This window comes from Oreochromis niloticus, linkage group LG23 (genome assembly GCF_001858045.2).
Source record: "Oreochromis niloticus isolate F11D_XX linkage group LG23, O_niloticus_UMD_NMBU, whole genome shotgun sequence".
NCBI lineage: Eukaryota > Metazoa > Chordata > Actinopteri > Cichliformes > Cichlidae > Oreochromis > Oreochromis niloticus.
This window is the reverse complement of record NC_031986.2, coordinates 25,787,222-25,859,310: the sequence shown is the minus strand read 5'-3', so window position 1 is coordinate 25,859,310 and position 72,089 is coordinate 25,787,222. Positions and strand designations below refer to the sequence as shown.

Genomic DNA, 72,089 nt, shown 5'->3' with positions numbered 1-72,089 from the left:
ATATAGTTGTTTCTTTGCAGGAAAGTAGATAGCCTTTGGGCCAAGACACTGAAGAAGATCTTTCCCTCTACGTTCAGCAGGCTGATCTGGCGAAACTGGCTGATGGATGAGGAGTTCTTCTCCTTAGGGATCAGAATACCTCCTGCTCTTCACCAAGCCTTTGGAATCACTCCTTTCTGCCACGCTAACTTCATCAGCTTCCACAGGTATTTGAGGACTCGTGGGGTGTTTTTATAGAGCCTATATGAGATGCCATTAGGTCCTGGGGCCGATGCTGCTCTTGCCTGCCTCACTACCTTCTCTACTTCACTCCATGTTGGTGGTCTTATGTCCATTTGGTGTTCAGGTACCTGGATAGGCGGCATATCAGTCAGAATGGTAACTGGCTCATGCCTCTGATCATCAGAGTAAGTTTTCCTCAGATGATCTTCCAGGTCTTTTATGGGCATTTTGAGGCACCCGCTCTTCTCTTCAACAAAAAGGCCCTTAGCAAAGTTGTATGGGTTGCTGTAGAAGAGGGTCCTTGTCCGTTAGTATAAGAGCCAGTTCCGAGTCAATGGTTTCCCACTCTCTTTTCTCACTGGATCTGGGCCACAGAATCTGATCTTTCCTGCCTTCCATCTTCCTTTCCCTTGCTGGTAGTGGTTGGCTAGACTCAGTGTTGAAAGATTCTGTTGGCTGTTTCTGGGTGAGCTCTGGGCTGGAACGTAGTGTTGCTTGTGGCTGGCTATACCCAGTGTTGGGGAGTAACGGAATACATGTACCGCCGTTACGTATTTAAAATACAAAATATGAGTAACTGTATTCCGTTACAGTTACCGTTTAAAAAGGTGGTATTTAGAATACAGTTACTTTGTTGAAATAAATGGATTACACGGCGGTACTTTCCTGTTTGATATTGTGGCGGGTCAGGACTGTTTGGGTTTTGTTTGACAGCTACGTTCTGTTGTTCCAGGCAGCAGCGTTACGGTTGCCATGGTTACAGGGCAACGCTCTTTCTCTCTGCGACTGCGTGTTTCCTGGGTGAGAGAGCGCCTTTTTGTTGTTGTTGTTGTGCTAAGCTAATAGGCAGAATGCTACAGGCATAGCTCTAAAGAATGTAGCATCATGGGCAGTGTAGTCCGTGCTGCAGGGAGAATGGACTGCCATACACGTTATGTGTCTGTGAGCGAGGGAGGGAGAAAAAGGAGAGTGGAAAAGTACGAGCTGTCATCGAGCAAAATCGGGAGCTGGAAGCATGTAAATATAATAATAACCACTGCAGCCAAGAAGAGTGCCTGACGAGCCCAGCTGTAAGTAAGCTATTAAGACTCGACTGTACGCTGTGTTCGTGTTTTCCTCCGAAAACAATAAGTTCCGTTGGAGCAGCCTTTCAACGCATCTCTCTGTCTCTCGCTAGCAAAGTTGATCCAGACAACAAAGTAAAGCTATTTTTCGGCTACGAGCCCGACACAGAATCCGACGTATTAGTCAGAGGTCCCTTTACTACGGTTCGGAGGTGCGGACCTTCAGTAATAGTAATAAATCACACAGCAATAGTACATTCACGTAGTTGTAAAAAGCATGATAATATATTAAGTAATCATAAACGTATTCAGAATACGTTACTCTCATTGAGTAATGTAATGGAATACGTTACAGAATACATTTTGGGGCATGTATTCTGTAACCTGTAATGGAATACATTTTAAAAGTAACCTTCCCAACACTGTCTATACCCAAGTGTGTTGCTAGCTGTTGGTGACTAAACTCCAAGCTAGGGGCTGATAATAAATGGCCGGGCCCTGAGCTAGAATCTAATATTGGGTGTGGCTGGCTAAGCTCTAGACTGGGAACTGCTACTGGCTGGATTTGACTGAGTTCCAATCTGGAGACTATGGGGGAGTCTGTACGACAATGAACTTCGAACGGGGTGCTGATGCCCTGAGGACTGTGGGGATTCTCCTGCCTCTGGACTTCAATTGACTGATTTGACTTACTTCTTAAAAAGTATGTGTCAATGCGAGGCCCCTTTCTCAGCTCGCTGAGGCACTTCTTCCTGCTTTGGTGGATTTTAAGGCCCATGTTAGTTGTTAGTTTTGACCAGCCACAAATGCAGTTCTGCAGCTTCTTTCCTACCATCATTGATGGTCTATTATTAGCAATGCTGGTTGATCTATTTATCGTTGGTACCGTTCCGTTGTTCGTGCCATTAAATCCGTTTAGAAAGGGTCTTTTTCCGCCCCTGCTCTCACAGACCCTAGGGGTATCTTCTCCTTTGAGATTTCTGTAGCAATAATGGGTCATTGGACAATAAAAGTAGTGTAAGTGTGTATTTAGTTACACAACATATGACATTCATATTACAGTCTGCCCATGTAACTGGACCAACGCTATACAGGCAAAACTAAGTCTCCATCTGAGGATTTAGGAGGATTCAGTTGCATGATGACATCTCTGACCTCTGGGTTAAAAAGCAGACGCAAGTTTCTCACCTCATGACAGCGATGACAGCTGCTGATTCATGCATGAAAAAACAAACTGAAGAGTGTTTGGCTTTAAATTTTCAACCCAAAACAATAAAACAAAACATGGAATTAAGTAAAAAAATGACTGAATACACATTAAAAATAAAGATTAAATGAGTTCAGTGCCAACTCTAACCAGTTTAGAACAGATTGCATCTGTCTGTAGCCTCCTTCAGGGCTGAGGGGGAAAGAGGATGTGGTTTCAGAATGTTTCTTGTGAAGTCACACTCTGCTCTCTGTCAGATGTTTTTTTTTCTTTTCTTTTTTTAAAATGCCAACTGTGTATAAATAAAATGACCCTCAATTCACTTACAAAGATGTTTGCTGACTTTTAGCACTCAGTGATTATCATAGGATTTATACATCTGTGAAATGCTGCTTTTCCTGGTTGGAATATAAATATTAGAACAACTACAGCCCCAGCTCCTTATCTTAATAAAACTATTTTTTTAATGTTTTAATATTATTATGGTTATCCTTATCACTATTATTAATATTTATACTAGCACACCAAATAAACTCCCTTTAAGATCACATTTGAGGATTTCATTAAATATTTCACTTGCACAAACTTACTTTTAAAATCCTGTATGGTGCACTGTGTTTATGCTGTACACTCATTTTTAGAGCTGCATTTGCATATTTCAAATAGTTACATTTAAATGTAATAAAACTGAGATTAATGCATTTTAAGAAGATCTTTGACAGCTTTAGTCAAACAAACGCTGTGAAAACAAAGTGCTCTACAGCTTTATTCTGTGGTGTTGAAGTCATTGTATATTTTCATCAGTATAACCACAGTGTTGATTCACCGCTCTCTGAAATGAAAAAAAAAAGCCCAACAAAAGCATTACTGCAGTCAAAGGCTGAAAAATCCCACCTGGTAACTATTAAACCGTCTATCACCCGACCACACCACAGCTTTTGTAACTCACCCTCACACAGTGCAGCTCAAAGGTAGCACAACCATGTCTGCTCTTTGTTACATGAAAACCTCTCCATCTTTGCTACTGTGAAGTTTTCTTTTTCTATCCAGTTTGCAGTAAACCATGTAATAATGCCAAACTCATGGACTCAATTTATATGCAGATGACACTGCTGTTGATATCTGGGTTTTAAAAAGGATAAATGAAAGCAACATTTTTAACATTGCATCCTTTACCCAGTATATCTATAATCTCTACACAGCTTATGTATATGGAAAGTATAATATAATGCTGTAAAAACACGCAGTCTTTTCCTCTCAGCAAAAATATCACACAGCTGCTGGAACACTTTTGAGGCTATAGGTGTTAATTTTGTTTTAGGTGATTTTATTTTTGTCAACAGAACAGGCAGTTCATCCTCCCACCACTTGACCACAATGTTGCTCTTGTCAAAAGATCAAATCACCTTCCTCCACAGTTTAACTGAAGAAATCGCTCTCTGGAAAAACAAAACCTGTTCATCTTAGCAATAGAGAGCGAATTATTTGATCTCATAATTTATTGTTATAATGTTGTTGTATACATGCAGTCAGTTTATGCACAGATGACACTGCTCTTTAACTGGTTGTTGATATTTTCCACAATTTGATTCAAAATAAATCCTGACTCTAAGCTAACATGAGAGTGTGAAAGCTTAAGTGAAGTCTTTTATTTATCCAGAGATGAGCTTTTTACCAGTGGGTGAATGGGATGGCAAATGAAAGCAAGTTCAGAGAAACACCAATTCCAACGTGCTTTTACACACACAAACACACACTTGCTCTAAGGTGCAGCTCAAACCAGGGATGATTAAATAACGACTTGGAGGCACCTAGTCACCTCGACTTAGGCCTTCACCTGCTGAATAAAAAAAACAAGTAATTAATATATCCAACACACAACATCAAATACGCCCTCTCTAGTTAATCCTATTGCAGAGATAAATTGGCGATCTGGAGCTATAAAAAGGGGGACTTACTCCAGTGGTGACACAAATTTAAGATTTTACAAATCAGTCATTCAGAAACAAACTGCACAAAACCCCTCCAAAATAAATCTTTAGCTTTGAGCAAATAAACCATTTATAAAACATGCACACACTGTTCTAAAATGAATACCTCAATGGATTAAAACACATTAACAGTTTTCTATATATCCCTCATACATACTGCTCAAACAATATTTTAATACTCTAAGAATATTTGTAATTACACAAAAATAAAATGTTCTGGGTCACACAAAGTTGCTTGTGCCTAAAACAAAGAGCCAACTCTAATGCTAACAGTGCACAGCCAATTAGCCAACAGACATTTCCACCTTAAGCACAAAAATGCAGAAAAAAACATTAATGAAGTGAAGCAAAAAAAAAAGGGCGGAAAGGCAAAGCAGCAGCATTTGTATAATGTAGCTCAAAGAAGCACTAGCAGTTCTGCTGTGAAGCCATTGGGCTCCTTCCGAGACCCAGACTTCTGGTAATGCAAATTAAAATTAGCATTAACAGTAAAAAAGGAGGTGGCAGAAGCAATGCAATGATCATGACAAGCCAAAGTTACATACTGATCGCTCAATTCTGATAGTAATCGGCCAATAGGAGCGTTCTGCAGCTACAGCCTCTGTACCCGTTCACATGGGGAGCAAAATAAGAATGTACGAGTAATCGATGGAGGGAAAGCTTCTAAGAAAATAATCTGCAGGTGATCCATACAAAGCACGACTAGCATCAATCAATATAGTCAATTAAGACCAAGGAGACATGGACGTGTACGGCAACAGTACGACAACAAAGTCGAACGGAAAAGCAAATTAAATTCTCAAAGCATAAAATATTACATTTACTAAGGATGGAAATATTAGATTGGATTCCTATCTAGGACTTTTAAAGTTTGATTGTAAAGAATTTTGTTGGTTTTAATGTTGTAGTACTCACCTGGGACCAGCAGGAGATACAATAGTTTATATAAGAGAATATGACAGTATTTAGGCACACGCTCACCGTATTTCTTAGTGAAGTGAATGACAAAGTTGCTTTGAGTGCAAAATCAGTGTGAATCAGGGATAAGCCAAGATGAAACTTTTTCCAAAATATGAGATGGCTTCCTGGCTACTTATTCACCATCACACGGATATGTGAAGATGACTGTGTCACTGGCTTACAAGCGAATTTCCTCACACACCACCGGAAGGTGTTTAATATACAGTACAAGTTAAATATTAAAGGGCCTAAAATCGATCCTTTAGTGTTTGCCATCAGCTAAATATGATTGAAAAATATGACAGAGGTCCCCAACCCCCGGGCCACAGACCGGTGCCGGTCCTGGGCCGCAAGAGTTGAGGCTCGGGTGTGAAATTTATGGTTTTCAGCATTTTTATCGGTTTTTGTCATTAGTTTTTCATTGTTTTTATCGTTAACTCTGTTTCCCTGGGTCTTTTTCCCGTGTGTTATGAATAAGTCTTCCTTTTTTTGGTACCAGTACTAGTTTTATTTTGTTGTATTTACCTGCAACACCTCAAAGGGCTGTCCATGAAAATATTGTCAGACATAAACCGGTCCATGGCGCAAAAAAGGTTGGGGACCGCTGAAATATGATATTCTGTGTGTGTCTCAGCTACTGCCAAGACACACACAGCACCTGCTCCCCAAAGGACGGACTGGCTGCCACATTAAGATGGTAGAATCTGGAAAACATGGACACAGACAACCACACCGCAGCTGCACAAATGACTGAGGGAAGCACCCCTCTGTAAAGCCCATGAAGTGGCCAATCAATCTCTCAAAACTGAAGTTTCCCAGTTTTGAGAGAAAGCCATTTCATATCACCATCTTCGATACCTCAAAGGGGGGATGCTGAAGTGCACCAAGAACTAAATCAAATACCCATGGAGGAACTGAGGGCCCAGACCTGCAAATTGAAGATCAATATTGATTTATTCCCACTGAGTGCTGAATAACCAGCATGAGCTGCCTTAAGTGCTGCCACTATACAACGCAGGATAATAGCTGATTTGCCCTAAAAGGTATGAGCAGCCAGCTCTAGTGAATGGTGCATACGACTCGTGCATAATTAGTGCCACCAGCCCAGGCAAACGTCAGGAAAAGAGCCTTAGGATATGCACAGAATTTTTCCTTTTTTTTCGTGGAAGCGTGGCAAGGAGAAAGCCTCTGCTCTCTAAAAGGAACACAGCAGCAGGGTGTAGGTTTGCAAAGTTGCATCTGAACTAACCACAAAAGCTGTTTATCATTATGTGTTTCCTTTTCTGCCACCTGCATGTTTTCGCCTCATCTCTTCTTATATAGATGAACATGACAGCTCTGGCTGTTCCACTCAGCAGATACTAGGGGGTTTCTTGTGCGTTTTGCACTGGTGGGAGATGGGAAGGGATTAACATAGTGATAATATCTGAAAACAGGAAATTGGCATTCTACAGAGGAGCAACAATGAAAACGTTTTTTTTTTTTTCAGTTTATCACTTGTGGTCGTTTTCAGAACGTGTGATCAAAGTTCTGATTTGTTTTTGAGTCAAATGTGACCAACAAACACCCACAGAGCCCCCAAGAAGCAGAACTTTATGAAACTATTTAAAATAAAACACCAAACAGATTTGGTTTTTCTTCAGTGGCGTTGTCACGTTTAATGTGTTAACACTAAACATTACAGCACATGTAATTAAAGTACATTAACGTACATTTTCTACTCCAAAACAAGAAAACACTGAATGTAAGAAAAACAAAGGAAAAGCAACCTGACAGTAACAGTGTTGTTTTAATTGCACCTCTAACACTGGAGAGAACTTCTAGCTGAGGCTACAACTTCTGAATGCCTAAACCGAAGATGAATGCGTCAATCAGAGAAAAAATCTTCACACTTACTGGATTACATGTTCATTCCTCACCAGTGTAGTTTCACAGATCAAATGAATAATGCCACACATAGAAATATATTTTAAATGTTCTGAAGCAAACACAGCACCATTCTGAAAAAAAGTTTGGAAGCTGGGTGTGTCACGGCTGAGCAGCTGGTGTGTTTGCAGTGTGGACCTAAACACACCGGCTGCTCAGCCATGAAAGTGAAAAAATGTAAATAAAGACAGGATGCAATGATTTGCAAAGACCGCAAAATCAATATATTGTTAACAATACTCCAAAAATAACACAAGCAGAGATGCTCAGACCTCCCACCCTCTCCCCGGCCACCTAGCTCTTGTAGGTTCAGGAGCCTCCTCTCAGCACACCTCGAAGGTGTCCAGGAGCAATCCTTGTTAGATGCTCAAACTACCTCAGATAGCTCAATGCAATGTGGAGGAGCAGCATCTCTGCGTCATTCACTGACTGTATCTTGAAGGGAAAACCCAGACACCCTCTGGAGGAAGCCCATTTGGGTCTTCTAGATCTCTTGGTTACCACCTGGAGCTTGTGAGGGTAGAAATGTAAAACTTAACAATTTTTGAATTGGTTTTACAATTCCCATACTTGCATAAAGAGCCCTAAATGAATGATCTCCAGGCTATTCATCTCAACTTCTTGTTAAACACTCAGCTGCTTGCAGTCTTCAATAGCAGGCTCAAAATGTATTAATCGCCCCTCACAGACTAACTGGGGGGACAGAGGCTTTGGAACTGGGACTCTTTTGTTATGATTGTTTTTATGTTCAGTTTTTTCTATTCTGAACATGCAGTTTTGTTTGTTTGCTGCTATTAGCTCAGTTTTTTAAATTATATTTTATAGATATTTTCATAGTTTTTATATTTTTCCCAGCATGCGGTTTCATGATGCCTGTTAAAGCCAATCTTTAAATAAACGTGACTTACTTAAGCTTTGAATGTATCACTGCATTCTGTCTCTGTTCACATTTGAATCATCGTGTTGGTTTATATGGAAACTGGATTTGTGTGTTCAGAATAGCATAAACAACTAGACAGCTAAAAAAACTGTTAAACAGATGCAAACATAAAAAGAACAAATAAATATTTAAAGGTTTTAACAGCAGCTTTGAGTTCTGGCATATCCACCTTAAATCCTAAACCACCTTAAAGCAGGTTTGGCTAAAGGTTGTCACATTCTTGGGTCCATCTGAGCTCAGAAGCAGAGCAGATTGTTTCTGACTGAAATTAATCTCACTGCATTTCTGATGTTTGTCAAGTTTGTGGATTTTCTTGACCGGAAGAAAGAAATCCTCCCACGAGCAGAGCAGCAAGTCCTGAGTCATCAGACTGACCTCTGTCTACAAAATCTGAATCCACCAGGTATCATCCACCTGTCCAGGTGTGTCCATCAGCTTTGAGGCAGTGTCAAGTGAGGAACCTGAAGGTTGTAGTAAATGCACTCTGTAGCAGCAGCAGCAGATCGACGGGGGAGCTGGATCTCCTCATACTGAAACACAACAGCAGCACTGAGTACAGGACAAAGTAGCACTGAAGGAGAACAATGAGCAGGAGCTGCAGGGTCACCTGTACACTTTGAGTTACCTGTGGAGTCTCCAGCCTCTCACTGGTCCCAGCTGGAGGGAGGTTTGCCTGATACTTGCTGATTCTCCTCTTCAGAGACAGCCATACACAACTCAGACCTGCCAACAGACCATCAGGGGAGTGAGTCACTTCACCTTCACACTCACATCAGCACTCATCACATACAACACATTTCTCTACTGTGCAGAGAAACCTTTCAATATCTGACACAACACCTGGACAGCAGAAGCACAGCTGAAATATTTGGCAGAACATAAAGAGAGGAAGTTGAGTTTTTAAACTGTGAATGGAAGCTGCTGCAGGTCTGAACAGCTTCCATTCACAGTTTATTCACTCATCAGAAACAAGTATGAGCTCTAACTTACAGTAACACTGATCTCTTTCCACACAAACAACAAACTGCTGCTCTGCTTTGGAAGGTGAAACTCTAAAAGAACATGAGCTTATATCCCACACTCCAAATAAAAGACAAGAACTACATGCAAAGCTGAAACTTTCAGCCTTCGGGAAGTTCAGTCAGCTCCTCCTCCTCCAAAATGTGACACCTGATAAGTTTATAAAAGTTCCTTCCTCTGACTCTCCCTCAGCCAGCAGGCTCTGCAGCGCCTCAGTGTCCCCACACGACAGTGTTGCTTCTATCATTCATTGTTATTAAAGCATTTAAAACTTGTTTTTTGTTTTTTATGAGATCTCTGCAGCTCCACCTTTAATATGAACATGTGTGTTCATGCATTAAAGAAAAATAAGAAAAGCATAATAAGTATTTCACTAGCTGGGCCTGTGTCCTCATTTTAGGTTTGACAGTGTTTTAGTAGGTAAAGGTGAATTGCTTGGACATGAATTGAGCTGCCGTTTGGGGAAGGCCTCGAAGGGGACTGGCGATGGCTCCCAGGCCTGGCAGGTTCCCAATGTACTAAATAAAAATGAAGAAGTTAAAGAATTGAAAAGGGGAGGGAGGGGAGGGCACGTAAACGAGAATGACAGCTTGCAGAACTGGGGGAACCTATGTAGATGAGAACCGGAAGGAGCGTATTTGGAGGCGTGGTCCAGCTCCTGATATTGCACTACATAATCTCCAATTAAGTTACAACAGGTTAAACACCTGTTTAGGCCCCACAAAACTACCACTAAAGAACAATTTTAGATCATTGTGGTTTATATTAGTTTGTAGTAATCATCAGAGCCGTAGTTGTGAAATATTGATTGTAATTTTTTCACTAATTTATTTTTTTACATAAAACATATTGTAGACATCGGCATCCACACAGCACGGACACTACTGATTATGAGTGATGAGAATAATAATCCAGCTAAATCTTTTGCAGATCTTTAACTTGAGCTCAAACATGTTTCAAAAAATAGCTTCATTACTTCTCTGAAATGTGATCTGATGGTCACATTTCTGCACCTCTAAATGCACCACGATGTTGCATGCTGTGGAGGTGTGCTGATATTAATAGAAGAGCAGAGAGACCACAACGATTTAGAGAAAGAAACAGACTCACAGATTACCACAAGAGCAAGTGCAGCATTCAGGCTCAGAGAGATGAAAACGACACGATGACTCTGCAATGCATTCTTGTTAGATTGTTGGTCTGGGCGGTTACTGTCAGTGACTGTGACAGATGGAGTTGTTTCAGTTACATCTGGAAGAAGAAAATTGAGAAAGACTGAAAAATAAATTCATGTGTGTTTGAAGAAACATCTAACAATCTAACATTCTTATTAGATTGCTGGTCTGGGCGGTTACTGTCAGTGACTGCAGAGAGAGACAGATTGCCAAAGAAATTAGAGTGTATGAAGAAACTAATAAAGAAGCACTCCAAGCTGACATCTGAGGCTTTTTCAGCTGATTAGATTAAGATGTTTGTGATCTGCATTTTAAAAGTTTGAGAATAAAGTTGTGCACTGGCCCAGCCGTCAACACTTTTTAACGAATTGGTTCCTATGAAGCGTCAAAGTGTGGGCGACTGTTGGGCTGTTTGTTTCACAAAGGTACAAAGTTACTGTAACAAGCTGCCTTCAGTTTCAGTGACGACCTCTCAGACACTGACTAAAGGAACAAAATTGACCTGGTTGTAAGAACACAGAGGTCTGTATGACATTTGAAGTCTGTTATACAGTGTCAGATAGGTCTAGACCTATCTGACACTTAAAACAGTCGGGGTGGCTATAGCTCAGGAGGCAGAGCAGGTCACCTGCTAATCGTAAGGTTGGTTCGATCCCTGAAACTGAAACACAGAATGTAACTAGGAAAACACGAGGAAGACACTTGTTTTTAGGAACTACATGATGTCGTCTTTCAGTCTCAGACATGCATGTTAGTCTCATAGTTGTTCTTGTGTAAGATTTTTTTTCAGGTTTACAAGACAGAGCATGATCCTGGGAAATAAGATGCTGGCCACGGGTCACTGGTGCAAAAATGGACAATTTGTTGTTATCCAGACATGCTGATACTATTTAATGACTTCTTCCTTTCGCTGAAACATAACTCTTATGTAGCCAAACTTGTGAGACTTCAGGTGTGAAATTTAGCTTTGGACATATTTGTGCTTCTGTAGTTTTCAGCATTACAGTAAAAAAAACAACAACTTTGTACTTACCTGAGACAACGTGGAAAGTGTCGACAAAATGAATGCTGCCATCTCTCTTGATGCCACAGAAGTAAAGCCTGCAGTCCTCTGCTCTGAAGTTTTTAATCACAAGTTTGTTTCCCAGGATTGAAAATTTGGTTTCAAAACCAGGAGAGCAGTAGGTAGCTGCTGAAGAAAAACTGCGGCCGATACCTGCTCTGAACTGACTGTAGATCTCCATGTACCAGTATGTGTCTGTTGTCTGACTGGAGCAGTTTAGAGTGACATTGGTCCCCAGCTCTCCTCTGACCTCGGTCACATTCTCGGCCTCTGCACAGAGTAGAACCACCAACAGGATCATCCACAGGAGAATCATGATCAGCTTCAGCGTCCACAACAGACGGAGTCGTCTGAAAGCAGCTCAGCTCTGATGGACTCTGACACAGAAGTGCTCTACACTTCCTACTTCAGGTGGTGATTATATTGTGTGCAACACCTTTAGACAAACCACAAATACCAAGTAACTCTACAGGAAGTGAAACTTGTGGGAAAGACAAAACACAAGAGGATTAAAATGTCATTCCAATACAGCACCTTTTAATTGAAACCCTATCAAAAAAAACAATAACAATTATATCAAAGTAAATAAGAAACAGCCAATGGAATTAAACTAAAAAACAGAAAAGAAACAGGGGTATAATAAATTATTTGCCTACAGTAAGCATAATGTTAACATATTAGGAGACACAAAATAATTGAATAATCCGACAAACCAGTTGCAATCAAAGCTGAACTCTAACGTTGGGAATATTTATTGAAACACACAAAGCAACACACACATAAATAAATGAATGAATAAATAAACAACTAAATAAATAAATTTGGATACAAGACACAAAGCAATTACAAACCCTAGAACAAAACCCCGAGACCCCAACCCTCTGTCCGGCATGATTAACAAACAAATGTTGTTTCTTTTTTGCTCATGCGGGGCTTCTTGTCACAGTTCCTGTGGTACCACTGTGGGCAAATGTCACAGCCAATCTGAACAACAGAAAGAAACACAAGCATTATGTTAAAATGGTTATACAAATAAGTAAAAGGTAGCAAAAGACTGGTATCATAAAGCAGTCCACCATGCCTTACAACTACAGTAAGTCGAGTGAAGTGTTTACATGGTCTGTGAATTACATTTTGTTATGTGATTTATTTTTCTGACCTTTTTTCAGCTGACACCATCGTGGTTCCCACAGTAATGGGTTACAGCACAGGTCAGTCAGGTCATCTTGAACAACAAATAATTTACTTTTAATAATCATTAAATCTGTTTGCATGACTAAATAATAAGACTATAGCAATACTATATAAATATTCCAAGCACGTTCAAGCTAAAAGTTAGTTTATCATTTAATTTATATTTGTAATGATAACTGTATTCTCAAGAAGCCAATCTCTTGTCTCAGGGTTGCAATGCTTGAAGCTGAGTTATTGAACTTTACTGGCACATCATCCAAGATGCACTCTGCAAACTGTGAATAAAATATGTAACAATGCAGTCATTATTTGAAGTAACATTTGCTTTTCCAAAAATTGCATTCATATTAACCTTTTGACATTCATATTAAGTGTTAGTGTTGAGACACTGGAGGAGACGGAGTGGAGACTACAACCAAAAGAAAGCGGTTTTATTAAGGCTGGTAAACATGAACAAAGCTCCAGCAAAGACGGAAAAGTAGCGACAACTAAACTGGGAAACTAATTATGAAACTATGATAATTCTGAACCAATTAAGATGACTATCACGATTACAATGACTACAATGACTATTTTGATGAGACGTGAAGGTAATATACACAGATGACCTGACAGCAAACAAAGGAAAACAGAGGTCTTAAATACAGACATGAGGTGATCAGGGAAAGTGGAAACACATGGGCAAAAGGCTAACTTAAATGAAAATAACGACATCACAGGAGAAGAGTAAAATTAAACACTTTGAACAAAGAAGCACAAGATTTTCAAAATAGAACAGCAAACATGATGACACGACACGAACCAACAAGGGAGGCTTAACATGAAACACACAGACAAGAAATACATATCATACTGACTCAGAGGACAAGAACTGGCTTACACAAGGGGACATACAGGGTGGGCCATTTATATGGATACACCGTAATAAAATGGGAATGGTTGGTGATATTGAAATCCTGTTTGTGGCACATTAGTATATGTGAGGGGGGAAACTCCTCAAGATGGGTGGTGACCATGGCGGCCACTTAGAAGTCGGCCATCTTGGATACAACTTTTGTTTTTTCAATAGGAAGAGGGCCATGTGACACATCAAACTTATTGGTAATGTCACAAGAAAAGCAATGGTGTGCTTGGTTTCAGTGTAACTTTAGGAACTGTGTTCCTCGTCTCCTGGAGGAGCAGGAACACAGTTTACCTTCTGTGTTAGAAGAGCAGCTGGTGTAAGAATGAATGAGTTGTCGGGGTCAGTTGTTACAGGAACAAGAGGCCGGGCATTAATGATGCCTGCTACTTCTGCCATGAAAGTTACCAACACTTCATGGGTAAGCTGCCCCTTGAGCTGGAGGAACATGGAGTCAAGAATCCTCCTGGCCAGACCAATCATCCTTTCCCACGTTCCACCAAAGTGGGAGGCATGTGGAGGGTTGAATGTCCAAGAGCATCCTTGGGCTGATAGGTAAGACTTGACACCATTGTGGTCGATGTTAGAAGGTATCTTCAAGGCCTGACAAGCACCCACAAAGTTAGTGCCTCTGTCTGATCGAATACTTTTGACCGGCCCTCTAACTGCTAGAAACCGCCTCAATGCGCTGATAAAGCTGGATGTGTCGAGGGATTCTATGACTTCGATATGTACGGCTCTCATACATGTGAAAATCACGGCCCACCTTTTGCTGTGTGAGAGGCCTCCTCTAGTCCGGCGTGCAGAAACACTCCAAGGACCAAACACATCAAGGCCAACATTTGTGAAGGGAGGGTCTGTTGAGAGACGATCTGCCGGAAGGCTGGCCATTTTTTGGCAGCTTACTGGAGCTCTGAGTCTTCTGCATGTCACACATCGGTAGATGATGCTGCTCACTTTTCTCTTGCCACCAACTATCCAAAACCCAGCTGCACGGACAGCCCCTTCCGTAAAGAGACGCCCTTGATGGTGAACTTGTTCGTGGTACTGTCTAATGAGCAGGGTTGCAATATGATGATTGCCTGGGATAATCACAGGAGTCTTCTCACTCTGAGCAAGACTTGAATAATGAAGACGACCTCCGACTCTTAGTAGGCCATGTGCATCAATAAAGGGATCGAGACTTTTCAGAGGACTACTTCTGGGAACCTCTTTGTGTATTATGATACATTTGATCTCCTCGCCATAAACCTCTTCTTGGACTGTTCGAATGATGATGTCTGAGGCTTGGGTGGATTCCTCAACACTAAATCCTGTCTTGCATAGATGCCAGCCCTTACAAGGTTTGTTCGTTGTGATCATGTTGTAACAACTGGCAATATGTTTCAGATGGGTGATTGCACGATTCAGTGACCGCCACGAAGAAAACTTGGCGAATCGTTGGGACCCAAGTTGCTTGGATGCTGTGGCAGTGCTTAATGTGGACACAAGCGGTCGGATGTCTGGATCCGAACCTGGGTCCACAAGATCAAAGGTGATGTCAGGGACGTCTTGCTTTGGTTTGGACAGAAACCTGGGTCCACTAAGCCAGTTGGTGTCTTTTAAAGTGCCCGCAGCAACCGAACGTGTTGCATGGTCTGCAGGGTTCTGGTTTGTGGCCACGTAGCGCCACTGGCGTGGACTGGAGGATCTTCGAATGCGCAGGACCCGATTACTTACGTACACATAAAAACGCCTGGTCTCATTGCAAATGTAGCCCAGAACCACCTTACTATCTGTGTAATAAGTCACAGCATTAAGCTGAAGATCAAGTTCTGCTGAGATCAGGTCTGACAACTCAACAGCCAGTACTGCTGCACAGAGCTCTAATCTCGGGATTGTGTGCTCTGGATGAGGTGGCAGCTTGGCCTTTCCCATGACGAACCCCACATGATGTTTTCCAGCAGTGTCTGTGACTCTAAGATATGCTACTGCAGCAATAGCTTTTGTTGAAGCGTCAGAGAAAACACACAATTCTCTGTTGACAGCTGTCGATGGTGAAGTTTCAGTGTAGGGTCTGGGTATCATCACACTTGACAACTCTGTCAGTGAAGCTCTCCACGAGGTCCAAGCTTCCTCCTTGTCTCGAGGTAATGGCGCATCCCAGTCACCATTCTCAGCAGTGAGCTCTCGCAGAATGGCCTTGCCTTGTATTACAACTGGTGCTACAAACCCAAGAGGGTCGTAGAGACTGTTAATGATAGATAAGACTCCTCGGCGAGTATAAGGTTTTGTCTCCTGGGAGACACTGAAGACAAAGCAATCTGTTTGAAGGTTCCAGTTGAGCCCGAGACTGCGCTGCATCGGTACTGTGTCTGCATCAAGGTCAAGATCTTTAAGGTCACTTGCATAGTCTCTTGAAGGAAAGGCTCTCATGACCTCCTTCTTGTTTGCTGCGATCTTATGCAGCCTCAGGTTAGACCTGGAGAGGACATCCTGTGTCTTCTTTAACAAGTTGATAGCTGCTTCAACTGTAGGCAGAGACTTCAATCCATCATCTACATAAAAGTCTCGCATCACAAAATGCTTTACATCAGGGTCAATATGGAACTCACTGACCTGAACGGATTGATGCAGGCCACTACAATAGCCACTACAGGCGAGGGGCTATTCCCGAACACGTGGACTGTCATGCGGTAGTCCATGATATCTTTGGAGAGGTCGTTATCACGGAACCATAGAAACCTCAAGAAGTTTCTGTCCTCTTCTCTGACCAAGAAAGAGTAGAAAATTTGTTCTATGTCTGCTGAGAATGCAACAGCTTCCTTTCTAAAGCGAATCAATACACCCAGCAGTGTGTTGTTCAGGTCAGGCCCCGTCAACAGCACATCGTTGAGTGACACACCATTGAATTGAGCACTGGAGTCAAAAACTATTCTGATCTTCTTTGGTTTCTTGGGATGGTACACACCGAATGTTGGTAAATACCATCGCTCTTCCTCCTCACCCAACGGAGGAGCCAACTCTGCATGACCAGTTTTGAACATCTGTTCCATGAAGCTAAGGAAGTGTTCCCTCATTTCAGGCTTCCTCTCAAAGTTGTGAATGAGAGACTTGAGAAGCTTCAGTGCCTGAGGCCTGTTGTTAGGAAGCTGCTGACGTGGGCTCTTGAAGGGTAAAGGGGCTACCCAGCTGTTATTTGTGTCTTTCTGTAGTCCATCGTTCATTATTTTCATGAATGAAGCGTCCTGAATCGAAGGAGCAACTTGGTTAACCTCTTTGGTCCTCTTGAACACATTGCATCCAAGATGGTCAACATCGCAGGTGGACTCTTGTTCAGAACATGTTGGAAGATGGTCTGCAACCTGGATGGCGCTGTACCTTTCTTTAACACAAAACACATTAGGGCATGGGTTAAAGATAGATGGCCTTCGCAGCTCTGTGGTATTTGTATAGAAGGAGCTGATTGCTGATGGCCTATGGACACTGCCGAGACACACGTTGCCCACAACAACCCACCCCAGATCTAACTTCTGAGCATAGGGCTGGTTGTGTGAACCATTCACCTGTTTGCGGACTTTATGTACTCTGATAACGTCCCGCCCTAAGAGAAGCATGATCTGGGCATTTGGGTCCAGATCTGGGATAAGGTGTGCCAGTGACTTTAAATGTGCATGATGAAGAGCGACATCAGGGGTTGGAATCTCATCCCTGTTGTTGGGAATTTCATTGCATTCTGTGAGACTGGGTAATGGAATGCGGACAGTCCCATCAAGAGATTCCAGCTCATAGCCACTTGCCCTCCTACCTGATGATTCTTTTACTCCTGCACATGTTCTCAGTATGTATGGCGCACTTGGGCTTTTGTCACCAAACACTTCAAAAAACTGTGAGCGAACTAACGACCTGTTACTTTGCTCATCCAAAATTGCATACAGCTTCACTGCTTTTTCTCTGTTCCCAGCTGGATATACCTTCACGAGGCATATTTTGGAACAGGATCGGTCCATCAGATCTCCCCCGCAAACCTTTGTGCATTTGGCTGTGATGTCCGATTGAGGCAAAGTTTCAACTTCCTCCCCGCCATGGTCTGGAGCAGGGTCCTTCACTTCTATCCAAGGTGCAGGCCCTGGATGTAGAGCTGTGTTGTGCCTTTCACTTTTGCACTCAGAACACTGCACTTTGACCTTGCAATCCCTAGCAAGGTGCGATGATGCTGAACAGCATTTGAAACACAAATCGTGCTCCTTCAAGAACATCTTGCGCTCTTCAATCGGTTTTTCTCTGAATGCACGACATTTGCGTAATGGGTGTGGTTTCCCATGAATGGGGCATGCTTTATCACAATCATCAAGCTTTGATGAGAACTTACTAAAATCAGAACTAGCTCTGGAGGATACGTCCGTTTTACAGACTGAGATTGCTCTATGCTTGTTTGGCTGCCATGCTAACTTTTCAGTCCTGGGGCTGATGTCTGTCTGAGTGATGAAGTTGAAGCTTGGATCGTTGGCAATGCTAGCCTCCTGGCTAACAAACTCTACAAAAAAGGTAAAGGGCGGATACGGCACATGTTCTCGCCGTTTGTACGATGCACCAGCTGAAGCCCACTTTTCTTGCAGACGAAAGGGGAGCTTCTGCACGATTGGGACGACACCTCTTGCTGTGTCAAGGAATGAAAGTCCAGGTAGGTCTCCTTCATCCTTAGCCGAAAGAAGTTCCATCAGAAGATCACTCAACTTTGTTAACTTAGCATAGTCTCGATTTCCTACCTTTGGAAATGTGTCAATGCGCTTGAAGAGAGAATCCTCTATTGCCTCTGTTGAGCCGTAGGTTCTATGGAGTCTTTCCCATATCATATCCAGCCTAGCTCCTGGATGATTGACATGAATTGCTCTGATCTGCTCTGCGTGTTCTTTTGACTCCTTGCCAAGCCACTTTAAAAGAAGATCCATCTCTTCACTCGCAGTCAAAACTAAGCCACTGGTTGCAGATAGAAATGAGCGTTTCCAGGCTCTGTAATTCTGTGGCTTGTCATTAAATTGAAGTAAGCCTGTAGACACAAGTTCACGGCGTGCAAGATATCTCACAAAATCATTTGAGTTGGGGCTGCTATAGCTGGCGTTAGGAGAAATGGGATAGGCTGAGGAAAATGCACCACTATAGTCATTTTGAGATCCGAGATTCCGGGTTGGAGTAGCAGAACTGTGTTCAAATCTTACTTGTCGTGGTTCGTGAACATCTTCTTCCTTACAGATCTGAACTCCATGTGAGCTGGGGAATGGCTCTGATTTTATTGGCGTAACACTTTCATGCTGCTGATGCTCTGTCTCTGATACTTTGCCTTGGTTCGCAACATACTGTTGTGTCCGTTGAGTAGTTTCTAGAGGGTCGGAATCTAGTACAAGGTCACAACTACGTCTTTCACTATTGATATCAGCTGCAGCTTCTAGCACTTCTGCCTCCGCAATGGCTGCAGCAGTTTCTTTCTTATATTCTAGCATTTGCATTGAGGCTTCCAATTTAGCCTTTTCTAGTTTTAGGTTTATTTCCTCCTCAGCATTAGAAAGACGAGCCTTTGCTGCTTCTGCACGTGCTCGTGCCTTGGCTGCAGCAGACCCAGTTGATGATGCACAGGAGTGAACAGAAGGAGCGTGCGAGTGCGTTTTTGACATGGTTGTTTCTTCTGACTTGGACTAAACAATTTCTTAGCGAATCTCTGCTTAGATGTGCTAATTGTCCATTAGTTGATTGTGATGATGGTCTCCCTACCATCTGTCGGCATTTCCACGTTATCTTGCCCGCTAGGAAGTGTGGTTTCACTGTACTGCCTCTGCTATGGTTGGGCAGTCAGCTAAACTCCTTCCCCACATCAAGACTCTGACGACACGATTCCCGGTTCACAGGTTTATTGACACAGGGAAAGGTGAAACTGTAACAAACAGTACAAGACATAATCACTGTACTTATTCACCATGTACATATATAACGAAGAAAATATATTAACCCAGTTTTTTAATATGTCGACATGCAATGTTCATATGAATTACTTCCCTTTTTAACTCAAATACAAACATCAAATTATGATTTTAACAAGTCTTGCTAAAATGAATGCCTCCAATTCGCCCGTCGCTCGCCCCCCAACTAGCTCCACAAGCGATTGCCAGCGTAAACTGCACAAGATTGCATCATCATCAAACCCACAGAAAAATGAACCCACTTGAAAGAAAGTGGTCTATACATGCACACAAAATATAAAACAAGTTTGTACATACCCACAATGCTACCAAAGGCAAAGGATGTATGTGGATGCCACTGGATTTGTCTGGCTAAGGCCACCATGCTGCACATGCCTTCTCCTTAATTCACAGACTTACTTCCTGTTTACTGACGACATCATGTCCTACTACCGACTACAGGTTTTAAGGTGGCACCAGAGAGTTACAATCGCATATTTAAACATTTAGCAAATCCAAGAAAACAGTAACTTAAAATAACTTTCGATATCAGAACACTCACCAAGAATTGAGGCAGTTCACAAGGAAAATGGAAGTCCAGTATGTTACTAGGAAGAGTTATAGTATAGCTTGTATAATGGATGACATTAATTAAAAAAAACAAAAAAAACAAACATATATATTTGTTCATATAAGTCGAGTCATGAATTAGCACATCCAATATGCTATTTTCATGGTCCAAGAGCTGGTCTTTAGTGCTGGAGATTCTAAATGCCTTTTATTCAAATGCTAAGATTATGTTTATTTCAGTCATGCTCTAACACACCTTCAATACATAGGCCCCACATGAAGTTGCATCCTGTTGTTTAGGATGAGGCAGTGTGTCGAATGCCCATCTTGAAAGATTAAGCCCTCTGTGTCTAATAAAAAACCTGAAAGAGATATTGTCATGGCTGTGTGAAGGCAGGCAGGAAATGGCAGACCCAAAAGCAGGACTCACGGAGGCAGACGTAAAGTCAAAACACATGGCTTTATTGTTGGATAGCAACCGAACTAACTAAACTGAGAATACAAAACAAACTAAACAGGCGGGCAAGCTAGCAAACAGAACACACAGTGTAAAATGAGGGAGACTCTGACATAAATACACAGAAGGCTAATGAAGGATGTAGGAGCACACAGGGAACACAGCTGATACTACTAATAATAATGAGACAGGGAAGAGAGCAAACACAACATGACGCACACAGACGAGAGACTGTCAAAGTAAAACAGGAAGTACACAACAGACAAAGGAACCCAGAGTAGACACTGAACTGTACAGACACAGATTCACGAGCAGACACTATGACATCATGGACAGACAGAGGGAACACAGAGAAGTGAAACCAGGGCAGGCACAGAACAGAAACCTAACAAATAGCAAATCCAAACGAAAGACATAACCAGAGGAAGCAAGAACATAAAATATTATAAAGAAACACAAAACACTGAGTCGTCAGACCATGACAGATATGTAGTAAGGATTAACAAGTTGTTCTGTATAAACGATTTACATGTCAAACCAAGACATGCAAGGTGGGTGTGTGGTACTGGTACAAGCCAGGAGAAGGATATCCAGCAGAAATCTTGGCCAAATTCAAAAACAACACCAGTGTTGTTGACCAGGAGGTGGAGAATGTGCTAGAGTTGGGTGAAAAAACAGAGGAAGAGAAGGGGCTATATGTGTTCCGGGGGAGTGAGCCAGTGGGGCAGTCACAGAAAGACATGCATCAATCAATGTGGAGGTCAGAATAGGGACTTTAAATGTACACAGTACATAGTAAAAAAGACAATAGAAATGGGTTACAAGAGAGCCTGGAGAGGTGGATGTATGCAATGGAGTGAAGACGAATGAGTTTAGTAGCAGCAAGACAGAATTTGTGTGTGTGAATGAGTGCTTGGCAGGTGTAAGCTGTAGAGGTATTGATGGAGAGGTGTGAGTTTAACCTGAGGTTAAACATCCAAAGCAACAGACAGTGCACAAGACAGGTGAAGAAGGGAGTGCAGGTATGGTGGAGTGGGCGTAGACAAGTGTCAGGGGTGATTTGTGACAGAAGGATAGCAGATTGAAAGTGAAGGTTTACAAGATGATAGTAAGACCGGCTGTTATGTATGGGTTGTAGATAGTGGCACTGACAAAAACACGAAAGGCCATGCAGGAGATAGAAGACCTGAAAATGCTAAGAATTTCAATTTGAGTCCCCTGAATGGACAGGACTAGAAATGACTATATCACAGCAACAAATATGGTTGACCCCACTGGAGAGTGTAATTATACTTTTTTGTTATTTCTATGCCACAGGTACTTCATAACTGCAGTGACTTGTGAAACTATATGACATGAACTTCAGTGTAACCCCATGTCACCGCCCTAAAATTGTAACTACATGTTGGTGTTGACCCACACTATACATGTATATGTGCTGGCAATGGCGTCAGCCCCTTGCATAAGCTACTTTATGTGCTCTACACAGATTCAATCAAGAAGTCTAATGTGTGCATTTGACTTAATTCTAATCTGTGAATTAATTTTTTGTCCATTTTTTCTATTGTACACCAGTTTTTATCAACATGACTTGTTTTTAAATTTGCTTTATAAACAATAAAAACAAAAAAGTGGAGAAACAATACAAGTGTAAGAGGGTTTGGATGGTGAACATACTGAGCAAAGGATGATGAGAATGGAGCTGAAACGCAGAAGAAAAAGAGAAAGATGTATGGATGTAATGATGCAGGACATGCAGAGGGTTGGCGTGAAATATGTAGGGATAAGGTGAGATATAGGCAGATGATCCAATGTGTTGACCTCCACATGAAGAAGCTGAAAGAATAACAAGATATAAATTAGTGCTTCAACACATGAAATTTACTACCAAATAATACCATTAAAGTGTAAAGCATCAGCTGTTATATTGAATTGAACTGAATTACCACAAACGTTGAAAGAAAGCATGACATTTGAGAAGAAGAAAATAACAACTTACACATGTAATTACATAAGTCATTTTTGAAATAATGTATACACAGAAGATGCAGTGCTGCGAAACAAAAAGAAAAGCTGATTTTTGTAATTGACAAATTTGTGATATGTAAGCTAGACTGTTGGATACAATAAAGTAACACGTGTGGAAATGAATTTTTTAAAATATATTTTCTAAAATTGATTGTCTGATTGGCCTGCGTATTTATATTTTTGGCAACATACATCAACTCCGAAATGCCAGACGAGGATGCACAAGATAGGTTATTCTAAAGATCATTGCAACTACTACAGTTTTATGTTAACTTTAAATTTCAATGTCTGAGTTGGCAATGTTTTTGTGCTACTGTGCTACTGCTTTATCTTTTAATGTCCTGGCAGTGTTTGATGTTCTTTTTCCTTTCACCCAGTGGGTCTAGAAAAACACTTCTCTTCTCACCAGGTATGATCACCTAAATGCAGGGTTCATACGCCTTTTTCAGGGTCAAATTCAAGCACTTTTTCAGCACTTTCAAGGTCTCTTTTCAAGCTTTTCCAGCACCACCACCCCCCGGCCGCCCGGGGGGTGGTGGTGCTGAAACAAATCATCCTAGGTGAACTTAAACACCTTTGTTCCCCTTTTGTTAGACATAGAAAAACGCACCACACAAAAATACTGCAAAAGGAAACGGTCGCCTTATATGCATATAGTGTATAAACTCAAAATGCACATTTCACTTAAAAATTACGATGTGAAAATGTGAACAAATCAACTTGTTAGAGATATTCTTCTCCTGTTGAAAAAAAAAGAAAAAAAAAGAAAGAAATAAGTCTTCTCGTCAGATATTGATGCTTCTTTCCTGTGTGACAAAAAATAGGAGACAGATGTTTGTTTGCTGTTTTTTTTTTTTTGTTTTTTAAGTTAATTCCCAATAAAACTAACTGTTTTATTGTTAACTACATTGCTATCTGTATTATTTCTGAAGTCCTAAATGATCACCTTTAAAGTGTTTGTGCTAATAACATCATGTACAGTCAGACAGGCATGGAGAACAGCACTGACTGAGAGGCTTTGAACAGATCACATAGTTCAATTCAACATATAAGACTTTAAGAATGCACAAGCATCTACTTAAAATCTATTTAATTTATCATTTGTGATATTATTATGTACAATTCCAATGTATTTTGTTCATCTCCCTTAAATAAACAGGCAGCCTTAAAGTATGAAATATTCATATACAAATACACATGTAAATGTGTCTACTGTCTCAGTGTGAGCTTGAAGACATTTATAATGTTTAAATAGTTTGATGTGTCGGTGCTGACGATAAACACATTTTGAATGAAAGCCGGGGAACTTTGGTAGCACAGAAACAAGTGGCTATTCTTTGTGACCATATGGATCGGTCCCTCATATTACCATTATTTCACCCAAAGGCACCAAGTTAATACTCAAAAAAGCCGCAGCAATACACACAAATATAAACAGTACTTGGTGACTTTGCTTTAAGCCTTTAACCCTCTGGGGTCCAGGGTATAATTGGCCATTTTTGACTACTTTTGATTTGGCCTCTATATTTCACCTTTAAAAACTGTTTATCCTGCCAATCTGTTATTTTCTCATTTTGACATACTGTATCAGCACAGTTTATCTAAATTTAGACAAAATTTAAAATACGACTGGAAAGTGATAATTTTGGACAGTAAAAACCACAAGCATGTTTAATGAATCATTTTCATAACTTGAAATGCAAATAGAAATTGTACATTTTTTAAAAATATGCACAAGTTTTGTAAACAACAAAGTTACATGGTACTATTTACCTAAAAATGCAGCCAAGGCTCAGACGTTTTTTATATAACCATTTAAAACTATTTACAGAACAATCAGGCGTTCTGCATCAAATAACAAGGCACACAAATTATTAATGCAACTCCAAAAAATAGTTTGTGTCCACTATAACACAGAGGAGAACAGCACAGGGATAAACCTGCAGGTCTGACAGCAGGTGTGTCACTCAGCGTTTACACTGCAATCTGCCTTTGGTGGCTTTTTTGCAGCAACTGTGACGTTCACTAGTAGAACTGACACAGAAAAACAAAACAACGACTACACTACACACTAACTACACAAGACAACATCAAAACTCTCTCTCTCTCTTTCGCCAGGCACTCCTAAAACTTCCCCCTCTTCCCAAACAACCAAATACCACATGTTGCCATATCATTTTTTGATTGGTCGACATGGTACATTTTTCCACCAATAGGGAAGGAGTGTTTTTTCTTTTTCTTTTTTCACTCACAAGCAAAGCGTGTTTGCTAGCACTCCTTAGAAAACGCTGTTTTAATTGTTTCTTCCCAGAGTAAACGCCACTGTTTTATTCAGAAAACCCCCCCAAAAACATCGGTTTTACGTGACCTATCAAAACAATTTAAAAACTGGTATATAAGATAAGATAAGATAAGATGACCTTTATTAGTCCCACAGGTGGGAAATTTGTTTTGTTACAGCAAAAGTGCAAAGTTATGTAGCAGAAATTAGAAAACACTGGAATGCAATAAAATACAATAAAATAAAATAATATATACAATAGAATAAAATAGAAATACAAATACTATATACAACTGAGTAGGAAAATATAAAAACACAACTTCGTCAGAAGAAGAATTCCACATATAGCAGTCCTATTGCACATGTGTGGATGTGTGTGTTTGATCAGCTGCAAAAGTCTTTATTGTGGAGTCTGACAACAGTGGGGAGGAAAGACCTGCGAAATCTCTCCGTCCCACACCGTGGGTGCCGCAGTCTCCCACTGAAGGAGCTGCTCAGTGCTGTCACAGTCTCATGCATGGGGTGGGAGATGTTGTCCAACAGGGATGACAGCTTAGCCGCCATTCTCCTGTCACTCACCACCTCCACTGGGTCCAGAGGGCATCCTAGAACAGAGCTGGCCCTTCGGATCAGCCTGTTCAGTCTCTTCCTGTCCCCAGCAGAGATGCTGCCTCCCCAGCAGACCACACCATAGAAGATGGCTGAGGCCACCACAGAGTCATAGAAGGTCTTCAGGAGTGGGCCCTACACTCCAAACGACCTGAGTCTCCGCAGCAGGTACAGCCTGCTCTGCCCTTTCCTGTAGAGGGCGTCTGAGTTATGAGTCCAGTCCAGTTTGTTGTTCAGATGAACACAAGGTACCTGTAGCTGTCCACAGCCTCAATGTCCATACCTTGGATGTTCAGTGGTTGCAGTGGAGGATGCTTGTGCCTGCGGAAATCTACCACCAGCTCCTTGGTTTTACTGGCATTGATCTGGAGGTAGTTCAGCTGGCACCAGTCCACAAAGTCCTGAGTCAGTCCTCTGTACTCTTTGTCGTCCCCATCAGTGATGAGGCCGACTATTGCAGAGTCATCAGAGAACTTCTGCAGGAAGCACTGGGTGGAGTTGTGGGAGAAGTCTGCAGTGTAGATGGTGAAGAGGAACGGAGCCAGAACCGTTCCCTCGTACTGCAGACGACCCTATCCGACACACAGCCCTGAGTTCTCACATACTGTGGTTGGTCGGTGAGGTAGTCCAAAATCCAGGTAGTGAGGTGATGGTCCACTCCAGAGTTCTCCAGCTTGTCCTTCAGAACCGAGGGAAGAATAGTGTTGAAGGCACTGGAAAAATCAAAGAACATGATTCTCACAGTGCTCCCAGCGGTCTCCAGGTGAGCAAGGGAACGATGTAGGAGGTGAATGACGGCATCATTATATAGCTTGGAGTCCGCACGTTCGACCCAAGTTGAAATGGAGACTCTGGGTCCGTCGACCCCAGAGGGTTAATCCTTAAGTTGGCTACATATGTATCGGGCTAATGTTTAAAGCTTTCACTTGAGTAAATTAACTCATATTACTGCTAAGGAATGTTAGCTAAGTCCATATTTCATAATAGCGCTGCCATACTGCATCACACTCAGTGCATTTCAATCATTTCTCCAGCGAGTTTGAAAGCTAGCAAAATAATAATCATAATTTTAAAAAATAGCATACTGGAAAATTATTTACTAGGAGTCACCTATCATGCGACTAGAGAGCGCAAACTCCGCCATTGTTGTTTTCAATCAAACACTCATTAAAACAGCAGCCTACAGGTATGTTAGCGCACTCATCATAATTATTTGTGGTGAATGAAATACAGTTACACTTTCAAGCACGTTTAAGCACCACATCTGAAATTCAAGCACTTTTCAAACCTTGAAAAGACAACATTAAAATTCAAGCAAATGTTGAAGTACTAGAGTTTAGAGTTACAAATAATCATATAGTGGCCAAGGTAATTTGGATCTAACTTGTCCACTTTCCTCTGCTGGCTCCTCATGTTGAGCCTCCACACTTTCATGTCCATTTGAAAATTTGGAATAGGTCTGCCTTTTGTTTTTTTATGATATTTTGCTTGTGTTGTTTTGCTATTTGATAAAGCAGTCTGAAGCACTTCATCAAGCTTCAGAATTTCCTCTGTTGTCTCTTCAACAGACAAAACGTCCTCCACACTGCTGTCCACCTGTAAAATGTAGAAAATGATGTGTTACTATATGAAAACTTAAAAAAAATTTTCAAGGTAAGAAATTCAAAATCTTATGTATTTAATCCAACAGTGGTTTTGAAAATAACTCACTCTGTATTCATCTGGAATTTGAGTGGGGTACCTCTAGGGATGGGTATCGAAAACCGGTTCTTGTTGAGAACCGGTTCCCACTGTTTCAATTCCTTGGAATCGTTTGCCATTTTTGCAAACGATTCCCTTATCGATTCCAGTCGCCCCGAATGACGTCACCACGTTGCGGAGCGTCGGAGCGTACCTGGCAGGAAACACGGCGCCTAAGCAGCTCAAACGCTTAAAAGTTTGTTTATGCTTTACGAGAACGGATGACAACAGGGCAACTTGCAATACTTGCAAAGTAGATATTTCATTAAGGGAGGAAACACTACGAATATGCAAAAGCATTTGCTCACAAAACACGCGATGAACTTAAATGAATGTCTTTAATTCCGCTCCGGACTCGTGAATCTCAACCCAGCAGCAGCAGCGGTAACGTTTGCACGTCATCTCCCGTTAATGCGGCAGGTAAATAATCAACTAACAATGCATATTATGTTAGCGCGATCTGCTTTATTACAAAACCTGCCATTGTGCATTTAGGTGACCATGATGAGACAGACAGACAGAGTCTGGCTGGCGCTCGCTGGCAGTTGTCGCTGCAGTCCACCGGTAGCGTCTCTTTTCAGGCCCGAATGTCACCGAGCAGTGACTAAGTTTGTGGTCAAAACCTTGCAGCCATTTGCCACAGCAGATGGTAAGTGAATGTGTTTAATTGTAGGCAGGGACATTACTGGATATTCTTGTGTAATTGCTACAGAATAATTTATGTTATACTTTGTTATTGCTACAGAAGAATATTTATTTTATTATTTTACGTTTACAATTTTCCCCGGGGACCCTGTGACACCCCATTGAAGAGCCGTAGGCTGTGGATCTCTTAAGATCTCACTGTTGGGTTTGTAAGGCCATGTTACTCCTAAATTTCTATCTTGTTGAAAGAGAAGATATAAAACAGTTCTAAGCTAATCGACCTTAGTGTTCTCCTTTTTAAAAACAAGAATCGATAAGAGAATCGATAAAGAATCGAATCGTTAAACAGAATCGAAAATGGAATCGGAATCGTTAAAATCTTATCAATACCCATCCCTAGGTACCTCGCCTCTCTACCAAACATTAAAAAAAAAAGGTGAATACTTGGTTCTCAGGCCAAACATGACAGCGTCCAAATGTTGTCCCATTCCTCTGGCTTTTTATTCCCCAACTTGGACAGTGCTCTACAAAATTAAATAACAAAGCAATTATTAGGATATGATAGAAAAGTAAATTAAAAATATAAACATATGGAATGCGTAAATAACATTATACGGTCCCATTCATTCTCTCTACCAACCCATTTGTCTGTGGGTGGTATGGGGCACAGAGGCTTCTTTGAATGTTTAGGATTTTGCAAATATTTCTATTGAGCTGTATTCAGAAAAACATAATCAAATGACACTGGTAAAACAAGATGACACTGTGTTAGCCAGTTAATTCAGTTATACCTAAGTAACCTATACTGAGGGCTCTAGACTAACTTTTTGCCATGGGCGCACCGGCACAAAAGTTAGGCGCACTCAAATTTTTCAACCGCATCACTTAACACCGCAGTTTTACATGTGCACATTTTTTGGGGGGAAATTGCACATCAAACAACTTAATCATCATCTTGGCTCCTCTGACGACCTGTTTGCTGCTGAAAGGCAGTGGGGAGAGGGGACACTTGGGCAGTGCATTTATTGCAGCATATAATGTGTTTTCTGGATACACTGCTGTTTTTTCAGCGTTCAAAGATTGATGGCACCGTGTCAGAGCTGGCTATGAATTTCAGACAGATCAGGCCTTAACACAAAAGTTATTAATAGTTCTTTTCATCTTTTCTTATTACCCACAGCTACATCCACTTCTGTCAGGCCTAGGCTGCTCACTAGGGCTGGGTATCATCACTGATTTCTATAATCCATTCGATTCCGGTTCTCAAAGTCCTGATTCGATTCATCTTAGCCTCAGACAGTCAGAAATATTATAATTCTGATCATTTATCAGTACTGATACACGTGAGACTTCATCAGAATTGTGAACATCACAGCAGATGCCTTTGTGTGAAAGTAACTGAGAATAAAACACAGAAAAACATGAAGGAGATTTTTCTGGTCTGGCTTTTTATAGCAGATAACCTTAAAAATATTCTGCAATATTCTGCAATTTTGCATAATTTTAAAAAGTTTAAATTTCTTCAGTATTGAACAGCAGAAATTAGGCTTTCTTGTCCGAGGTCATTTAAGTGAAAAAAAGAAAAAAAATAAGAAAAAGACAGCGGCCGACAGCGCTGTAAACAACGGTAGACTGGTGGGTAATAAGCGAATGAATAATGCAGAAAACACAGATTTGAGACGGGAAACTGTTCTTGAAGTACAGAGAGAGAGAGAGAGAGAGAGAGAGCTGTGCATGACGTGTGATTTTTATCGTGGTGGAAGCAAAACAGCAAAAGTCAGAGGGAATTCATGACGACATTGATCAAATGTGAAGCGTAGTTTGCTGCTTCTTTTGCTGCTGGCTCGGTGAATTTTGGTTGGAGAGACAAAACCTGCAGGTCAGAATTAGCGCAAAAATACGTAAACACAGCGCGGACGGCAGGCTCGGTGAGCTCCGACAGTGTGTCTGTCTACGTGCCATCGGGTGAGAAAGCCGAGAAAGAGAAAGCTGATTCTGATGCGTCGGGTCCGCTCTGTGTTTACGTCTTTGTGTGGAGTCCGTGTGCCTGCTCTCATTTGCTGTTTGGTGGTTGTTGAAATAGTTTTGTGAGCTTTAATCTGAGAATCTGGTGTTTCTGGCAAAATACATTTATATTTAAAAGTCAATTCAGGATTTAATGAATCGATGTCGCTTTATTCAAGCTACTCACCTCTCTCTTCCAACTGCACTTTCAACTGGACCACGGCCAATCAGAGAGGTCCCGCCCCTGACTATCTCTGATTGGTTTAGTCCACGATAGGTGTCTGTTGTTGACCACACGGAGAGTTGCAGAGATTTTTTTTTTTTTTGTTACCCGAACAGTGCGACCAAATATTTTTTTTAGTCGCACCATTGAAAAATTTGGTAGCATTTGCGACCAAATTGGTCGCACTCTAGAGCCCTGCCTATACTGCAAGTAGCATATTTGCATTTTAGTAGTTTCTTACTTACTTCATTCACAAACTCCTTCCCTTGGTCTGTTAGAATGCACTTCGGTGCTTCAAACTGAAAGAAGAATTTCAGAATGTATTGTGTTACCTCGTCAGCACTTTTTGACTTCAACTGATATGCTTGGGGTCATTTTCTCAAGTTATCAATAAATACACATATGAACTGGTTTCCAATTGAAGTCATTTTTAGTGGACCAATCAGATCCATCCCAAAAAGCACAAATGGCTGGGTGACCTTCCAAACACAGAAAGCAATTCCTTATTATCAATATAGTCTTTAAAATTTTAATAAATGTTTGTCTTATTTCCAGAAAAAGTTACAGGAAAAAATACACCTAGAATGTTTACCTGTACTGGCGTGTACTCCACCTCCTTTTTAATTGTGACACTGCTAGCCTGGGATGCCACACACAGTGTGAACCACCACTGCTGGCATGAAAGTCAAGGAACACTTTATTGGCTTCTTTGGGCCCACACAGCACTTTTGCCTTAATGCAGTGATTTGTGCCTTTGTACCTTATGTAGTACAACTCGCCATCTGTAAGAAATCAAAGAAATACATGAGTAGTTTTAATCAGCTATAATATACTGATAAATGTGGCATTATTCTAGTACTGTAACGTGGTCAAAAACATATGATGTGTATGTTTAAATAGAAATTTTATTCCCATATCAATGTACTACACCAAATAGTTAACGGTTAATTATAAATATTTCCAGAATAACACACCATAGTTCATTATGAATTACAGTACAGGGAGCCACAGTTGTGTTGCCAAAACCTGTATTATTAGCACGGCTCAAAACATGATGATATAAATTGGTGGACCGGACATCATGATACAAATTGCTTTTTTTCTGTTTCTAGTTTTTCACTTTTTTGCAAAATGTGTTTTTCTTTGTATCAACATTACAAGAAAGCAATATTATGTTGTTGGTCTCACTAAACACTGTAGACTTGTAACGCGTATCCAGTACAAGTTACAACACTGTCACACCTGGTGATGGCAGTGACGTTGGTCAGTTGACGATAAAAAAAATTAAAAAAACACACTATACATGTTTTAGGACAAATATTATGTATTCCCCAAGAGACGTAACTAGGATGCCCTACTTTGGTTTGCTGTTGTGCGCAGCTGTTAATTAAACTCAAATCTGGCAAACAGTGGCAGGCTAAAAATGACGTAAACCATTCGACAAACTCACCTTCAACCTCAAAGCTCTTTGCCTTTTGACGAAAATTGTACTTTTGTGTGGTGGAAAACCCACTGGAAAAGGTTCTGTTGGTTTTAAATGACAAAATATCGGCATAAAGAGTGGGGTCCATGACTCTGTAATGCTTTCCTTACACACTGCTAATCGAAGGACCTTTAGGCCTACCAATTGAGCTGTCAGCCAAACAACAGGATGTTGAGTAAAATTAAATTGGAAAAACAAAACGAAAGAAGAACATTATAATATTGTAAAACATCATCAATACAAAGCTTCCAAAACCTGAACTTGTTCTTACTGACAGGGAACTAGCTGCCAGTGGAAATCTACTAGAAGGGAGTAGGGCAAGGTCACAGCCTTGCCGGAGCTGAGAAAAGATGTGTTGCAGCTAATAGACAATAACCTATAAGGACGCTATGCAACGTGACTACTGAATTAGTGATGTGTCGGTCGCGAACGAAACGGCTCTTAGAGCTGGCTCTTTGAAGAGAATGACACGAGCCGTGTTTTTTTTTTTTCTTTCTCTCACCCTCTCTCTCGCACTTTTTTCCGCTTCGAGCCTCCGCACGCGAGCCTTGTGCTTTGCGCTGGGAAGAGGGGGGAGAGGCGGTAGTTACACTCGCAGCAGCACAGGAACAGAGCCCGAGGGAAAGAGAGAGAGAGAAAGACAGCCGGGGACAACAACGTCACATTAGAAAGGTATAGTAATCATCCACAACTATTTTCAGTTGCAGATGATAAAGGGTTCAGAAAGTTTGTTCATGCAGGTCCAATCAGATGAAAACTTTGGTTGTAAGATTCAGATAATTATTTATTAAAAGTTAGACATTTTAAATAAGAATAAGAAAGAAAAGTATTTCTTTGTGCCCCCCTTTCCCTGTTAATGCCCTACCTGACCCCCTGGCAAAACTTTGCTAGATCCGCCCCTGCACAGTTACCAGCTGTCAGCTACTTAGAAAAGGATCCTGGTGTTATTTGTCTCTCAGAAACAGTTCATAACTTCCCTTCAACTCATTCATGTCACCTAAAAGGTAAACCTGTTTCTCCATCACCTGTTCAGCTCTGATGATTCAGTAAGGACATCTCCTGGTTTCATCTGCATGTTTCCCTCTCACCAGATAACCAAACCGATATCATGACCAGCAGCTTTACAGCTGTGGCTCCAGCAAACATCAGCTGATACTAGAAATTAATATTAAATAAATTAACAACAGCTGATCAATCTTAAACGTGCTGCTGTTGTTTAGCGCGACATCTGCTGGTTTCCTCTTTCTGGTGAAAGTGAGCGACTACACCTAAACTTGATTTATATCTGACCCAGATAGACTGCAGGTCATAACCTCTTACCTGGAGTTCAGTTCACCTGACACTCGGACCGGTGGCCGCCTCGGGTCTCTCCTCCTCCTTCCTCCCCTTTCCTTCATCCACCTGCTGGCCTCTGTGGAAGCTCCACCATAGCCACCACCAAACACCTGAGCTATTTTTACACATCAGCCAGCATCTGGCCAATCCACCACCTTTCATTGTTTATACCGTTACAAAAACAACAATAAAAAAAACCTATTGGCCCGTAAAAAAAAAAAAAAATCACAATGGCCAGTCCAGCTATGTCGCAGAGTAATACGTACCATGCTTCAACATTATATTACTGTACTGTGTGGACCCCAAAATGGTACCTGTTAAGAGACATACTTACGAAACTGATTTCAAACTCTATCAGTCACGCAGTAGAACATGGGAATAAAGCAGCTGTGAGAGAATTCAACATTAATGGATCAATGGTACGGAAGTGGAGGAAGCAAGAAGAATTAGTTGAGTAAAGTTTGACTTTTCTGACTTTTCGTGTCGACAAATGCGCCTTCTTATCCGGTGCGCCTTATGGTCCAAAAAACACGGTAACTTATCTTTCTTGTAGCAATGTTAATCATTTACAAATCAATATTGTCTGTATGAACAGCAATTTAAAAAAAAAAGTGAACATGTAAAGCTGCGGTGTTAAGCGATGTGGTTGAAAAATTTGGGTACACCTAACTTTTGTTCTGGTGCACCTAAGAAAAAAAAGTTAGGCACACCAGTGCAAACTCGAGTAAACACATCAACTCATACAACAACATGTTTGTACCTAAGAAGACAGTGATGCCTTTAAAATAACAGCAGTAAAAGACACGCTGATTGTAATGCCACAGACGTCAGTACTAGCAGTAAATGTTTCAGCAAAAGTAAGAACAGGATTGCAGCAGTTGAAATAAATGCCTGAGCTGATACAGTGGCTCCATCTTGTGTCTCTAGCCAGTTACTGCAGACAAATATTTGCATGTGCAGCAATCTAACTTTTATAAAGGAGAAACAAACATCAGGTGAAATCAAACAGTAAGATGAATGAAGAACATGTAACTCAAACACTGCTTCACCTCCATATTTACACCTTTACATCAGCACAACATCTACTCCAAAAACAGCATTGCAAATATACTCACTGAGACTCTTCCATTCCAAGTATGAGAGTGATTACTTTGACTACTACATTTTGTACCACAACTTTTGCACATGTTTACTACATTAGCAATGAAACTTCATGTAAGTGACAGTATGCTAAGTGTACTATACATGATAAAAGCAACAAGCACGCCATCCTACGACAGCATGTCTACAACATTTTTGGCTTTTTGTCACTTTTTAATTTGTTTCAATTTTATTTTTGGTGAGATTTTGAATTAAACACAAGCTTACTTGGTGAAAATTAGGAAAAGAGCATTTTTTTGGATTCAAACTGTTAATCTGCAGGACACACAACCTCTATACAAGAAGTCTGTTTCAGCTCTCTGATTAAAAAATCCTATCAGTTCCCCCTGTTAACAGCAGCTCCGCTATTGATTGTTATTTCTGGGATGATTTCAGTAGCCTGGACAGTAGGCTCCAAAGAAAGATTATCTTTATTATTATTATTATTATGGTGTTTGCACCAACAAAGAATAATACTCAGACTTTTCCTTTATGGTTTCACAAAAGGTTTGAAAGGGAATGTCTACAATTTGACTTTAATTACAGGGAATTTTAATAAAGAAATTTAGCACAAGCAAAGCAAAAATAAAATAAAATTGTCAAAATCACAATATAACAATCAAATCACTTAAAATATACTGATCTAACTACCCTACTCTGAGCTAATGCTGAGTTATTTCTTATTTTTGGTGAGGAGAGGTTGGAGGAAGGATGAATACAGTCAGACCTAAAGATGCACTTATCCCCATGATCTGTGTTGATGATAAACACCCAACAGAAGAGCAGTCGGACATCCAGTGGAAGGATGATGTAAATCAAAATCCTTCTGAATCTAACACGGCAAAAATGAGAAGATGGAAAGCCAAAAATGACAAACTCAGTTCAGCGATCAATCCTTTAAGCTTCTCTGCTGGAAAATGTGGAGTTCCAAAGTTTAAACTTATAAACCATAAAATCACTTTATTACATTTTCTTGTTTCTGGGTTTCTTGGCATAGAGAATTCACATTCAAAAGCATATGGATATAAAATTCACTTTATGTTTCACTTAGTGTACGTAAATCTACGTCAGTCAGATTTGTCCTCAGCACATTTTCACATGAACATTCATTGTTTCTATATGTCAAATACAGAGGAATATTTTCTTTTACTTTTTGTGACTGTGTTTGTCAATTACCATTTATTTATTTGTATTTATTTTATTCAGCTTCTTTTATTACAGCATACATTTTGTAAGTCAGACATTCTCTGAGATTAGTGGCTCCAGGGTGTCCCTTCACCCCCACCCTGCACCACACACACACCAAGGTCAGACTTGTTATTAGAATCGCCGTTATTCTTTTTTCTGATACATTATACTGGTCAACTTAAACATATTTATTTTTATTTATTCTATTTGTATTCAGCATTCCAGCATTGAGAAATTCAGCACAATCAAACCTTAGTAAAACCACATATAAGTCATGGCAACTACCACATATTTATGTTTAATATGTTGGGTTATGTTTTGATCAGTGTCAGTATTTTGAAGTGTTTGTACATCTGTGTTAACCATCAGTAAAACCACATATAAATCATTGTTATGAAGTGAGTGAACTTATTCTTATTTTACAGTAACTGCTTCCTGAGTCTAAGCAGCAGTTAAACATGACACTGAGCCCTTTTAAAACTTGAACATGGTGTCAGATCTGTGTCTGAGCTGATAGAGTTCACAGAAAATGTGCAAACAAATGTAAAACTGCTGCTCAGTCTTATGAAATTCTGAGGTTTCCACAGTTTTGTGTGTTTTGTAGCAAAGAAAATGAAGTCTGAAGGTTTGTTGTTCAAAAGGTTTCTATCTTGTGTTCAACAATTTCTTCACGGGAAAATCCTGGACTACCATTGACCTCAAGAGAAAAACCTCCAAACAAAAGACTTAAACATATCTCAAAGCAATCTCTCTGAGCAAATATCTGAATGTGATCATGTAGGATTGTGGAGGAGACAATATCATTTTGTACCTCTTGGTGTCTGTTGTTGCAGGCTTTATCTGAGAGCAGGTGAAATGCACCATCATTATTCTGTTCTGTGTGGTTTTTCGGTTGTTTTCTTTCTTTCATTTGACATCCAATGATGCAAACTTTGTGTTTGGAGCTTGCTGCAGAAACAGGAACCTGAGGTCTGAATACTGTAACCTTCCAATGCCACAAACATACGTGACAGTCAGCTTTAAACATTTCACAATTCTTTAGAGATTTCTGGGCTCTTCTTTGACAGCAGAAGCACAAACATAACATACAGTCTTGTTAAAAAGAAAGTAAACTGTGCGTCAGAACAAAAAGATAATCTGGTCATTAACAGTTATTAAAATGAGGTAAAAACATCCTCAGATGTACAACAACACATTTTACAAATTATGAAACCAAGTCAAAAACATGAAAATATCAACATCATCATCCCTCCATTCTTTGCATCTGTTTTAGCCATTTGAACGCCATAGTACAGAAGCCATGTGACTCCTGTAGTTTCAGGTCGTCTCTGAGTTCATCAAGCAAATTTAGAATTTAGTGATTGTAATCTATATGTTTTTACCACATATTAATCTGACATTACAAATAAATTAATAACAGTAGAGACATGTCACACTCTTCTAGCACATGCTCTTAAATCTCCACATAGCAATAACTGCTGTCATATCAAGTGCAAAAATAAGACTGTGGCAGCGGCGTGGTCTCTGGCCTGCTGCAGTGGAGAGGTGGTACAGTGAGCTCTCGGGGTGGCGTCGAGGTGGTGTGTGTGTCCTGTGACTGATGACTTTCCCTCCCTAAATATAGTGACAGCAGAGACAGACATCGAGTGTGAGTGTGCATTAGAGGAGCTGAGGAAGGAGCTGCCTCCTGGTGCAAGAGTGCCTTAACCCAACGAACTGAAAAAAAAAAAAAAACCCCAAAAGAAACAAAATAAACAAGCACAACAAGGCACTGTTGTTTGTCGGGACGTTGCTGCAAAAACCTTTTTTTAAAATGTGAAATAAATTGAATTTATGTTATGCCTTAAGAAAAAAACTCACAGTTTCTGAAATCTCATCTCTAGCATGCAATCTTATTGCTGCTCTCTGTCTTTGTAAATATCGACAGAACTTTTTAAAAACTTTTTAACCCAGTTTGTGTAAAAGATTAAAAATGTGTGTTTAAGACATAAATATGGGTTTAAAGATAAAAAAGACAGTTAATAAGTTATGGTCATTAAAGTTTACTTCACATTTTTAAACAAGCTAAAACATGGACACCCCAGTCATATTTTTTTCACCACACTTTATGTGTTCTATGCCATTTCTTAAAGATACCACTAGGTGGGGCATATGCTCAGGAGGAACTTAAACCATCTTAGAGGCAAACCTGCAGAATCAATCCTGCAGTCAAAGCTGTAAACAAGCTCATGATCTGTGCCTCTTTATTTTAATGCACAGTTGCAGGATTCAGGTCCCTGATGCCTGCATGTTGGTAAATGTGGTCCCTTAACTGGAACATTTAACCAATCACACCACACTGTTTGTGGTCTCACTGTTGTTGTTTAGCTTACTGTAGTACAATGTGCAATACTGTTACTGACCCTTTCACTGATACTGTAGCTTAGTGTTTTTTTCTTCTCAGAAATGTTCAAATGCTGAGTGACTTTATAATTTTGCCCTCATCAAACATATTTCGTTGTAATGTTGAAGCTGTGATCATTCAAAAGTGACAAATGAAACTGAACTCTACACATATTTACACGTTTTCACAGCAGCTTCTGGCTCTGGTATATGTGTCTTAAATTCTGTGGTGTGTCTGTCAGCTTTGATGCAGTGTGGAGCGAAGAAGCTGGACTTGAGAGTGAACGCTCACATAGCAGCAGATGAAGGTGGGAGCTGGATCTCTGAAGCAACTCATAGAACAACATGTTTGTGCCTAAGAGGACAGTGATACCTTTATTGTAAAAGCAGCTGAGAAAAAAACTTCAACATGACTACAATGAGTACTTTTATACTACAGTACTGCAAATATTACGTATTCTCTCTAAAATAGCAGTTAAACTTCAACTAAGTGGCACTAGGTAAAATGTACTTCTGCAAAGGTGCATCAACAATCACCAAACCCTCTAAAAGTCCTGCTAAATCTATAACTGTAGTGGCAGAGCTGCCAAAATACTCAACTACCCACAACCCTGGTTATGATTATTTCGGTTACTTCCTTAAGTTTACTGAGGAGTTAATAGCTTTTAATTAAACTGGTACTTACCTACTTCTTCATTTACAGTTCTACAATCTATAAATATGTAAATTTATATAAATTATTTTAAATTAGACACATACCGTATTTTTATGTACGTTTTTGACTTAGTAATACCACATGTGGAGAGTAGAACCACATGTGGTGCTACTCTCTGCTAGATCATCATCGTCATTATGAAAGCCGTCCGTGTGAAACTGCTGCTTAGACAAATTAAAGTCAGAGGCCTCCACAGTTGTGTGTGTTTCATAGCAAAAACACGTGAATATTGAATTTTTCAAAGTAAGAAAGCGTGAGAGATTATGGGTGAAATTTCCAGTATTAACACATCGTGTCAGCACTCTGTCAAAATTAACAAAGAGCAAACAGTGACAAGATATGTAAGAAGTGTCAACTCAGAAACTTTAGTGATCACTGATGTGTGCATTTCCAGTAAACTCAGAGACGGACCTCCAGCCAAAGTAGTCATGCTATAAAAACTAAAACTTGCTGGAACTCTTCAGTTTTTGCTGTTTGTTTGCAGGAATTTTCCAGTTTGTGTTTTGAGGTTCAAAAAGAAACGGCTGAAGAATGGAGGCGACGTTAAGTTTGGATCCTCTCCTGATAATCATGTTGTTGTTGCTTTTGTTCTGATCAATGCAGCCACATCTAAAAGAAACTTGAAAAACTCATTTTTCCTTAGTAAGATTTCATTACATTCAAATAAATATTTAATTAATTTCATAATAAAATATTACATTAAATCATCAGAATACTTCATTAATCTCAGAGGAAATTATGTGGTCACAGTTGCTTCAAGACAGTAAGAACAGTAACCATCAAGGTCAAATATCAACATAAAATATTACAAAATATAGAAAAAATACAGGAAGCTCTAATATATAAATATTGTGATATATTACAGAAAATAAAAATATAAATAAAGTTGATGTTGAGGTTATAATTTCAGGACCATGGACAGCAGGTTTCACCATGATCTCATAAGCTGTGCCTTGACAGGTTTTTAATGGTGGGCCTTCACAAATTCAGCTGCTTGCAGTTTTTCTTTTTTAAGTAAACAAATCCAGCAAAGGTAAATTGTGGTGATGTTGTTAACACTAATGGTCACAGAGTAGAGAAATAAACTTTTGCCAGTTGGGCATCTCTGGTTCACTTTATGCCCTGTATGTGACTGCACCTGTGGGTGGGGCAAAACATACAATATATGAAAACAAGAAAGTGGCATTCTACAGAGGAACAGCAATAAAAATGTTTTAAACAATTTAAACAGTTTAACACTGGTGTTTGTTTTCAGAATGAGTGATGAAAGTTCTGATTAGAGTTGAATCGACGAACGCCCACACAGGCCTGTAGAAGCAGAACATTGTGAAACTCTTCTTTAAAGAACATCAGACAGGTTTGTTTTCTCTGCATTGGTGTTCTCACATGTTTAATGTGTTTATACTAAATGTTACAGAGAAGTACATCAAACCACATTTTCTGATTAAAACAAACACAAATTTAAAAGAACAAAGTAAAGAAACCTGACAGTTGCAGTGTTGCTATAAAAACACTGGTGAGAGTAGAAATATATAACAACATCTGAATTCCTAAACCACAAATGAATGAATGAATCAACCTAAAAATGTGCACAAAGAATGGATTACATGTTCTTTAAAGGTTAGTGAAGTCCTGCAGCTAGTATATAAATGTGGGAATGTGAGGTTTTGCTTCACCTGACCTTCCCTGAAACAAACATGGTCTGAATGGAAACATACTCTATTGTTCTTAAACCTGTAGATGTGGTTTGGTATTCATGGGTCCTTCACAGATGATCAGGTTTTTACAGTGGTTTTGATTTCTGGCTTATCCACCTCAAATTTGAAAGCACTTTGAAGCAGGTTTGGCCAAAGGTCACGTTCTTGGGTTCATCTCAGCTCAGAAGCAGAGCAGATCATATCTGAGGTCAATTAATCTTACAGGTATTTCTTTAAATGGTCGTCAAATAGAGAAGCAGGAAGTCTTCATTGATGAGACTGACTGTCCACCAGTTCTGAATGCAGCAAGTATCATCCACCTGTCCAGGTGTGTCCGTCAGCGTCGACGCAGTGTGGAGCGAGGAAGCTGAACATTGTAGTAAATGCACTCTGTAGTAGCAGCAGACCGATGGGGGAGCTGGATCTCCTCATACTGAAACACAACAGCAGCACTGAGTACAGGACAAAGTAGCACTGAAGGAGAACAATGAGCAGGAGCTGCAGGGTCACCTGTACACTTTGAGTTACCTGTGGAGTCTCCAGCCTCTCACTGGTCCCAGCTGGAGGGAGGTTTGCCTGATACTTGCTGATTCTCCTCTTCAGAGACAGCGATACACAACTCAGACCTGTCAACAGACCATCAGGGGAATCACTTCACCCTCACACTGACATCAGCACTCATCACACAGCAGAAGCACAGCTGAAACATTTGGCAGAACATAAAGAGGGGAAGTTGAGTTTTTAAACTGTGACTGGAAGCTGCTGCAGGTCTGAACTAAACTCCGAACTAAACTCATTGTTATTAAAACATTTAAAACTTGGTTTTTAATATTTATGAGATGTCTGCAGCTCCTCTTGTAGCTGTATGTTTGGGTCCATTTTCAGCTGCTTACTGAAACTTCTCATCACAGTGAACATCACTGAAACACACTGAAGAGCTTCCGGTGAGGAAGATGATTGTCCCATTAAATGATGAAGCACAACATGTTTATGAGGCACACAGTGTTTACTTCGTGTATTTAAACTTTCAAATTCAAAACAAAAATCTGGTGTTAATGCCTTGAAAAATTAAGAAATGCAGAATAAGAACAAAAAGAACTTCAAAAGAACTTCACTATGGGGGGCGGTAGGGAGCGTGATGGAGTGAACACGCTTTCTTCAGAGCTGCTGAACATTCCAGCTTAAATTGCATCAAAAATAGGCACCTAAGTTATCAATCTGCTCTTAAAGACAGTCTTAAGTTCTTAAACAAAGTCCCTATGGATACAAATTCAAGAAAGTCGCGTTTATGGCTGCAAATCTGCGGAAATACAAATACAAAGCTTCGTCGACTGCTAAGACCAGTGCAGCCGCGGGTAAAAGTTGTGACAACACAAAGGTCAAACGCCAAAGTTGGCCTCGATTGTTAAATGGATGTGACAGACCTCAAGATGGATATTCTAACCTCTTTGCGACAAGATATCGCCGCCATCATCCAGGAGGAGGTCAAGACTGCTCTCGCTGACAGCTTTGACTCGCTGAAAAGGGATATGCAAGACATGAAGGCAGAAATCAATAGCAACACTAACGCTATCCGAGCCGAGCTGGACCAGGTGAAAGCTAATGTGAAATATATCAAAGCGGGTCTGTCGAATTGGTCTGACAAAACGGTGGCTGTACAAGAGATGATGGAGTCCCTCACAAAAGAGGTGAAAGCCCTTAAATACAAATGTGAAGACTTAGAGGGAAGGATGAGACGGGGAAACATCTGGATTACCGGTGTGGCTGAAACCCAGGGATCCTGCTCACTCTGCGCTCCTCAAAGAGGTGTTTCGGCTGAACAGAGAGGTCCGCGTGGAAGGATCTCATCGTAATCTGACTCAGTGGAGACCCGGGGATACTCCACGCATTATCATTGCCAAATTAAACAGCGAAGGAGATGCGGCGGACATCCTCAGGAGAGCGCGCAGAGGTAAAGTACTCTTCAAAGGAAACCCACCCACATAGCAAAATTGGTATGGCCCACACAATGTCCTTACACATGGCCCACATACCACACAGAATGACGGCCCTTTGGTGGCCCAGATCAGTTTTGCCAGAGGTGGCCCACACATGGGCCAGCACAAGGCCAGTTGCAGACACACTGCTGGCCCCGAACAGTTTCAGCTCTGGCCCCAGATGTCAGCCTAATGTGTACCATAATCAAGCCATGTAATAACAACATGTGCATAATAGTGCAAAAGTAACATGACGAAACTCTGTTCAGACAGTGAATGGACCAATTCTTACACAGCACTTTCCTATTCGCCCAGATTACTCAACGTGCTCTATACAACATACCACATTCACACACTTTCTCTAAACTGAGTGCTTCCTAACGACATTCATACACATTCAGACTTGGGGAGCCAGGGATCGAACCACTAACCTTCTGATCAATGGGTGACCTGCTCTACCTCCTGAGCTGCAGCCACCCAGTGGTAAACCCACATAGCAAGCAGGTCTGGCCCAGATCTGGTATCAAGCCGGCACTGCTGGCTGACTTCTGGCATGATAAGACGTATGTCATCCAGATATGGGCCAGGCCTGGCATAGGTGGCACTGTTTATGTGATGGCATGCCATATCTGGCCCGATTATGGTTTGGTTTATGTGGCCCAGGCCCATAGAAAAAAGGTCTGGCTGGGATCCGGCATCAAGCTGGCACTTCTGACTGACCGGTGTGATGGCAGAGTGTATGTAAACCAGATCTGGGCCACCAAAGGGCCATCATTCTTTGCGGTATGTGGGCCATGTGTAAGCACATTGTGTGGGCCAGATCTGGGCCATACCAATTTTGCTATGTGGGAACATGAGTAAATCCTTACTAGGTTTTGGATAAAGTGTACACTCATAAACCTGTCGAACCTGCATTTTAAACGTTGGCTACCAAACATGACCCAAATGTCATTGCAACATGACATTTGGGTCTTCTAACTAAAATAGGAAAATAGGAACATAAATAGTGCCATCATTGCCAGACCTGGCCCACATCTGGTTGACATACACCCTGCCATGACACCAGTCAGTCAGAAGTGCCAGCTTGATGCCAGATCTGGCCCACACCTGTTTTCTATAAGCCTGGGCCACATAAACCAAACCACAATCGAACCAGATGTGGCATACCATCATATAGACAGTGCCACCTATGCCAGGCCTGGCCCATATCTGCATGACATACGTCTTATCATGCCAGAAGTCAGCCAGCAGTGCTGTCTTGATACCAGATCCGGGCCAGATCTGCTTGCTATGTGGGCAATTGCCATATTCCCCGACTACACGGCCAGCGTAGCGAAAGCCAGGGCGGCTTTCACTGACGTGAGGAAGATATTCCACGATAGATCAGGAGTCCACTTTGGCATCCTTTACCCTGCCAGATTTTGTGTCACTTACAACAACGCTGAAAAAGACTTTTTGGATGCTGCCAAAGCCATGGATTATCTCAAGGAAAACATACTTTCTCCAGCAGGTGGTGAACTATGACTGTCTTATCTCCTGGACCAAGGTGGAAGGTAACTCGGAGTTTTTTATGTCAGTAAGCTACATCACAGTGCCTAATTGCAACTAAGTCTTTTAGGGCCTGAGTTCCACTATTGTTCTAGCAGACAGCACTGAGATCTGTTGGTTGCACTGAGACTGCTCGCCCAGCAATTTTCCCCGAACTTCAGTTCATCATTTCATATGAAGACATCTAAACTTGAGTTAGCTGCATTCGGGGACTTGTTGACTTTTTGTCTTGTTGTTGCTATCCCTGTTCAGGTCCCTTGTTCTCCCGGGGATCATTTGGTGGGTAAAAAACTTGTACAAGGTGCTTTATATATTCGTTTTTGGTTTGTTGGTTTGATGGTTCCTTTTGTTTTGTCCTATGCTAAGCAAAAACCTCGGGTCAGCATGGAGTTCAAAATTACTTATGCCTCCCAGATGTCTCTCAAACTTCACTCTAAACAGTCAAGATGGATTTGCTTAAAGTCATAAGTTATAATGTCAAAGGCCTCCACAAATACTAGGTCAGCTAAAAAGTTTGAATTGTCATATAGCTTTTTTTGACAGGAGACGCATTTAACTGATGTTGAGCATGACAAGCTACAAAGGTCATGGGCACAGCAAGTGTTTTATTCATCTCACAAATCTGGCAGGAAAAGAGGGGTGGCTATCCTAGTACATAAACAGATAAATTTCACCCCACTCACTACATATAAAGACCCAGATGGAAGGTATATTATGGGCAATGGCTCCATCGATGGAGTACTGGTTTCTCTCTTCAATATTTATGTCCCTAATGAGGATGAGCCAAAGTTTATACATACAATTTTTAATGTAGTGCTTTGAAAGTGTTCTGGTATTTTACTGCTTGAAGGTGATTTTAACTGTGTCTTGTCACCTTACATGGATAAACAACCAAGTTCTAAAAGTCATGCGTCTCACATGAGTAAAGCTCTAAAATACTTAACAGCTGAGTTGGGACTAATTCATGTTTGGAGAAATAGGTTTCCTAGAGTCTACTCGCATAGACATGCATCCTATTCCAGCATAGATTTCTTTTTTACCTCCAAAACAGAAGAACATAGAATTAACAATATTGAAATTTTACCAATTACACTATCTGACCATGCACTATCACTCTCATGGGACTTAGGATTGACACCAAGACTAAAACTTTGGCGATTAAATGCCTCACTCCTAAATGATAGCCACTTTTGTGAGTTCATACATACTGAATTAAATACTTACTTAGAATTGAATACAACTCCGGAGATATCGCCCTTAACTCTCTGGGATTGTGCCAAGGCATACATTAGAGGTTGCATAATATAATTTGCAAGTGCCAGGAAAAAAAAAAAGAGAGAGGCCAGGCGGTGTGAATTGGAGGCCAAATTCACACCGCCTGGCCAACAACACAAAAAAGCACAGACAGCCAATTTGCTGTCCAATCTTAAAGCGCTGCGTAGTGAGCTTAATAGTTTAATTAACGAAAGAATTGAGGGCAATTTAAGATACATTGAACAAAAGCATTATGAACAAGGTAGTAGGGCTAGTAGATTGCTGGCAATAAGACTCAGGAAACAGCAATCTTGTCATATGATCCAAAAGTTGAGCTCGAATCACACCCTAATTACTAAACCAAACCAAATTGCTTTGCCAATTTTTTTGACTCATTATATAAAAATTCAGATACATGTAAGGATGACAATACACTATCTGATTTCTTAGAAAAGATCAATTTAAAAACACTGCCGGAAGCGGTAGCAAAAGAGTTAGATGAACCAATTCAAGAACAAGAAATTCTACTTGTGATTTCAAACCTTTACACTAAAAAAAGTCCTGGCCCCGACGGTTTTATTAATGAATTTTATAAAAAGTTTAAGGAAAAAGTTGCCCCCTTATTACTAAAAGCTTACCACTGCAGACTGGAACTATGGCGCCTTCTTGGAATGATGCTACAATTGCTGTAATTCATAAAGAGGGCAAGGGTCCCACAAATTGTCAATCATACAGGCCAATTTCATTACTCAATACTGATTTGCACATTCTCACCACAACCTTAGCCAAAGGAGTTAGTAAAATTATTACACGTGTTATAAATCCAAATCAAACGGGTTTCATTGCAGGAAGGCACTATGGGGACAATGTTCATAGACAGCTGAACTTAATGTCTTTGTACAAGACCAAACAAGAAGAAACAATGATTCTGTCTTTGGATGCACAAAAAGCATTTGACAGAGTGTCGTGGCAGAACTTGGGCCAACACTTGAAAGATTTAAATTTGGGCCAAACTTCATTAAATGGACACAGATTCTTTACTCTAACCCAATGGCGGCTGTACGGGTAAATGGAACAATATCATCCAGATTTCCACTGGAACGTGGGTGTAGACGGATGCTCACTGTTGCCCCTGCTGTTCGATATAAGTATTGAGCCTCTGGCGCAGTTAATTAGAGATGCACATGAAATTTAGGGCCTTTCAATTAATGGAGAACAGCATAAATTGTCCATCTATGCAGATGACATACTTTTATACATTAAAAATCCTGCAGTTAGTGTACCTCATTTGAAAGAAATTATCAGCAAATACGGTTACCTTTCTGGGTATAAAGTTAATACTGACAAAACATTGGCTATGGATATAGGAGGAAATATCTCACAAACATTCAAGGATCAAAGTGGTTTTAAATGGCCAAACAAAAGTATCAAGTATTTAAGAATTCAAATCCCTCACTTATTATCAGACTTGTTTAAAGTAAATTATGAAGTTATAGTTGCAAACATAAAAAAAGATTTAGAGCGATGGACAGTCGTACCTCTGTCTTTCCTGGGTCAGATTGAGAGTATACGTATGAATGTATTACCAAGACTTTTATACTTTTTTCAGATGTTGCCTATAAACGTTCCCAACTCTACATTTGATAATTTAGATTTTTTCCAAATTTATTTATATGTCCAAGGATCAAGTTTCAAACATTAAAACTGTCAAAACTGCAGGGGGGATTGGCTGTTCCAAATCTGAAATATTATTTCTGGGCAGCTCAGATGAGACCCCTGACTGTATGGATACGGGATCTGTCTGAAACTCAGTGGCTAAACATTGAGAAGACAATATGCGAAAGATCATTGGAATCCCTGCTTTTTTCTAACATTTCACTTAAAAATGTGCATATGGGGGAATGGACAAGGGTCACAGTAAAGCTTTGGCATAGAATCAAACAATCATTTGGTCTTCCAAAAGAAATTTCGATTTTATCAAGCCTTTCCTCCCTGCAGGGTTTTGTTCCTATTGTGGAAGACACTGGCTTCAAAACATGGTCAAATAATTTGTCATGTTGTTAACAATGGGCACCTGAGTTCATTTGAACAGCTGAGAGGTCAGTTTCAACTTCCTTCTTCGGACTTTTTTAGATTTTTGCAGCTAAGAAGTTTTTTGACAAAACATAAAGAATGGAGGCAAATTTTGGAGCCTCACCCATTGAGGAAATATTTCTAAAAATATATCAAACTAATTCCTCCCCAAAATTGATTAGTGATTTCTATAACGCATTTATGAGTTTCAATACAAGTGCAACTCTGAATATTAAGGCGAGGTGGGAAGCTGAGATTGGCACTCAAATCTCAGAGGACACCTGGGAAGAGGTGTTGGTGAAGCCCATCTTGTGACTAATTCTGGGCTGTGGAGAGAATTTAAATGGAAGGTGGTCATAATATAATTTATAACCCTAGAGATAATTGCTAAAATGAACCCTACAACTGTACCTATTTCTGTACCTCTAAATGCCCCATGATGCTACACGTTGATATTAACAGAAGTGCTGTTCAACCACAAAGTGACACACTCACAGATTACCACCAGAATGAGTGCAGCGTTCAGGCTCAGAGAGGTGAAGAGGACATGGTCACTCTTCAATGCTCCCCTCATTGGAGTTACATCTGGAAGGAGAAAACGAAAACAGGTTGAGCAAGAAATTAAAGAGTGTTTGAAGAAACATGTCTTACATGTCATGAGGACTTTTAGCTGATCACTTTAACAGGATTCTGATCTACATTTTAAGAAAAGTTTGAGAATGAAGTTGTGAACTGGTCCAGCCATCTTTTTAACAAACTGGTTCATTTGAAGACTCAAAGTGTGGATGATTGTTGGGCTGTCTGTTTCACAAAGGTACAAAGTTACTGTAAGAAGCTGCCTATAGTTTCAGTGACGGCCTCTCAGACACATGAAACGTTTTTATTTCCAAAGGTTTGGACTCGTGTGAGACTGAAAATAGTTTTATTTACAGCTGATTTCCATAAATAAGAAATGATGTCTTGGTCACATCTTGGTGGAGTATTTTCATGCAACAATTATCTTTAACTGGATCAACAGTTAATCTCTGTCTACATATAAAGTGACTCACAGGCATCACTGTAGCAGACAATAGATGACATCACAGACTTTGGTTGTGTAGTTAAATCTCAATTGTATTTACCGGCCTTTCATGTGACTCTCTGCTCTCATTGGTGGACATTGCAGTCACTCAGCTCAAAGCTGAGGAACCACCCACTTCCCCTCACTAAAGGTTTGTTCATGTGTCGCTGATACAAGACGCTGAATCTCACTGATATTCATCGCTCCTGGTTTCTTACTGTGTGTGAATATTTAGATGAGACATTTTCAGTTTACTGAACCTTTAAAAATGTTTTAGAAACTTAAAAAAAAGATTATATTACTGGTGTTTATTTTAGCATCTTAACATCACAGTTAGGTTTCTACTCTTCCAGTTCAATAATTCAATATCTGAATGGAAATCATATAAGAGGTATCCATTTTTTAAATGTGTCCAATGAGAACAGGTAAATGTTTGGTGCAGTTTTTGGTTTCCACGAATGTACCAAAGCAGAAGCTGCCTTTAACCACTTCAGGTGTGAAATTTACTTTGGACACATTTATAGGACATTTTTTCCCAGAGTGCACTGGGACCTCTAAACAAACAAGACTGAGTGGAGAAGTTGTAAAATGCAGCACACAGAGGCCTGGCTGAGGATTCACAGTTAAAAAACACTAAGAACATTTTTAACAGTAGTTTTCAGCATTAAAGTAAATAACTTTGTACTTACCTGAAATGAGGTGGAAAGTTTCCACAAACTGAATGCTGCCATATCTCCTGATGCCACAGAAGTAAAGCCTGCAGTCCTCTGCTGTGAAGTTTTTAATCACGAGTTTGTTTCCCAGGATTGAAAATTTGGTTTCAAAACCAGGAGAGTAGTAGGTAGAGCCTGCTGAAGAAAAACTGCGGCCGATACATGCTCTGAACTGACTGTGGATCTCCATGTACCAGTATGTGTCTGATGTCTGATTGGAGCAGTTTAGAGTGACATTGGTCCCCAGCTCTCCTCTGACCTCGGTCACGTTCTCGGCCTCTGCACAGAACAGAACCACCAACAGGATCATCCACAGGAGAACCATGATCAGCTTCAGCATCCACAGTCGTGAGAAAGCAGCTCAGCTCTGATGGACTCTGACACAGAAGTGCTCTACACTTCCTACTTCAGGTGGTGATTATGTCGTGTGCGATGCCTTAAGACAAACCGCAAATACCAAGTAACTCTACAGGAAGTGAAACTCTTTCACCTCCAGCCTGAAGTCTGCAGCATGGTGCTTTGAAGATCGATTATTATTTTTTGTCATCACTGCTGATGTAGAGGAGTGTCTTCCAGTGTTAACTGAGAAAGTCTGAATTTAATAAAATATTTAAACCAGTTAAGAGCCAAACAGCCTGGACTCCTACACAGTGTTTCAAGTGCTCAATGAGTAAGTTCTGATTGCAATGTCAAAAGCAGCACTCAAGTGAACTAAAATGGAACCATCAGAATTAGCATCAAGTAGAAAATCATCAAGTAGAAAATCAATTGTCCTATTCAAATAATGAGACTCAGTACAGTGACAGGTCCTGAAGTCTGATTAAACGGCCTCATAGATGTTGTTCTTGTCTAGTAAGAATGAGAGTTGAATTAAAAACAATCTTTTCTAAAACTTAAGCCTAAAATAGCAGTTTTGATGTACATCAATAAATATTCGGGATATTCACTTTCAAACTTCTTTAAGAAGGACTGGACTACTGCATGCTTAAAACACCTTTTGGCGTAATCAAGATTTTATTAAGATGAAATGAATCTATATTCTAACAGCAATCACTGAAGCTGTGTTTTTGGTTATGGACTTGGGTCTTCCAACACTGATATGAAGACCAAAGTCAAAAATTCTTGAGCTGTCAGTCCTACTGTTATACAGCATGCGTAGTCACAATTGACCCTTTCCTAGAAAACAATAAGCCTGTAGTTGTGCTGCTTTTAGCTTTTGCTAACTTTAGCATTCTTTGTCTTTTAGCCCCTTCAGCCCTTTACATTCTCTGTTTCCTTCTCTTTTCCTTTTTTCACAGTATGTTTTGAAGCACTCAATGTGCATTGAGGCTTTGCATTTCTCACATGCATAGATGGGGCATTCATCACATAAATGACATCTCAGGAATCGATTCCCTGTGTTTATTGGCCAGTGAGAATTTTGGTCATAACCTGCCTGATCTTGAACAGTAGCTAGTAGGGATCTCCTTCCATGGCTCGGTGGTTTTGTGCCAGACCTTTGCAGGTGAGCATATCCTCCCATAACATCTCTGTAGAAGTAATAGCTATTTGCAAGTACACTGATGAGAGAACATGCAAAGATGGGCCACTGTCACTTATTAGACCAAATCATGATGTGCTCAGTACATTGTTGGATGCATTAAGGTTCACAGACTCAATCAAAGGCATGTTGATATTTATTGTATTGCTTGACAACTGTTTTAGTATACTTCTCCACTTTTGTTAAAAATAGTGACATTATCGCTGTCCTTCCAGCAGACCAGCAGTTTCGCTCTGTGTTAGAAGTTCCTGTGGGTAAACGCATGAATTCAGTCTTTGGTTTGAAGAGAACATCAAATGGATGATTTTCCCTCATTATTCCACAACTCCCACATCCTCTCTTCAGCATTTTATTCAGGACTGGAAGGGAAGTAAAAAGGGTTTTTGTGGTGGAATTTCAAACTTTGAGGCACCTCATCTTGATCTTCAAACCAGAGAACTACACTCGGCCCCTGACATAACCCAGTGACTGGAGGAATGTGTGGTGTCCCCCATATGATGCATGTGCTCTCTGGATAAGGCAAACCTCCAGATCATTCATTGATCTTCTACTTAAAATGTGACATTTATGTCTTATGTTATGATAATGACAGTGTAGGATTGATTGTAGTTCAAAACAGTTGTACACAAACCAATCAAACACTTTGTTCTGAAGCCTAACTCTTTATATGGTTTCTAATCTACACTGACTAGATAGAATAGCTTTTATTAGAAATGAAAAAAAAAACAACAAATAAAAATATGCACACACCTTGATACCATGTGTTATCCTGACTGTTAACATATTTTACTGCAAACACACCAAACAAGTTTGAGTAATTGTAAAGGTGTATAACATTACTAGTCACCATAAAGATCATGTTTACCACAAATATTTGTCCTCTGTTTATTTTAAACATACTTTACTATCCTTTTCTTTGGGAGCTTTCAGGCAGCTATCTTTTTCTCAAAGTACATTCAAGAAGTAAACAGCTCTGGTCATGTGACAATATACCCTTAACATGTGACACTGCACATTATTTATGGAAAAATGCGTTGAAACATCACTCACCAAAATGTTAGAGCCTTATTAGATAAAACTAACCAAGATGGCAGAACATGTGTTACAGAAGGGGAACATGTCATATGAGAAAGTAATTTTGAGAACTAGAAAAAGGAAATAGGAAATCCTCAAAGGTGCCAATAACTAGATGATAAACAAAGAGATTAGCTCCCAAAATTCCAATATCATGCATTAATATTTTAAAAAAATAATCCTGAAATTTTTCTACAGTTTTCTAAAAATGCTTCACTCAATCAGTTGTCAGTTTACCAATGCATTTATTGTAATTACTACAAACACTGCTGCCATATTGTTTACAGTAATAAAAGACTGACAGCAGTCAGAGAAGTCCAAACAGCACCCACAGCCACAGTGCCTGTTATTACTATGATGATTGTTTGGAATACTTGGACACACAGACACAGCGCAGACACATCTTCAGTATTCTTTCAGTGATGTTCTTGGGGTGGGAGTGTTTTTCCTCACCCTAAAACACAGAGCACAAGTACTCAGTACACTAGTAATATATCTGTTGATAGCACTGTTAGCATTAGTAGAAAATTAAAATGAGCAACAATAGAACCATTGATTATGTATAACAGACGGACACAGTTTCTCAGAATGAAACGTGGAACAGTAAACCTGTATTCTCCCTAATATCAAGCAGGGGGAGACTTGTGGTTATAACATGATGTCTGATTGGAGGAGTCTGTGAGAAAATAAGTCTACTGATCACCTGATCTCTGATCATTAAACACTTTCCTGATTAGTTTATGGTCACAGTCATTCATTTTAAACAATATTGAATAACATATGAAGTTGTAAAGCTTCCTCCCAGTAGAGTCAGAAATAATTAGAACTCAAGGGAAGATGTAAGGCAGGTTAAAAATGTGATCCACAAGGTCAATGAGTGAAGTAGCTTCATCGATCTTTTAGCATTAACAATGGTGTAGCTTTAACATTATTAGATATGAACAGTTGTGGTATGGAGGTACTGGTAGCAGTAGTTGGAACTAATCGGAATACAGTACTAAAAAAACTAGCATTAATGGCATTTTGCCAAATATAGCAAACATGTATCGAATGTGCACTGTACACAGTTGTAACTGGTGTCAGTGGTTCCGTGGTTTGTTTACCTGGGAGCTCTGCAGAGTCTCTGTATTCTAGTTGGTCACAGGTTGATGTTCATCCGCCTGGTCACTCTGTTATTTCCTCTTCAACCACAGAGATGCAAAAACCACAACTGCCGAAAGAGCAACTGGATCAGTTCACTATCAAACTAATATCCTCACTTAGTGACTCATAAACACTTAAACTAAATTTAATGCATTCTTCCTGTTTTTCTTCCTGTATTTGTCCAACATGTGTCATTAAGTTGAACCTGGTTCTTTCTGAGTGCTCAGTGCTACGAAACTTTATCAGTGATGAATGTGTTTCACTTGTGTATTAACAGCTTTTAATTCTAATAATGTTAATCCAATAAATAAAAGACTCACCCAGCATAAGGAGGATGAGGGCAGTAATGATGAAGGCTGAGCGGTACATGATGACGAGCTGATGATCTGATGTGGAGCTGTTCTCCTGATGATGATCTGACTCTTTAAAATCAATGAAATAACACAAAAAGCAACAGAAAAATTTTATAGCTGAGTTCAAGTTTTTAAAAATGTTTAACATCAGAAATTTAAAGCATGATGAAGGATTTGCTGAGTTTTGACAAGAAAAAAAAGCGATGAATTGAAAAATAACATGAAAAGTATAAATCTACCAAAGCTCAGATTTGATGAGAATAAATCTTATGAGATGGTTAGCTTCATCAGAAATGATCACATTAGGATCAAAGATCTCCACCATGTTGTGTATTGATTTAGTTGGTGTATAATTATTTTCTGCCATGATGTTTTTATGTAAATTATGTTAATGTCTCTCTCCACATGTTATCCTGAAGTGAATTTTAAACAGGATGAGGAACACGAATATATTTTGATTCTTTTGGTTATATGATAAGAAAATTTCTTATTATTTCTTTAATGATTTTAGGACATACATGTAGCTGCTCACAGGTGCTGGAATATCGTACCGCTCATATAACCTGAGGCAATTGCTAACACTCTGAGATGGTGCAAAAACATTATTATAAATATGACGGAGAACTTTACAGTCATTAATTATTTTGTCTCCTGACATCATCAGTTCAGGCCCTGATGCTGTCAGGAGGAGGTTTTTATGGCAGGTTTTTGGAGTGAGGGGATTCTGATGAGCTGTTTTTTTCTTGGAAACTTTGTCTGTTTACCACATGAAACCTTTTCCTTTATTTCCCACCTTATTTTTACATTTTGTAGCTTTGAATCTTTCCAGTTCTTAGCAAACTTAACCAAGACATGCTTCACACTTTTTAGAGCAATTTTCCAAAATTAAAAACTTTGTACTTACCTGAGACGAGGCGGAAAGTCTCCACAAAATAAATGCTGCCATATCTCTTGATGCCACAGAAGTAAAGCCTGCAGTCCTCTGCTCTGAAGTTTTTAATCACGAGTTTGTTTCCCAGGATTGAAAATTTGGTTTCAAAACCAGGAGAGCAGTAGGTAGCTGCTGAAGAAAAACTGCGGCCGATACATGCTCTGAACTGACTGTAGATCTCCATGTACCAGTGGATCTCTGCTGTCTGATCGGAGCAGGTTAGAGTGACATTGGTCCCCAGCTCTCCTCTGACCTCGGTCACATTCTTGGCCTCTGCACAGAGCAGAACCACCAACAGGATCATCCACAGGAGAACCATGATCACCTTCAGCATCCACAACAAGACGGAGTCGTCTGAAAGCAGCTCAGCTCTGATGGACTCTGACACAGAAGTGCTCTACACTTCCTGTTTCACATGGCTCCCTTTAGCTGATGTGACGTCTAATAAGAAACCACAAATACCAAGAAACTTACAGGAAGTAAAACTTCACGTCCAATCTGCAGATTGAGTTCATACACTTTCGTTCATACACTTCCAGCTGCTTTCTGTTGATGATGATGAATTTTAATCACGGTCCTGCAGTAGTAAAGAGCTGTTTTTGTTTGGCTGTAACACTCTACAGTTTCCTAATCCATCATTTATATTTTGTAGCATTTCAGTTTTCCAGTGTTATAATTTGCAGACAGACTATGGACCCACGTTGCCTCCAGCCAGAGACAACAAGTTCAAACCATCATCAAACTATCAAACTTGGATCATTTGGTTGAAAAGCAGTTGAATTAATTAAATCAAGTAGTTATTGTAAGATACAGTGCACAGTTTACTAAAAGTTTAAAAGCTGATCTGTAAATCATCTAAATTTGCGTGTGGTTACAGATGTGTAATCTATTTTTTTAATTGACCTCTGACCTGAGTGAAGGCAATTAAAACAATACAACAGGTTGTGTTTCTGTCGCCCAAAAAATTCTACTCTTAAGACATGCCCAAGAATGCAGACACTCCACCTGTAAAAAAGTAAACTCAATACATGATTAACCAATTTGTTACAAGACAGTCTTCTTCTGTATCGATTCACAGCTCCCAGCTCTGCTGATATGTTTAGAAGTTGTCTTCTGAGTGCTTGGACCTGTTTGCTGGATCTCCTCCCTTTAACTAGAACCAGGTGAGCTGGGCTGGAGGTGCTCAAGATTTCTCAAAGCAAAAGTACCTGATAGTAAAACTTGGGGTTGATGATCTGACTGATGAGATGCTGCCTTCAGGTTTGGACACTGCAGACTTTGACAGAAGCTGCTGACTGGTCTCTGAGTCATAGTCATTATCATAATGATGCTTCATGTGAAACATCAGAAGTCGATGTTTGTTCCCTGCACAGGTTTGAAAACTGTAGTGAAAACATAGATGCATAAATTCAAAGTATTCAGAAGACACAGCGCTCCTCCTCTGGACATCTCACACCTCATCTTTGAAGAGGAGCAGAGCACTTTAAATTAGGTGTTTTTTTTCTACTCTCTTTTTTAATGGTCAGTGTTCAAGTACTTTTTGATCGCTCACTGTGTGGTAATGTGTCTCATATTCACATGAGGTATATTAATCTAAATTTAAATATGCTCAAGACATGAGTTAACGTCTTGGTTTTTGGTCAGGCTTTTACCAGGAAAACCAGCAGCTGTTTATGAGGAAGTGATTCAAACCTTTGTGATGTTTTCAGTTGTGATGCTTTCTCATGTTTACAATAAACTGGCTTATAAAAATATTGTAAACATGGGGGAGATGTAGAAGAAAATACAAGCTTTTTGAATAATTGTCAATTTTTTATAGTTTGGCTGTAAGTATTATCTGATTTATACACGATTTTCTTCTTCATGTGAACACAAGAATTTGAACCTAGTGACCGAGTAAAGTGTGAGGCTTTTGGGATATGTAAGCTAACTTAAAGTGGAGTAGTCTTCTTCTGCACTAAAAGTCATGGTTTGGACTTTTGATATTACAATGTTTGCTGGATCTCCTCCAGTGACAGAACAGCTCCCTTCAAATACAATTGATTGTAGAGAAGAGGACCAATTTATCAACTTGTAGTAATGAGATCGTCTTTATGACACTGACATTTTAGTCTCAGTTAAGGAGGGTGTTAAATTTTAAAGTGTATAAAAAATGAGTCACTGGGGAATAAACATACAGTAAGTGTGCTTTTAATTAGATAACATGGCTGTCAAGTGACAGTCTGTCCTTGTGACTGGGCCACAGCTGTTACAGTAAAATAAACACTCCTGATGATTTGGGATGATTTTGTTTCAAGTGAACGTCTCTGGCCTTTGAGTTCTCTCACCTCATATAATGTTGGTCTTTGGTTTTAAATTTTAAACCAAAGTTGTTACAGAGTTACACCAAAGAAACAACAAAAAATTATCATTAAGTTTTTTGTGACTAAATACACCTTAAAGATAGAGATAAAATGAGTTCAGCAACAATGCTGAGCGAAACAGACTTCATCACATAACGTCTCTCCTGTAGCCTCCTTCAGAGCTGAGAGGGAAAGAGGATGTGGTTTCAGAGTGAGACAGTTTTGGTTTTTGATGCAAACTTCTCTGTGGTTATAAAGACTTCCCTAAAGCTGCTGAAGCCTCTCCGTGACTCATAACTAAAAAATAAATGACCTTCGTTTAATTTATGCAGATCCCCTCCGACTTCTACTAATTGGGCAGTTATATTATATTAATTTATAAACATCTGTAACATGCTGCTTTTACTGTGTGGAACTCTTTTACTGCAAAATATGTCTTCAATGACTGCACAGTGACACACACACAGGAGTACTACACACTCTGCTTTATTTCACACCACATATGAATATTTGATTACATACTTTACTTGCCCAAAAATAGTAAACGTAATTACATTTAAATGGTTCATATGCTGTACTGATGTGGTTTATTTATTTTTAGAGCTTTGTTTCAGGCTTTAAATGAATCTTTGAATGAAATGAGTAAAAAAAAAAATCAGATCAAGGCATCTTGCAAGATTATCTTAACCAAAAGCAGAATCTAACTTGTTAATGGAAGTATGGACATGAGTGTAGGTAAAAACACTGAATGACGCTGACATTCAACTTAAAAAAACAACAACAAAACAACAACAACAAAAAACCCCCCAGCTGTGACCTGCTGAGTCCTCAGTGGCTGTTTCTTGGGCTGAAAAATTAAGTCAGTGCCAAAAACCTCCAGTTCCTCTAACGGCCACTTGAGGCTGACTCCTAAAGGGAGTCAATCCCTATAGACACCATATTTTTGGTGTTAACATGTGTAGTAATCAAAACCACACTCAAACTGCCAAGGGCCTTTATACTAATTGTACAAACTTCGAGCACAAAAGCTCTTACAGGAACAAGCCCAGAATGAACAGGTCAAGGGGTCAGTATCAGCCAGGATATATTAAAGTTTGTTCTTTTCTTTTAAAATAATAAAGAGGGTTTGCAATAAAACTAAAACATCACAATAAAAGGTCACTAACGACCAACCACGTACCTTTAATGCTGCAACCTGCCAGCAATGTAACAATCACCTGGTAACTTGCCCTCACCAGAAGAAAACAGGTGCCCGTTGGTTTAAAAAACAAAACAAAACAAAAACAAGTCCATCCCAATAAATACAACCCCACAGGAACACTTATCACATGCACTAAGGACATGATTGGTATCACTGCAATCAATTTATCTTAAACACAGCAAATCCATTCACCATGAGCACCTATGCAAGGCCTAATTTCTATAAGGTACGAGCCCCAGATCAGGGATTGCACATTTCCTGGCTAATATTGCAACGGCCCAACATAAAAACAAACCCACAATAAAAAAAATCCGTTTTAAAATGTGACCCTTACTCAAAAACAAACTAGGGAGGAAAGTGCAACAAAAGGAGAAAAAGGAAAAACAGGGACACAATCACATGTGCAGCCCGTCCTGCAGGAGACAATATAGTATAAGTGACATTTCAGTGCATAAATATCATTTTTTTAATGACAAGTATATTAAATTACCATACCTTAAGCTGACTACAATGTTTACTTCTAACTAAAAAAACTTGGCAACTTAATGTTCTCAGGCTCTTCACATTCCCAAAACACCATCGTTCACAGCCACTCATCAGCATGAAGGAGAGCACCTGCTGTTACTTCCCTTTTTATGCCCTCCCTTTGATCCCCTGGGTCCTAAAGCCTTCCCCATTACACATGTAAAGATATTTACACAAAAAACTGTTTCCCCAGTGATAATAACTGCATGGGGGAATTATTTTTATAATTGTCTTGTGTTTAAATTTTGCATTATTATGCGCTTGACTGACAGGTAGATTGTGGCATAAGTGGCTGTAGCTTCTAGCTGTCTGCTAGTCTTCAGCTCAACCTAACTGGACTAATTAGGAGTCCTTGAACTTGACCTTGGGACCGCGTTTGTGCTGTTGGAGCCTTCTGGAGCATTTTTAATGGTATTATCTGACAAATAATATGGCTCCTATGTTGTCAGTTCTAATATCAGTGAAATTATTGCTTAGCTAGTTAGCTTGACTAAGCAAGCTAGTTGTCATATGAACCTTTCACTACATCCACAAACTCTCTCTATGTTGTCTTTCTTTTTCTTCTCCAACATCTTTTGGCCAATATATTGACCATCTGTTCTCTGCACATGTTAAAACATGTTTGATCAATGCAACTGTAGTGATGAGGAAAATGGGGAAGGGGAGTGAAAGAAAAAAGGCAAACTAAAGGGTACCAACAATGCCAGCTGAGGAGACCCCAGGAAATACTCACAGGTAGCATAAGTATAGACATTCTGTATTAAGGCAGAAGAAAAAAAAATACTCCAGTAAAAGTTGAAGTACTGGTTCAACTTATTTAGTCAAGTAAAAATAAGGAAGTACAGGCTCTGAAATGAACTTAAAGTAAGAATGTAAAAAGCTCTTTGGAGGACGTTTCTACCAGCAACTTTTGGAAAAAGGTCACTGAGCCTTGTGCTAATAATGAAATAATATTAGAAAATGTGAAAACAAACTTTAGGCTATAATCTTTAATTCTAATAGTACTCAGCTTGAATCAGATGAAACAAAAAATCATGTCAGCAGATGTTTCATGAGTTGTCCTGGCTGATTTCCTGTACACTGTTTATGCTGTCTGTTTTCTAGATGGTATAAAGTTGATATAAAGGTGGAATTCATTCAATGAATCTGAGCATCATCAGTTAAAAATACCATTTAACCTGACTGTGACCATGACACCACAGCCACAGCAGTCTCACTCTGTTCTTTACTTTAAATCCATCACAGTACACCAAACTAATCTGTTTATCCTGCACTAAATGACAGTTAGTCTACCTCAGTTTGTTTTGTTTTGACAATACAAAAAAACATAATATCACATGTAAAAACACAAGGACCTACATGCAAGCTTTAAATTTCCAGTTTATCAGACATGACTGAGCAGTTCTTACCTTTAAGTCTAAGCTCTCTTCTTCCTCTCCTGTCCTGTCTTTCTTATATTTCTCCATCTCTGAGTGAAGTTAGCTCTCTTTTCTCTCCCTGTAAAGTACAGCAGCTGGACCTTTAGCTAGCGACACATCGTTTGACAAACTGCACACAAACAGTTTGTGCGTTTGCTGATGTTTGTTGAGCTTAAAATCCACAAATCTGTTAAACCAAAAGTAAGTCTTCTGTTTTGAAACGTGAGGAGTTGAAACTACAGATAGTTGTTTAAAAATGTAGGGAGCAAATGTAAAAAGCTTTCATTAAAAAAAAAGACTACTAAAGTACAGATGCAATACTCAAGTAGAATTTTCAGGTAATGAAGTATTTGTACTTGTTACTTACCACCTCTGAAAATATTAACCAATATAAAAGTGTTACCAGTTGCAAAGGCAAACAGGCGTGTTATTGACAGAGACAAATCTGTTTCAATAATTTTATTTAACAAAATGGATCTACAAAATTCACCATGACTATATTGGCCTAGTTAAAAATAGCTAAACGAAATGACTACTTCACATAACTGACAGGCCACTTGTAAAGGCAACCTACGGGGAGGAGCACCCACGAAGATGCCACCAATTACTCATCTGTGATGGCTCACTGCAACTTAAAATGGCGCTTTACACTTGTGTCCTAGTGTTTACACACATGCATAAGTGGGAACCTCACCAAACAGGCATAGCTCGGCAAGAAGCAGCCGTCTCTCTACTAAAACAAAATGACGTAAAAGAACTTTAAAAACAACCAATAAAGAAACAAGGGGACCACTCAGTGAACGATATAAAAGCAATAGTGGATAAAACGTCTAAAATCCTGGATCAAATTACAAGCACTGTCATGGATGCTCAAGCTGGGCATTAACAAAAATGCAGTTTAGCAGATGCTCACACACATGTGCGCGTGCACACACACACACACACACACACACACACACACACACACACACACACACACACACACACACACACAGCCAGGCATAGCAAGACAGCAGCAGGTGAGGCCTGTAAAAACAGAAAAGAAGAGTTATTTGGGGTCCACCGAGTCACAGAGCTCATACTGTGATCCTACTCACTGCCCTTTAACAGTTACACAAAACAATCGCCAGGGGGAATGAATCCAATCGAAAATCTAGAAAAGGAAAATCTTCTTTTTATATCTCATCTTCACAGCAGAGGGGGTTCATTTGTCCTCGTAAATTTTGTCATATAATGTTCTGAACACTTGAACTCAGTTTATACATAGATGACACTTTTCACAAGTTTAATTTAAAGTAAGGCATCACACTGAGAAAAAGTGAGGATGTCAAAGGTTATTTGAAGTGTTTTTGATTTTTGTTCACCTAGAGATGAATTTATTCCTCCCACCACCTGACAACAACACAACTAGCATCAAACATCACTTTGAGCTGCAAGTAAACCTGAGAACACCGCTGGTGTTTTGTACAAGGTGCTCATTGGCCACGGCACATGATGATCACTTCCTGCAGTGTGAAGAAGATTGAAAACTGAATCCATTTTGGAGTCTTCAGAGAGAATGAAGCCAACGCAAATAAATAAAGGAACCCTTTTACAAAAGAAATAAGAAGGATGGGGAGGGTACTTTAAGGAACTGACATAAGGCTCAGTAAAAAGGGAAATCAGTGATACAGCCTTCTTTGAAAAAGTCATGTAGGCAGGACTGTTCCACTTTAGTTGTTCTGACAGCCTTTTTGAGCAGGCTTTGCTGAGAGCAGACATGACATCTGTCGGTTTCAAAAACTGACTGAAAGATAAACAAAAAGAGAAAAATCTTAAGAACAACAAGAGTTTTCACAGGGTCTGGCTCACAATCTGTATCCAGAACCACTTCGGGATCAGAGCCATGATCACAAAAAACCAGTCTGCACATACAGCACAGAGCAATGAACAAAATAGTTCTTAACAGCTGTGTCTAAATAAAATAAGATCTCATTAAGTTTTCAAAATCAAGTACACTGTTGTTTGAACATTGTTTCAGTTTCTGTGAATTAAATTTGTATTGCTTTATAGCATTACAATCAAATATATTCATACACCCCTTATGTGTAATCAAATCATGAAATGTTTGTAACTTAATTAGTTTTAAACAACTTATTTAGATGAATTAACCCATAACTGAAATGACAAAGTGCAGAAAAGGCAATGACTACTGTAACTCACTCTTATCTGGCCTGCCACAAAAATCAATCAACAAGCTTCAACGTAGGACTGGGTGATATATCGAGTTTTTAAATATATCGATATATTTTTATACGAGATATGAGATGTGACAATATCGTTTATATCGATATAGTCTATGTTACGTTATAATTATACTTCTGGAGCTGCAAGTTTGCCTCGCTTTCGCCCACTTTTGTCTCTGCGCTGCGTTACTCTGCCTCGCCTCTCCTTCACTGAACACAACTGCCCCTCCCCCATCGCTTCACCTGCAGGCAACGACAAGATGGACACGGCAGCTATCAAAGAGGAGCTGGTCGGTAAAAAGAAAACATTTGGAGATCACTATTTTAGTGCTGCAGCGTTACTGTCATTAAAATGACGTTAACGCCATAACTGTATTAACGCGGCAAATCTCCGTTAACGAGTTACCGCGGATCACCCCGTGTGTCGGGCTGCACGGCATCAACGCGTTAGCGTTGCGGTTAGTGTTAGCGGTTAGCTCCTTAACGTGTTGACGCCGTGCAGCTAGCACTACTAGTATTTGCACCATTTACAACACCGCCATAAAGTGCAAAATGAAGAGTGTGTGAAACTGCGTGCTGTATCCCAGACCGCATTTTATATTAAGATTTAAAAATCTAGTTGGTATTGGTATGGCGAATAACCTTCAGTAATAGTAATAAATCACACAGCAACAGTACATTCATGTAGTTGTAACAAGTATATATTAAGTAATCCAAAGTATTCAGAATACGTTACACTCATTGAGTAATGTAACAGGATACGTTACAAAATTTTGGCGCATGTATTCTGTAATCTGTAGTGGAATACATTTTAAAAGTAACCTTCCCAACACTGGACACAACCGTCACCTCTGTAATGTCCAGGAAAGCTGTCCCATTAAAAAAACAACAACAAAGAAAAAAAAAACAGCTTGTGTGCATAGTAGCAGTTCCTTTATTTTGGTGGTTTTGGCACCACTGTAACATGCCTGTGTCACAAATGCAACTTGACATTCACCCACTTGCTCAGAGTCTGTTGTTACAGGGAAGTGGAAGTTTACTTACAGTGCATTTACGCAATTATGTTCTGTCCCGACAGCTTTTTAACATGACAGCATGATTAGCACGATCTCAGTTGCTGTGCCCCCTGAACCCACTGCAGCTTCTCATTGGTCACCCCACCCGACAGTTTACCACTTGGACTTTACATGATATATTAGCTAGGTCTGTAATGTATTCATTTCTGAGTGTTATTTCTCTCTATTTGCTCTTTTCATGGTTGAGCTTCATGTTCATGCAGGTCTTGAACACCAAGAACATCCAAGCTCTGCATACTTGTGTCTGTGTTCACAGATTTCTTTCATACTCTGAATCTTTATATAACATTACAAATATAGATAATGGAGTCATCAACAAAGTCTTTCACAGAGTAGAAAACCTTTTTTAAAAAACAAACAAACAAATAAAATATCTAATTTTGGTTAATGTTACTGTGAGAGACTGGTGCTCTGTCCAGGGTGTACACCTCCTATAATCCTATGACAGGTGTTATGGACTCTAGCACACCCTGAGTTGGATAAGTAGAGGAAAACAGATGGATGTGTCATTAATTTTGACAGCTTTTCCAGATTTTTGCTGCCCCTCTCCCAACATTTTTGTCATGTACTGTGTGTGGAAGGCAGGATCGGACCCAGAAAGGATTTAAACATAAAAAAAACCTCAGCTTTATTGCTGGCACACTGGAAAACCACAGAACTATGAACAGAACCCAGCCGGCTATGTTAGGGATCTGGGTCTGAAGGACCCAGGATCCAAGAGCAGTTGGTGATTTATATTATAATATATCATATTATATGTGTTTTTGCTGCACTGTGCTGCTGTTCCTGTTGTCCATGCTTGTGTATATAGGCAGGTGTGTGTGTGGGTGCGGCTGTGACAGGCACCTTCAGGCGTGGTGGGTGTGCCCCTGCCAGGTGACTGGCCACACCTGAAGATCATCAGACACACCTGGAGCTGATCAAGCCTCGTCGGGGAGCTACTTAACAGTGTGGCTGAGCGCTCCTCGACGCTGGATCGTTGCGTGAGACTTCCCGTCAGTTCTCCAGCTAGTCAGTTTGTGAGTGTGAACTTGCTACAGTGAAGTCAGTTGTACTAACGGCTGCCACTGTTATTTCCCAGCAGGAGTACGGAAGCGCAAGGGCATAGGAAGACACAGACACTAAATACAAGAGGGAAACACGGCAAAGAGGAAACACCTGGGAAACACGGCTGGCGCTAATTACACTGACAAAACATGGAAGAGCAAAACAGAACATGACCCACACCGACGAGAGACTATCAAAGTAAAACAGGAAGAACACAGAGGACTAGAGGAACAGACAGATGTACATGAAGACAAGGCTGACCTAAAAAGGGGAGGAATCACAGACTATAAATACAGAATAAATTCAGGAGTATAATCATACTGGGCTAAGAAATAGAAAAAACAGAGAGAACCTGATAAACAAACAAGACTCGAAGAACCAAAAGACAAGAGACTCGTATTACTGGGTCAAAATGACCCAGAACTGAAAATTTTTTAAAATCTGTTACTGTGTCACATTTAACCTCCCAGGACGCGGCGTCCACATATGTGCACATCACATTTTGGATTGTTTAGACCAAAATACTAAATTTTGCTCTACAAGGGCCTGATATCCACTTACGAGGACGTTATATTGTCACTGTTCTATTGAAATTTAAACCGAATGTCCTCATATGTGGATCTCATTTTTCTCAGAAACAAAAATTAGGTTAAAAAGAATCAGGTAATTCTTTGTTTTTACATTCATCAGGTCCCAATCAGCCCAAATAGCAAGGAGAAATTAAAAATGCATCCCATGAAAGAGTTCAGGTCTTAGGAGGTTAAATTAAAGACTTTCAAAAATCAATTTTCTCACAGTCAATATTTGATATGTTGTCTTTTTCGTAGTTTCAGTTCTGTTTGGGATTTAACTGTAAATCACTCCATTCTGCTTCTTTTCAGACTTTAATCATCATGTCAGCTTTTTTCTTTTGGAAATGGGACTGTGTTTAAAATTTGTGTGTTCAGATCTGCATAAACAACTAAATAGCTCAAATATAGTAACTAAAACTGATAAAGAATACAGACAGGGAGGATTCAAATAAATATGAAATGTTGGACTGAGTTTTTTTTTTTTTTACAGGTTTTCACAGAAGCTTTGACTTGAGGCTTATCTACCTTAAATCCTAAACCACCTTAAAGCAGGATAAACCTGGTTTAACCTTAAAGGTCACATTAATTTGAATCTGACTCAAATGATCTTACAGGATTTTCTTGATGTCCTGTCGTCCAAGAAACTAACACTTGACATGAAGAAAGAAATCCTCCCACGAGCAGAGGAGCAGCAAGTCCTCAGTCATCAGACTGACCTCTGTCTACAAAATCTGAATCCAGCAGCTATCATCCACCTGTCCAGGTGTGTCCATCAGCTTTGAGGCAATGTGAAGGGAGGAAGCTGAACTTGAGAGTAAACACTCTCAGCAGCAGCAGATCGATGGGGGAGCTGGATCTCCTCATACTGAAACACAACAGCAGCACTGAGTACAGGACAAAGTAGCACTGAAGGAGAACAATGAGCAGGAGCTGCAGGGTCACCTGTACACTTTGACTTACCTGTGGAGTCTCCAGCCCCTCACTGGTCCCAGCTGGAGGGAGGTTTGCCTGATACTTGCTGATTCTCCTCTTCAGAGACAGCGACACACAACTCAGACCTGCCAACAGACCATCAGGAGAGTCACTTCACCTTCACACTCACATCAGCACTCATCACATACAACACATTTCTCCACTGCAGAGAAACCTTTCAACATCTGACACAACACCTGGACAGCAGAAGCACAGCTGAAATATTTGGCAGAACACAAAGAGAGGAAGTAGAGTTTTTAAACTGTGACTGCTGCAGGTCTGAACTAAACTCTGATCAGAAACAAGTATGAGCTCTAATTAATTCAATTCAATTCAATTCAATTTTATTTATATACCACCAAATCACAACAGAAGTCGCCTCAAGGTGCTTTATATTGTACAGTAGATCGCACAATAATACATACAGAGAAAAACCCAACAATCATATGACCCCCTATGAGCAAGCACTTTGGCGACAGTGGGAAGGAAAAACTCCCTTTTAACAGGAAGAAACCTCCGGCAGAACCAGGCTCAGGGAGGGGCGGCCATCTGCTGCGACCGGTTGGGGTGAGAGAAGCAACACTGAACTCTTTCCACACAAACAACAACAGCTGCAACACAGCTTTGAAGGTGAAACTCTAAAAGGACCTGAGCTTATATCTCACACTCCAAATAAAAGACAAGAACTACATGCAAAAGTGAAACTTGAGATTTGTACAGTTTAAATTTTAAATTTGAATATGAACATCTGATGTTCCGATTGTTTATTTTGGTAAGAATGATTAAACCCCATTTAGTTTTATTTTATTTAATGTCCTGCTTGAATATTCAGAATGAGTTTAGGCAAGTGAATTCTGCTAGCCACGATAAGCTAAAATTTAATAAACAATATTAAAAAATTAAACAATATTTTTCTTCAAATAAGTCATACATTTCTTTATATTTGAAACATCTATTCACTGTCTGTGTTTTAGCTAGCAGTAACATCACTTATTTGGTCTTACACATTTGTTAGTCTTGCTAGCTGCACTGTTTGGGTGCGGTTCAAGTCTCAACATGTTTTAACATAATTATTCTGTCCATGATTAATACTGAAGGTTTATTTTGTGTGTACTTTGAGTTTTACCGTAAAAAACCTTTGAAAAGCCAAAAGCTGGAGGTCGTGTATGTAGTGACAAATGTTGCATTCGGTGTCGAAATTGTGTCGGAAAAATGTTATGATCACGTGAAGGTGAAAATTTTAGTGGGACTTGCTTATACAGCGGCCGACCTGCATGTTCCGATAGGAAGGCGCTAGACTGCATGAACGTGTGCTACAACTAATGTGCTGCTGTGGCGACCAGACTTGACTTTGTAGAAGGAACTGCTGCTATTTGCACGAGTCTGGGTTTTTTTTTAATGGGACAGCTGTCCTGGACATTACAGAGGTGGGTCGTGTGGGTAATCATTTTAGTGGGTAGCACAAAGCTGATTTAATGTGGTGCAACTCCACTGTGCTAATCACTCTGAGCTGCTGCTGCTGCAGCCAGTCTTTGTCATGTTTAGTGCTGTGGCAGGATGAAGGACCCAAATGCAGGACTCGTAAATGGAAAAGTAAGACAGGGAAGTATAGGCCTCTCTGCTTAGGCAAGTGCCCCGCCGGATTAAGTGGTGGAGGATGGATAAATGTCAAATGTGTGTTTGTTTTAACCTCCTTTATCTCATTTGTATGTATAAGTAAAACAATCACCTGCAATAGAAATAATATAAAAATGATTTGAAATATGAAAAATAGTTCTTGTGGTATTTTTTTAAATTACTGAACATAAAACAGCTTTTGACTGGGGTATTAAATACATGATGAAGTGATAAAAATGCATTCTTTAGTTATACATTACCAAGCAGTAAGACAAACATCTTAAATATTGCATGGGGGGGGTTGTTTCATCAGCATATAGGCAACAAAATCCTTCTAGTGTTGCACATCATGTGGAGATGCAGAGACTGCAAAAGAGTCAGAAGCTCTGAAAGCTCAAGCACTACAAACTTAATCACAGGCATTACAGACGAGGCCAGTCATATCCACGCACTGATTTTAACTTGTATATATAGATTCAAGACTTGGAATGCCTTACTGAACCATTTATCAAGAAATCATCCAGTCCAGCAAACAGTTACCAAAGACTTCACATGAGAGTTTACAAGAACTGCATAAATCATAAATATAGAAAACATTCTGACACTTGCAATGCATTTAAGCTCAAGATAACTGAGAAAAATCAATTAGACTGTGTTGACCAGTTGCGTGCTGGTGTTTGATTAGGAGAGTGCAGTAGAGGCTGATCCATATCCTTAATGTAAAAGGAGTGATTCTGAAAACATAGAAAAGGATATCGAACTCAAACTTGCATCAGTTGTTCTTAGGTTGAAAGCAGTTTTCACGTGTCAAATGTAGCTATGAACGAACTATTGCATGAGTTAAACTATTTAATCGGTTCTTTGTCCCTGCCAAATACATTCAGAACTATAACCACAATACTACATGATCAACTTTGCCAGTTTGACCAGTCAGTTGTTGAAAAACCTGCCAGGGAAACAAGAGAAAATGAGCTTTTGTGTAAAGAGCAGAGCATTTCATTAATACTGTATACTGATGATTTTAAAATATGCAAGCTTCTGGGTAAAGGATCTAAGAGGAAACATAACATTTGTGGTTTATACTGGATTATGGGTAATTTGCCACCAGGGTGTAAATCTACCCTGTTTTCCATTTACCTGGCTGCTTTAATCAAAAGCAATGATTTGAAGTGCTATGGTTATGAGAAAGTTTTAGAACCTTTACTTAATTTACTTCTAATTTTGAAACCAGAGGGGTTCTTTGTGTCAAAGTTGGGTAGAGCTGTAAAAGCCACAGTTCAGTGTGTGGTTGCAGACAGCCTTGCTGCCCACAGTATTTGTAGCTTTGTAGAAAACTTCCCAGGGTCATACATATACAGAATTTCAAACTACAGAGGTTAGCAGTGATGTATTTAACCTCAGAACTCAAAGCATCCATGCAGATCATTTAAAAATTCTTGAGGAAAGTAAATTTTTACATTAATTCCATCTTTCCTTACAATTAATGTTGTTTGGCTGTTAATCTTGTTAGTTTGGTCTTGAAGATGTCAAAAATAGTGACTAGTGCTATTACATTATGTCTAAAAACATGTTCTGAGTAAATGTAACGATTTAGAGTGTGGATTTTATTTTTTAAGAGGAGTTGTGTTAAGTACTTGTGAATAGTCAAAATCTGACTCTAATTCAACGTTAGATCTCTGACAGGGAGACGAGCTAATCTAATGGCTACTCAGAAGGCAGCTGTGACAAAATTACATTTCTCATAGTGTAAAACAAGATGGACCCCAAACATCCAGTCTGCATAACAATCTGGGATGCAACTAGGTTTTGCATTCTTTGTGTTTAAGAAAAAGTCGTATGTCATTATGCCATAAGCATGAAAAAAATGTTTTCTTTTTTGTCATATCAGGAATACTTCCTGATTCTACACTCTAGCAGGTTGCTGACAGAAACTAAGTATTTATGAGTACTGTTGTGGAAACTGTTGTGGAAATTTTAACAATATACCTTCAGCCCCATCCTTTAAACCTTCTCCCTCACAGAGAGAATTATGACCTTGTTTTCTGCTTGGCCGTCACCCAAGGACACAAATACAAGAAGATACATCCCTGATAAGGAGTCTCACTATCTATTTAACGTCTCCCATGAACTAACAATGGCCTCACTGTGTGTGCATATATATGTGATAGAGCATAAGGCCCATTTGTAGTGCGCATGCATACAACTAAGTGAGAAAGTGATATTACTATTACTAAAATTATATGGTTAAAATATGCGATTAAAAAGAATAAAGAAAGAAAAAAGAAAAAAAATATGTGATTAATACATCAGAAAAGAAATCTGCCAGGACAATACTCACAACCCCACTCAGGCAGAAATGTCCCCTGTGAAGTGTCAGAAGAATGCCTGATGCATAATTATTTGTGCAAAACTGCTCAAGAATTTATGACATTTTTACAATAAAATTTAAAATGTTTCATTTGTCCAATGGAGATTTCTTTTTTAGCCAACTTGAATTTCTGCTTACCATGAAAGTATTTTACTTGTATTTGAAAAACTAAAATAAAATGCTAAACACACATTTGAGATGATTTACATTCAAATGGGTTATTTTAGTATAGTTAGTAAGTTCATAAAGTTTTTATTTTTTAGTAAGTATAATCTGAGTGATAATGTACATTTGGATAATTCGTTGTTTTGATTTGGAACAACTTAAAAGTTTGACTTTTAAAATTGAGTCAGAGAGATTTGAATTCTTTATTTGAAAGAAGCTGAACGATTTGAGTAAGATTGACTTAAATTTGTCAAGTCAAACAAACTTAATAAATTAACTTGGATAAACCTAATTTAATTATTTGTTACCAACTGAAGCATTAGATAATTAGTTGGATCAATTATTCTCTTCTTTCAGTGTACTAATTTTCAGAGCTGCATTTGTGAAATATTTATATCATCTTTTTTGCTAATTTATTTTTAATATGATACATATTGTAGACACCTGCATGCAGACACCACTGACTGTGAGTGATGAGAAAAATAATCTAGCTTAAAGTTTTGCAGATTTTTGACTTTACCTCAGAAATAGTTTTGTAACTATTCTGAAACCAATCCAATTTTTTTATAGAGCACTTTACAGCATAGAATCAACTAAAAACAACTAAAATAAAACTAAAAACTAAAAATAAAAACCAACATCTCACATGGTGTCAAAGGCCAGGGTAAAGAGGTGGGTTTTCAAGAGTGACTTAAAAACAGGTAAGGAACTGGCCTGTCTAATCTCTAAAGGAAGCTCGTTCCACAGTTTTGGAGCTGCTACAGCAAAAGCACGATCTCCTCTAAGTTTACGCCCAGTCCTGGGTACATTCAGGAGCAGCTGATCAGCTGACCTGAGAGAGCGGGTGGGTGTATAAGGCTGTAGCAGCTCAGAGAGATAAGATGGGGCGAGGCCACGGAGAGCTTTAAAAGCAAATAAAAGAATTTCAAAATGAATCCTAAAAGAAACGGGCAGCTAGTGAAGTGAAGCTAAAATAGGGGAAATGTGCTAAAACTTTTGAGTGCCAGTTAAAAGACGAGCTGCAGCATTTTGCACCCTCTGTAGATGAGATATATATGATGCGCTGACCCCAATGTAAAGTGCATTACAGTAATCCAGCCGAATGCTAACAAAGGCGTGGATCACTGTCACAAAGTGCTGCCGTGAAAGAATTGGCTCTATTTTTGCCAGCTGCCTGACCTGAAAGAAGCCAGATTTTACCACTGCCTTAGTTTGATTATCAAACTTCAGCTCACAGTCCACTTTGACCCCCAGGTTTGTGACAGTTGGCTTAAAATACTGGGCCAAGGAATTTAAATACACATTGGAGGTCTCAGTGGGGCAACCAAAAACCATCACCTGGGTCTTTTTATTATTGAATTTTAAAAAGTTAACAGACATCCAAGCCTTAATGTCATCGAGACACTGAAGTAATGGCTGTGTGAGGTATGTGCCATAGATCTGACAGTCATCAGCATGATAGTGGAATGCAATGCCGTGTTTTCTCAGTACAGAAACGTGATCTGATGGTTACATCTATGCACCTCTAAATGCACCACGATGCTACAAACTGTGGAGGTGTGCTGATATTAATAAAACAGCAAACCACAATGTGAAAAAAGGACAGACTCACAGATTACCACAAAAACAAGTGCAGCATTCAAGCTCAGAGAGATAGAGACGACATGACCACTCTGCTGGTTTTCGCTCTTATGTTCAGCTTTTGGATCTGAAAGAAGAAAATGGACACAGGTTGAGAAATAGGTTAAAGAGTGTTTAAAGAAACATGTCTTACATGTTTGAGGACTTTGGGGCTGATTAGTTGAAGAAGTTTGTGATCTACATTTCAAGAAAAGTTTGAGAATGAAGTTGTGAACTGGCCCAGCCGTCAACACTTTTTAACAAACTGTTTTCTTTGAAGCGTCAAAGTTACTGTAAGAAGCTGCCTTCAGTTTCAGCCTCTCAGACTTTTGAAGTCTGTTTATTTTCAAAGCTTTGGACCCTTGTGAGAGTGAAAATAGTTTTAGTTACAGCTGATTTACATAAATAAGAAATAAAACCATGTTCACTTGATAAAGGTTTTAAGTTTCCTGTGAAACAGCAGAGTTGGACTCAGAAAGCAACACTTAAAACTCAAAACAGCTGGAGACTTACAAAGTAAATATAACAAAGGCTAGGGACTTACTACCATTGCATATGGCAATGTCCTTTAATTACTAGATTTTGGAAAAATATTGCTATAGAGCTTCGGTCAATCTTTCACCAGACGATCCCACTGAACCCTGTGCTGTTCGTTCTGGGTCTATCTATAGCAGGGCTTTCTCTGTCTTTGTACAAATGCTTTTGTTATGTAAACTTTTACATTTATACATTTTTTACATGTGTACGGTTTCAATGGATTCAGAGACAGCCTCCCACTGTTACACAATGGTACAGAGAAACATTCAAGGTGTTGCCAGTGGAGCCATTATAAAGGTCAATTGTAATGCATTCTGTAGGATAAGGCGGCCTTTGCTTGATCACCTACCTCGTGACCTTGCTGTGTTAATACATAAAGGGAGATCACATTTTGTTTTTAAACATAATAATTAATGTCTGTATTCCTTTTTTTCTTTTTTCCTTCCCTTGACTTTAAATGTGGAACACTCTACATATTTTGACCCAGACATGTACATTTGTAACTCATGTACCTGTATGTTTTTTTTCTTTCTCTTCTTCTTGTTTGTATTTGGCTGTGCTGATTTGTTGCTGTTTGTGTTCCAAAAAAATCAATAAATTGTTGCTATAAAAAAATATAACAAAGGCAAGGAACGAATAAAGTGAC

At 39.7% G+C, this 72,089-nt stretch overlaps 2 protein-coding genes and 2 long non-coding RNA genes across 5 annotated transcripts; all 4 read right to left on the bottom strand.

Annotated features, from left to right (window-relative positions):
* Positions 1-7,071: 7,071 nt before the first annotated feature.
* LOC102083150 (uncharacterized) lies at positions 7,072-11,922 on the bottom strand. Of its 2 annotated transcripts, none has more exons than XM_019365385.2 (4): positions 11,539-11,922; positions 10,441-10,581; positions 8,936-9,033; positions 7,072-8,840 (listed from the first exon to the last, which is right to left on the bottom strand). In XM_019365385.2, exons 1-4 carry the CDS (start codon positions 11,882-11,884, stop codon positions 8,742-8,744), a joined length of 684 nt encoding a protein of 227 aa, XP_019220930.1. In that variant the 5' UTR covers positions 11,885-11,922; the 3' UTR covers positions 7,072-8,741. The 2 variants fall into 2 exon arrangements, with proteins under 2 accessions (XP_019220930.1, XP_025759146.1); XM_025903361.1 differs by having other exon boundaries at positions 8,918-9,033; positions 10,441-10,551.
* A 14,941-nt stretch (positions 11,923-26,863) lies between these two features.
* LOC112843939 (uncharacterized) lies at positions 26,864-30,154 on the bottom strand. The gene is made up of 4 exons (XR_003216490.1): positions 30,118-30,154; positions 28,331-28,450; positions 27,252-27,282; positions 26,864-27,137 (listed from the first exon to the last, which is right to left on the bottom strand). It is a non-coding gene; the product is annotated as an uncharacterized LOC112843939 (long non-coding RNA).
* An 8,981-nt stretch (positions 30,155-39,135) lies between these two features.
* LOC109204442 (uncharacterized) lies at positions 39,136-54,138 on the bottom strand. Its single transcript, XM_025903363.1, has 5 exons — positions 54,084-54,138; positions 48,694-49,048; positions 47,440-47,529; positions 40,622-40,719; positions 39,136-40,526 (listed from the first exon to the last, which is right to left on the bottom strand). The coding sequence occupies exons 1-5, from the start codon at positions 54,090-54,092 to the stop codon at positions 40,431-40,433; spliced, it is 648 nt and encodes a 215-aa protein (XP_025759148.1). The 5' UTR covers positions 54,093-54,138; the 3' UTR covers positions 39,136-40,430.
* On the bottom strand, positions 51,564-52,788 carry LOC112843940 (uncharacterized). Its single transcript, XR_003216491.1, has 2 exons — positions 52,435-52,788; positions 51,564-51,785 (listed from the first exon to the last, which is right to left on the bottom strand). It is a non-coding gene; the product is annotated as an uncharacterized LOC112843940 (long non-coding RNA).
* Positions 54,139-72,089: the final 17,951 nt, after the last annotated feature.

Coding starts and splice junctions, on each gene's coding strand:
- LOC102083150 (XM_019365385.2), bottom strand. CDS start 11,884: ATGATTCTCCTGTGGATGATCCTGTTGGTGGTTCTACTCTGTGCAGAG. Junction 10,582..11,538: donor CACTTTCCACGTTGTCTCAG/GTAAGTACAAAG, acceptor TTCTTCTTCCAG/ATGTAACTGAAACAACTCCA. Junction 9,034..10,440: donor ACTTGCTCTTGTGGTAATCT/GTGAGTCTGTTT, acceptor GTCTGTTGGCAG/GTCTGAGTTGTGTATGGCTG.
- LOC109204442 (XM_025903363.1), bottom strand. Junction 47,530..48,693: donor AACTTTCCACCTCATTTCAG/GTAAGTACAAAG, acceptor TTCTCCTTCCAG/ATGTAACTCCAATGAGGGGA. Junction 40,527..40,621: donor AGAGGCTGGAGACTCCACAG/GTAACTCAAAGT, acceptor GTTGTGTTTCAG/TATGAGGAGATCCAGCTCCC.